General features: G+C 39.0%; 3 protein-coding genes and 1 non-coding gene across 5 annotated transcripts; 2 read left to right on the forward strand and 2 right to left on the reverse strand.

The window, feature by feature from the left end:
• The first annotated feature begins 8,003 nt into the window (after positions 1 to 8,003).
• On the forward strand, positions 8,004 to 8,076 carry trnav-uac. The gene has a single exon. It is a non-coding gene; the product is annotated as a tRNA-Val (tRNA).
• A 2,646-nt stretch (positions 8,077 to 10,722) lies between these two features.
• On the forward strand, positions 10,723 to 26,103 carry cstf2 (cleavage stimulation factor, 3' pre-RNA, subunit 2). Of its 2 annotated transcripts, XM_038289550.1 has the most exons (14): positions 10,723 to 10,864; positions 11,060 to 11,138; positions 12,281 to 12,450; positions 12,531 to 12,667; positions 13,486 to 13,605; positions 13,731 to 13,850; positions 14,104 to 14,227; positions 17,536 to 17,595; positions 22,505 to 22,604; positions 24,030 to 24,208; positions 24,308 to 24,432; positions 25,493 to 25,576; positions 25,663 to 25,806; positions 25,904 to 26,103. In XM_038289550.1, the coding sequence occupies exons 1-13, from the start codon at positions 10,762 to 10,764 to the stop codon at positions 25,786 to 25,788; spliced, it is 1,527 nt and encodes a 508-aa protein (XP_038145478.1). In that variant the 5' UTR covers positions 10,723 to 10,761; the 3' UTR covers positions 25,789 to 25,806; positions 25,904 to 26,103. The 2 variants fall into 2 exon arrangements, with proteins under 2 accessions (XP_038145478.1, XP_038145479.1); XM_038289551.1 differs by lacking the exon at positions 17,536 to 17,595 and having other exon boundaries at positions 10,725 to 10,864.
• Positions 26,104 to 26,413: 310 nt separating this feature from the next.
• nox1 (NADPH oxidase 1) lies at positions 26,414 to 36,056 on the reverse strand. The gene is made up of 13 exons (XM_038289549.1): positions 35,902 to 36,056; positions 35,642 to 35,737; positions 33,581 to 33,691; positions 33,161 to 33,245; positions 31,900 to 32,051; positions 31,152 to 31,345; positions 30,936 to 31,065; positions 30,766 to 30,858; positions 30,444 to 30,685; positions 28,752 to 28,914; positions 28,470 to 28,616; positions 28,260 to 28,384; positions 26,414 to 27,102 (listed from the first exon to the last, which is right to left on the reverse strand). The coding sequence occupies exons 1-13, from the start codon at positions 35,944 to 35,946 to the stop codon at positions 26,976 to 26,978; spliced, it is 1,710 nt and encodes a 569-aa protein (XP_038145477.1). The 5' UTR covers positions 35,947 to 36,056; the 3' UTR covers positions 26,414 to 26,975.
• Positions 36,057 to 37,673: 1,617 nt separating this feature from the next.
• Positions 37,674 to 58,238, reverse strand: xkrx (XK related X-linked). The gene is made up of 3 exons (XM_038289555.1): positions 57,530 to 58,238; positions 43,752 to 44,011; positions 37,674 to 39,255 (listed from the first exon to the last, which is right to left on the reverse strand). Exons 1-3 carry the CDS (start codon positions 57,877 to 57,879, stop codon positions 38,420 to 38,422), a joined length of 1,446 nt encoding a protein of 481 aa, XP_038145483.1. The 5' UTR covers positions 57,880 to 58,238; the 3' UTR covers positions 37,674 to 38,419.
• Positions 58,239 to 63,682: the final 5,444 nt, after the last annotated feature.

Raw genomic sequence — 63,682 nt, forward strand, 5'->3', positions numbered from 1 at the left:
ACGTAGACCGAACGGTAAATTGAGAGCTTTGCCTTTTCGCTCAGCTCTCTCTTCACCACGACAGACCGGTGCAGCGTCCGCATTATTGCAGCAGCCGCACCGATCCGTCTATCGATCTCCCGCTCCATTCTTCCCTCACTCGTGAACAGGACCCCAAGATACACTATATTGCCAAAAGTATTTGCTCACCTGCCTTGACTCACATATGAGCTTAAGTGACATCCCGTTCCTAATCCATAGGGTTCAATATGACGTCGGTCCACCCTTTGCAGCTAGAACAGCTTCAACTCTTCTGGGAAGGCTGTCCACAAGGTTTAGGAGTGTGTTTATGGGAATTTTTGACCATTCTTCCAGAAGCGCATTTGTGAGGTCGCACACTGATGTTGGACGAGAAGGCCTGGCTCTCAGTCTCCGCTCTAATTCATCCCAAAGGTGTTCTATCGGGTTGAGGTCAGGACTCTGTGCAGGCCAGTCAAGTTCATCCACACCAGACTCTGTCATCCATGTCTTTATGGACCTTGCTTTGTGCACTGGTGCACAGTCATGTTGGAAGAGGAAGGGGCCAGCTCCAAACTGTTCCCACAAAGTTGGGAGCATGGAATTGTCCAAAATGTCTTGGTATGCTGAAGCATTCAGAGTTCCTTTCACTGGAACTAAGGGGCGAAGCCCAGCTCCTGAAAAACAACCTCACACCATAATCCCCCCTCCACCAAACTTTACACTTGGCACAATGCAGTCAGACAAGTACCGTTCTCCTGGCAACCGCCAAACCCAGACCCGTCCATCAGATTGCCAGATGGAGAAGCGCGATTCGTCACTCCAGAGAACGCGTCTCCACTGCTCTAGAGTCCAGTGGCGGCGTGCTTTACACCACCGCATCCGACGCTTTGCATTGCACTTGGTGATGTATGGCTTGGATGCAGCTGCTCGACCATGGAAACCCATTCCATGAAGCTCTCTGCGCACTGTTCTTGAGCTAATCTGAAGGCCACATGAAGTTTGGAGGTCTGTAGTGATTGACTCTGCAGAAAGTTGGCGACCTCTTCGCACTATGCGCTTCAGCATCCGCTGACCCCGCTCCGTCAGTTTACGTGGCCTACCACTTCGTGGCTGAGTTGCTGTCGTTCCCAAACACTTCCATTTTCTTATAATACAGCTGACAGTTGACTGTGGAATATTTAGGAGCGAGGAAATTTCACGACTGGATTTGTTGCACAGGTGGCATCCTATCACAGTTCCACGCTGGAATTCACTGAGCTCCTGAGAGCGACCCATTCTTTCACAAATGTTTGTAAAAACAGTCTGCATGCCTAGGTGCTTGAATTTATACACCTGTGGCCATGGAAGTGATTGGAACACCTGATTCCAATAATTTGGATGGGTGAGCAAATACTTTTGGCAATATAGTGTACTTGAACTCCTCCACTTGAGGCAGGGACTCTCCTCCAACCTGAAGGGGACAAGCCACCTTTTTCCGGTCGAGAACCATGGCCTCGGACTTGGAGGAGCTGATTCTCATCCCGGCCGCTTCACACTCGGCTGCGAACCGCCCCAGCGCACGCTGTAGGTCTTGGCAGGAGGGAGCCAGCAGAACTACATCATCCGCAAAAAGCAGGGATGAGATCCGCTGGTCCCCGAGCCAGACCCCCTCCGGTCCTTGGCTGCGCCTAGAAATCCTGTCCATAAAAGTTATGAACAGGACCGGTGACAGAGGGCAGCCCTGTCGGAGTCCAACATGCACCGGGAACAGGTCCGACTTAATGCCGGCAATGCGAACCAGACTCCTGCTCCGATTGTACAGAGAACGGATGGCCCCTAATAAAGGGCCCCCAACTCCATACTCCTGGAGCACCCCCCACAGGGCAGCACGAGGGACACGGTCGAATGCCTTCTCCAAGTCCACAAAACACATGTGGACTGGTTGGGCAAACTCCCAAGAACCCTCAAGCACCCTGCAGAGGGTGTAGAGCTGGTCCACTGTTCCACGGCCAGGACGAAAACCACACTGCTCCTCCTGCAGCCGAGGTTCGACAATCAGCCGGACTCTCCTCTCCAGCACCCTGGCATAGGCCTTTCCGGGGAGGCTGAGAAGTGTGATTCCCCGATAGTTGGAACACACCCTCCGGTCCCCCTTCTTATGGAGGGGAACCACCACCCCAGTCTGCCAATCCAGGGGGTCTGTTCCCGACCTCCACGCGATGCTGAATAGACGTGTCAACCATGACAGCCCAACAACATCCAGAGCTTTAAGATACTCAGGACGGATCTCGTCCACCCCCGAAGCCTTGCCACCGTGGAGTTTTTTGACCACCTCGGTGACTTCAGCCTGGGTGATGAACGAATCCAGCCCCAAGCACCCCGTCTCTTCTTCCCCCATGGAAGGCGTGTCTGTCGGGTTGAGGAGATCCTCAAAGTATTCCTTCCACCGCCAGACAATATCCTCCTTCAAGGTCAGCAGCTCCCCACTCCCACTGAAAACAGTGTTAGCGAAGTCAAACACCTCTGCAAAATCTCCTTTTATCATCTAAGAAATATTTAAAAACTCTGTTCTACACTTACCCTGGCTGATGCAGAAAAACTGGTCCATGCCTTTGTCTCCTCCAGGCTGGACTACTGTAATGCACGTCTCATCGGGATCCCAACAAGAGTCTGCTTCTGCAAGGATTGAATACAAGGTCTCAATTCTCACCCACTAGTGCATCTAGCGCAATGCCCCACTATACCTGAAGGAACTGCTACCCCTCTCACTACAACACGATCCCGCCGCTCAAAACACTAAAACCACCTCCTCCTCCCCAAGACTAAGCTAAGCACCATGGGCGATCGTGCCTTCTGCTCTGCCGCTCCTCTGACCTTGAATGCCCTCCCTGATCATCTGAGGGAACTATAGACTATTCAGACTTTTAAAAAAAGTAAAAAAAAAAACATTTATTTTTAGCAGAACATATGACTTTTAACATTTTACAATTATGCTATTGATTTTATTCATAAGTTTTTTAAAGCAATGTTTAGTTTTAAATTTTGATTTTACCCTTCTATGATAATTTTACCTGTAGCACTGAGATTTTTTCTTAAAATGTAAAGTGCATTACAAATAAACTTTATTGTTATTATTATTATTCAATTCACTACATAGACAAAGAATGGAGCCTGAGAAGTGAGTCTCTAGAATATTTTATATAATCGATCAATATGCATTTTTTTAAATCAGTTTGTTGTTGTTTTTTATATAATCATGCCCTAATAATGTAATGATCTCAGAATGTAGGACCCAGAATTCGAGGCGAGACAGGCAGTGGGAAAGTTCAAAGCGTTTATTTAACCAAACCGGTGCGCGGGGCTGCTCGTCTGCTGCGGGGCGGCTCTCTGATTCAAAGTTCAGTCCGTTTGCTGAGGTTTTACCCCGGCGGGAGACGCCCCCAGAGTTCCTTGAGAGCGCGCAGCAGACGCCGAGCAGCAACAGAGTCCAGAGGGGAAATCCAAGGCCGAAGTCAGACGACAGTTCCAGGTTCAGAAGCCGGTAGAATCCAGGATCAGACAGGACAAACAGAGCAGACAGGGGCAAGGCAAAAAACTCGAAATCCTCAGGGCAGAAACTGGTCAATATCAGGGAAACAGGCAGACTACAGATTGCTGGTGAACGTATCTCAAAAACACAAGAATAACCCGGCGCTGATGGGAGGCAAACGCACAACTTAAATAGTAGGGGAACCAGGTGGAAATGATCGGCAATAATCAGCCGCAGAACCAATTAGACAGGAAAGCAAGGAGCAAAGGAAAAAACCAAACCATCAGCGCCGAGATCATGACAAATAATACCTACTTCATAGTCAGGGAGGTCTGGTAACATGCAAAAATTACTATTATTAAGTTCTAAAACATAATTTTCTTTATTGCTCTATTATGATAAACATTAAACAATAATCACATCTAAATTAATATCTTGCTCATCCCACCTCAAACAATGAAATGTTTTCAGAAATTCTGTATTTATTTGAATTACATTGTTAATTTCTTTATTTACTAATCCATATTAAACATCATAAATATTATCCTTTAATTACCAGTTATATCTATTGTTCCTCAAACAGGAAAGCCACTAATTTCTTGACATTTTAGCTAATAAAAGAAACTGACAAGTTACTTGGCCCAGTAAGTAGCTACTATGTGCAGTAACTAAGTTACAAACTGACTACTAACAACAAATAGTTCATTTTATTTGAAATAACATTTAGAATGCTGCTCCCGGTAGATATAAATGCAGATAGTTCCCACTGCAGCTGGTAAATAAAAACCAAACAAACAGATACATATCCTCCTCCCAGGATTGTGCATATTCTAATGATCAGCATATGTTCTGCATAGTTATGAAAGAAACACACTAAGTCTTTTAGCCTGCTGTTTTGCTCATTTTATTACAGACTCCTACACCAGGTGCATCTAGATATTAGATCAGCATTTCACATGCTATCGAGTTTGCATTAGCATTTATGCACATAAGGCTTTTTTAGTTTAGAGTCATAAGGTTAAAAGGTTCTTGAACATTCTGGAGGAAAATCCAACAATCAATTAATTTCACAAGGGTTATGGTATTTTTAGCTACTGTTTTGTGCTGCATCTGTCTTTAGAGGGGCAGATAGGCTGACTAATTAACTAGCTAATTTTTAAACCAAGAAGCTTGCCTCTGATGGGGAAAGAAATTTGTTAAAGAAAATATGCCTAGTGTACTTATAATTCACATAATTATTTCCTTACATCTAAAAATGGCAAGTAAATAATATTAATACCTTTTAAATCATTAATAAATATAATTCTCATTACAAAATTCTAAGAGTTTTCTCAGAATACTACATCACTAAAAGTTGTTCACAAAGCATTTAAGCCTTAAGAGCCTAAAGTGGAAAAATGTTTGAGCGGTAAGTAGGACCTTTAGCGAGCCTAAGAGTGCCTTAAGCAGAGAAAGGCTGCTGCAACAGAAGGAGCTGTTTGGCTGATCCACTACCTGAATAGGGAAATAAATAAATGAGGGAAAACTTTTTCAGCAATCATTCAATTATTAATATGGAGAAAAAATAGATTTTACTATCCCCAGAGTGCAGTGGTTTCAAACTCAAATACTGGAAGGCCAGTGTTCAATTCAAGTGGCTTGAATGCTTATCTTGGAAGCCCACTGAGTTATGCTAATGGGCTAATTTTTTATTCAAGGATGTTAAAGAAAAGATGCACCCAAAAGTTGTACAACATTGAGTCATGAGATCAATGTTAGTGGCTAGACAAACTATAAGGCATATCATTTTAGTGAGGATAGATTAATAGGAAACAATGTAATAAAGAATTCAAATATTAGAATTCATTATATTAGAAATGAACGTATAAAACATTTTAAAGGAGTCATAACCTGGTGTTTTACTTGTACAATCCTTTTGAAGATGACTATCATTACATGCATGTTTAATAATTTTTAGGAGAAAAAATAAACGGCTCATTTGGACTGATTTTCTTTCCATTTTTTTCTCACGAGGATATGCACGACAATTTGAGCAGCTTGCCAAGCTTTGCTGACCATTGTTTCCACTTACTGGTTGCCTGCAGTTTAGTTCCTGATTGTTGCAATCACCCTTCCAGAATTGTTGTAAATACAGGAGGACTAAAATCATGCTTTATGGAGATCCTTCTTTTGCACTTTTCTGCACAACAAACACACACGAAAAAACCAAACAACTTTCCACAATTCACAGCATAAATATTGCTTCCAGTCAGAATAATCATTCTGGTGTAATCCAAAGATAACTTTAAAAGTAAAACTGCCAGGATTATGAATTATTGTGACCTTAGGGTTACTTGTGTCACTGTATAAAGGCCAGAATATCCAAAAGACTTACTATGCTACCTATTAGGCCCTTTACCATCTCCTAATGTTGTTGGTGATGTGTACTTTTTTTGGCTTGAGTCTATGTAACATATAAAGAACAGTAAATAAATTATTTATTTCAATCCTGCAGTTTCAATCATGCAGTTTGAATCAAAGCAGTAATTTTCCCTTAAATAAAGCAAATTCTTCATGTAATAAACTCAAATATAAAATAGTTTGCATACATAGTATGATCCTATGAATATTGTATTATATTTAATCAATGTTAGCATACCATGAGAATATTGTACCCACAAAAAAATCAAGACAGGGAGGATTGGTGTTGTTAGATACAGAACTACAGTAGAAGGGATTCACTAAACAGACCCTCTGTTTTATACTTTTCATTTTAAAGCGAGACTAATGACCTTGCATCAAAGGAGGTGTAACAAGGTTGGCATGGAGTTATGGAAGATTCAGGGACATGCTAAAATTAAAAAATAGTCAGTCTCCTCTCTGCAGTTTTAGTTTGAAATGTCACCGTCAGCCAACCCTGTTCAAACCTTTAATGTTTGCTATGTATCCGCTCTGTAACATTAAAAATAAAAACATATTAGCTTAGTGGGTTTCAAAAATATCCATACAGGTGGACATTTCCTCCTCACAAAGACTTGGCAGTAAAAATCTATAAATATCAGACAGACAACAATTCAATATCAATAGAAAGATACATCCGATAAAAAGTTCATTACTCCCACTGAAATCTCTGATTCTGGGTTATATAGGAAGAGGAGAGGAGAACATCAACCCTTTCATGCCCAAACTAGGCAGGGTTGGTAGTAGGTATAACCTGTTTTTAAAGGCTAAAAGTTACATCTAAAGGGGTTAGAGTTCATATAAAGTCTGTCTTTTTCCCCTGGTCCTTATTTCATATTGGTCAACAAAACACGAATCAATAAGTATCCATATCAACAGATATAAACTGCTTATATTGCAATACATTTTTCAGCCCTGCCACACAGTGCTACCCTTCACTGATACTTGGTTAAATCTCAACAGCCCTGCTTCTCCCCATCAACTGAAAATGTAACATTATAAAATTGGTGTGGAGGTAAATCCATCAATATTACACCCCTGATCAACCTGAAATGTGTAACCACACAGATAAACCAAATGTCTATCATAAGACATTCCTTTAGGTAATACCAGATAAAGACTGTACAGTGTCGGAGCAATTCAACCAACCAGCTGAAATGAGCTCTACCTTTTTTAATTTCTCATATGTCCTGCCAGAATATATGACAAACATTTTCACTGCAACAAAAAAAAGCTCATATAAATGTATCCCGTCATATGTTTGCACCTGTATACCTTCTCCCATTTCTTTATATATATATATATATATATATATATATATATATATATATATATATATATATATATATATATATATATATATATATATATATATATATATATATATATATATATATATATATATATATATATATATATATATATATATATATATAGCAACCTGTTTGTATCTTCACATTGATGATGATGATCTACATTTCTTAACTGTGAATACAGACTATCTTGTTCTGTCAGACTTAATTAGTGTAAATGTTCCTGTTAAATGTATGATCTTTATCTCCATGCCATGTCACAGCTCACATTAGTGTCCTACTTTCACATGACGTCATAAGCTGGCGGTGAGAAGAGGCGGCGAGTCAGTTCCTTCAGTTTGACCGTCAAAATAAGAATCATACCAGCAGGACATTGTAAATCAGTTTTGTTCAAACATTAACCCCGTCTTGCTAACGATGCAGGCGGAGGACAAGAGAAAAAAAGGGACAAATGAGGGCGATTGGCTTCACATCGTGTGTTTAGTTCCCAGGCTGCAGACTGCTCAGAGATCGGAGACAAAAGCTAACCGTCCCAGCAGGACTCAGCTCTGAGCTGCGTGTAAGACTGGAGCAGCCAGAGTCAACAAGCATGCGAAGTAAATATGAAGGGGTCGCAGCCGGGATGATAGGACAACTTTTGGTGTTTTTACCGCCACACGTTAAAACAAAAGAAGGAAAAACGACATGATGAAACGGTCTATGTTTGAGTTCAAATTCGTACCACTGCGAAGCGTTTGACAGCTGGTTCCATAGTGTAGCGGTTATCACGTCTGCTTTACACGCAGAAGGTCCTGGGTTCGAGCCCCAGTGGAACCAAACATTTTTGTGTGTTTTATCCTAAAAGAAAATAGTCTCTGTTTAACAATTAATAAGACTCATGAAAGTAACTAAAAGATATAACAATCATGCTGTGAATGTAAAATTATTAAGATAAACTATATCTCATGTTTGCACTAGTATGTATATTTTCAACCAGTCTATTGCAATCATCGTTACTATACCTACAACATGGAGTGGACACCAGAGAAAATGTTATATTCATTATGCTTTTATAGGCATGACCAAATTTTAACAGCATTAAGTGTTTTTTGTGGTTGTGTTTCCAGGCTTTTTTCCCCCCTTTTGCAGTCCCCTATCGCAGCAGATGGCTGCCCTGTCTGAGTCTGGTTCTGCCAGACGTTCCTACCTGTTAAAATAGTGTTTGTTCTGTCTTGTTGCCAAGGGAATGCTCAGAGGGAATTGTTGAGTTTCTTTGCATATAGAATATCCTTAAATTACTATCTGCTGTATACTACAGCAATAATAACACAATTTGGCCTATATATTTTTTTCAATTTAATATACATTAGCTGGACCTTTGAATTTCGTCATGCATTCATTTGAATCTGCATGATCCCATCTGTCTATCACTCTGACTTGATATTTATTTCTTAACATTTCAGGACCTAGGAAGTAAAGTAGCAGCTGCTGCCATTTAAATACATTTGATCAAAATTAGCAAACGTGGCCCCCTCTGTAAAGCAGTGGTTATGGCAGTTTTCCAGTGTGGGTCTATAGATGTTTATTAACATAAAAACTAGGGTGAGAAACATAAACAATAGCCATAAAGAAGCACCAGTTATAATATATCAGTGGATTACATTCAGTATGTTAATTTCAATCCCAGAACAATTCAACTAAGATAAGAATATACATGCAGGAACAATGTTAATTGGACAAATGAAGCCAAAGTTATGCAGTTTGGCCTTTATACAGAATGCAATGCTTAAATTAAACAAATCATACTAGAAGACACCCCTTATACCAGCTACCAAACAATGTGGCAGAGAGAGGTGTGTACTAGGGGTACTAAATAGTCATTACCATGTCATTATCTTGATATACTGTATATACCTGGATATACTGTATATATATATATATTGTTTATTCTTCTTAATGCACCTTTTTCCTCCTTGTTTGCACCTTCTTTAATTACTATGCCATTATGTCAACAATGCTCATCTAATCTAATCTAATCTTAAATCAGATATAACCTCCTCTGTATTGCAATCTATTTTTGAGCCAAAATATGTCATCTGTCAGTTGAATCCTGACACAAACTGGGACATGAAACAAAACACCAATCGCAAACATAGCAGGAAATCTACATTAATGGGTAAAAAAAACAGCAATTAGCTTCAGCCAGAGTGAGTTGCTGTTGTGCTGCCTAAAGGAACAGAAGCGATGTTGTGAAGAAGCGTGGGGAAATTATACTTTCGCAAAACATCTGAATTGTGGCATGCATTTGTTTGCCACCCACTTGACACAACACATCATAAAGCCCTCTTCAACTCCAGTAAGATCTACAAGTCTTTTGGGAGATGTCTTTACCAGATTTAGACACACCGTGACTAAAATCTTTGCCAATGAATTTATCTTTGGCAAACAGGGTTGGTGTCTGTAAAGATTCTTTTCAAGACATGGCTTGGATTCCCAATTTATTTAGTTCTGAGACCTTTAAGTTCATAGGGCCCTTTTTTAGGGACACCAAAACGAAAGGGGATAAACAAAAAAAGCAAGCAATGCTTCTGATGTTTAAATTTGTAAGAAATATACACAAAAAAATCCCACAGTCTTCCCTTCACAACCAATAAAAAAACCCTCTTATACACAACAGAACCAAACTGCAAATTCCAAAAAAAGCAAAACTATATAATATTATAAAAATACAATGTACCAAATGGATGGATGGATGGATGGATGGATGGATGGATGGATGGATGGATGGATGGATGGATGGATGGATGGATGGATGGATGGATGGATGGATGGATGGATGGATGGATGGATAGATAGATAGATAGATAGATAGATAGATAGATAGATAGATAGATAGATAGATAGATAGATAGATAGATAGATAGATAGATAGATAGATAGATAGATCATGGAGGATGAATTGATGGATAGATGAAAGATGAATTGGAGGTGGCAGTATCTTTATCATAGTTGCAGACACCTGACTGACTGCAACAGCCTCTTGATTTATTAACGGCTACTTTTTGCTTAAAAAAGATTAGAAAATATTACAAATACTGACCTAATCTGCTGTTGGGGAAACAAGCATCTTCTAAATAGACCAGCTCACTTGGTTTACGGTTCAGGTGGACGAACATGACTTTGAAAGCTTTCACACTGTCATCTTTCTGTCTCAGAGCTAAAAAAGAGGAAGAGAATCGAGAAGGAGAAGCAACGGTTACCGTGGCAACAAGTCCCTAACGACACGCGACGAGGTGTTATCTTTGTAAAGTCCTCGGTGCCCGAGTTTACGCTAAAGTTATTAATGAAATAAATTAAAACTATCGCGGAGCTTTTTGTGTGTGTGTGTGTGTGTGTGTGTGAAATTTTTCAAGAGGTCGAAAGAGGTCGCGCTGGTGGCGTTTGAGCGCGGCGCCTCCTCTACGAACCGGATGTTGTCTCCTGCTGACTTCCTGAGGTGTTTCATTCATTTCTGTCCCCAAAATGGCGAACGTTGCTGCTGCTACCGTGGCCGCCGCGGCCGCGGCTGCTGCTGCTGCTGCGAACAGAGACCCAGCCGTTGATCGGTCTTTACGATCAGTGTTCGGTAAGTTAGGTTTTATTAGAAACAGTTGGAGTAGTTTACGTATAAAATAAGAAATGCTAACATAAAAATGCACCTAATGTATGTAGACCTCATAGCTTAACCAGACAGCAGAGGAACAAAACGACGCTAACAACAAACGATTCATAATTGGAGACATTATCTTTTCTTGTTGTACACACACATTCTTTTTTTTAGTGGGAAACATTCCTTATGAAGCCACAGAAGAGCAGCTGAAAGATATATTTTCCGAAGTCGGACTTGTTGTCAGCTTCAGGTAAGTAGACGAGAAAACTTAGTTACCGTATTTGCATCCATTATTGTTTGTTTGCTTGCTTGATACAGATTCCTATAAACATGAACAAAGGAATAGGAACATAATTTCACCAATTCAATTTTAGATAAAATTAAATTGCATTATTTGACACAAAAATGCATTGGCCTACACAGCCATGAGGACTGTGGAGTTGTCCTTCTGGTGATATATTTTATATTTTACTTGGCACAAACAGAACCAGCAGGAAATAACTGCAAAAAAAAAAAACCCTACTAGAATGTTGAAATATGGAAAGGGGCCTCAAGCAACATGAAGTCTCCTCATCTAATTTTGACCTGGAGAAAAGCTCCTATGTGCTGATTGTTGGTTGGATCAACATCAACTCAGCTCTCTAACAAGGGCATTTAAAGCAATTAATGCTTCTCCCTGCTGTTAAGTTTAACTCTTAAGGATGCTGATTTTAATTACAACATAACTAGGAATCAGCCCACACTTCCAAAAGTAACAAAACTGAGTTCAAAGTAGCGCTGAAACAATTAATCGGATTAATCGATTGTTGAGATAACAGTAAACTAATTTAGTGATCGATTAATCATTAGCTGGAGTGTAGAGACTTTAAAATATGCCTTGAGCTGACACAGCAACCCACTTAGAGGAGTAATTATACCAAGATTGTTAAAAGAAAACATGTTAACATTTCATCTGTCAATATGCTTAAACAATTGGAAAAGTTTTAGCTTCACCAGTTTAATTTTTTAAAAGTCTTCTTTACAGAATGTTTGGCTATCTGATTATTAATTGATTAATAGAAGAAATAATCGACAGATTAATCGATTTGAAAAATAATCTTTAGTTGCAGCTTTGGTTCAAAGATCATTTATTAGTCTACAGACCTGCTGGATCTGAACCCCACTGAGAAATCTAGAGGTCGTTTGCAAGATTGAGCCACAGGCATCAAAATTAACTGAAATAAATGCATTGAAGGTTTCACACTTAATGAATCTGTCAGAGTTAATTTAAGTTGAATTTCTGAAAAAATTGTATTAATCGAAATAAATTAAAAGAAGTTTTTTTGTTTTGTTTTTTTACATGCGCCTTCTTTTTTTTATATGTTATGATTGTACTTTCCCTGTAATTTTCAGGTTAGTGTATGACAGAGAAACGGGGAAGCCAAAAGGATATGGCTTCTGTGAGTACCAAGACCAGGAGACGGCCCTCAGCGCTATGAGGAACCTGAATGGGAGAGAGTTCAGTGGTCGGGCTCTCAGAGTTGACAACGCTGCTAGTGAAAAAAACAAGGAAGAGCTTAAAAGTAGGTCACTGCATTGGTAAAGTAGATGTGGTTATAATGTATGCCTTTGTGTTAAAAGCACAGTTTGGTCTCCTGCGCAGGCCTGGGAACTGGAGCCCCCATTATTGAGTCTCCTTATGGAGACAGCGTTTCGCCAGAGGAGGCTCCAGAATCCATCAGCAGAGCTGTGGCAAGTCTTCCACCTGAGCAGATGTTTGAACTAATGAAACAGATGAAGGTCAGTTGGTTTATATTATTTGTGTGATTGTAGTTTTTGTTGTTTTATCCATCCATTCACTCGTTGTCTTCTGTTTACTTTGTACTGTTGAAGAACTAGTTCTTCAATTATGTGAAACATGATCTGCAAGAGTATGAATGATGGATTTTGTTTTCTTAATCCTTAAGAGAGTTACTGTCTCTATAGGATTTTAGCCTTAGCACAGTATTTAGATGCTCATTATTGCTTTACAAGTCCTGTGCTGTACAGAACAGAGACATTATGTTTACATCTGTGGCAGCAGCTTCAAAATGAACCACAAAAAAGAAAACGGTCAGCAAATTTTTCATCTCAAGAAGGAAATGAAATCTTTTGGCCTACCCAAGTTTTTGTTGGGCAGGTCCATAGTCTGATGAGTAAGTGTGAGTTTCAGACGATGAAACCACAGATTAAGCTTTCTTTAATTGTTCCTTTCATCTTTTCTAGGTCAAGATAGTTATTAAAAAAAGAGTTGGAGAAACTATTTCTAGATTTAATTTTCTTATTTTCTTATTTTTTTTAATATTTGTGTCCAGTCCTCCCTATTTAAAGCCTGACAGCTGTTGCAATTTTTCCACCCATAGCTAAGGATAAAAACTTAGACATCAATATAATGAAAATGGATCCTTATACTGTAGTGCTCAGATCCAAACTTCCAAAATGTTGACATAATAAATGCATCTGAACCTGTAACTTGGTGCATTTGTGATTTGGAGATTTGTCTTAAACTGTAACCCAGACTTGTTATCCTATTATTAAAGAGTATGATTTGAAAAATGAAAACACTTTTCTCCCCCCAGCTGTGTGTACAAAACAGTCCCCAGGAAGCGAGAAACATGCTGCTGCAGAATCCGCAGCTGGCCTACGCTCTGCTGCAGGCACAGGTCGTAATGCGGATTGTTGACCCAGAGATCGCTTTGGTGAGAACCAAGAGATTAGCACCATTATTTCCAGAATAACTACAATACACAAAAAAGAGACATAATTTTTTATATGCATTTTATAAAATTTTTGTTTATTAAAAAATGTATTAATTTCTGCACAGAAAATGTTACATCGTCAAACAGCAGTCCAGCCTCTGGTTCCCAGTGCTCCGGTTGGAGCAGCACCCCCAGTCAACCCTCCTGCACAGCCCAATGTCCAGGTGTCGCAGCCACAGCCTGGGGTAAGCTAAACGCAGATCCATGTCACTCCTGTTCAAGCTTTACTCTGATATCTGGGATTTAAGTTGGGTTCAAGTTTTTGAATTAAAAACAAAAAACAAACAATCACTGTCCGTAAGTCATTAAATCGATCTCACCAAGTCACCATAAACAATCTAATTATGTTTCTTAAAGTTGAACATGAGAGGAAATCAAATTAAAAGTTAAAATGAACACGTTGTAATGTCAGATCCTTTGTATTGGTTTAATTATCAGCCTGGCATGCACATCAATGGAGCGCCTTCGATGATGCAGCCTGCCAACATGGGTGTCGTCCCTGGACCAATGCCTGTACCAGGACCAGGACCCGGACCTGGACCAGGACCAGTTGGACCTCCAGGTAATCAATCATTAACTCTGTACAGTTCCAAACAAACGATACAACAGGTCGTTTATGGTTTGGTTGTGATCAGACCTCGATCAGCCACCAGGCTTGAGCTAAATGCCTTCCCAGAGTCATTTAGCTTAAGCGTTGCATTGTGGGATACCCTTGAGTACACAGATGAAATCCTGCACATCATTAATTATAAAACTGTATGCAGCTTTCTAGAGTTATATCATTCAGTCAGCTCCTCTGATCAGTTTGGCTGACATGGTCCAAAGAACCAACGGGATGGAGTAAAAATGTTGTGTTTTCTACTAGCTCAGAGCACAGCATCCCTGTTCTGTGTTAACATCCCAGACTGGTCTGAACAATGAATGTTCTCCTGGATTTATTAGTAAAATGTAGTGTTACGCCAATGCTATTTTTTGGCCCGATACCTGGCTGTGCAGTATTAACTGATATCGACACCATCCGTTTGAAATTGATGTGTGTGTATATATGAAGAACTGCTACTACTTGGATGTAAAATAATTGCCATTATGGCTTTCTCAAGCTGCTGCCTACTTTTTTCAAGCAGGAAAAAGACTAATGCAAAGTGATACCGATACCACCATTTTAGTGCTGGATTGGGGCCCCGTCCCATACTGGTATCGGTGCAACACTAGTAAAAAGTTTGAGTTTGTTTTGAGTTTTTACTTTGTCTTTGTTTTTGGTTTGTATTTCTTTCTGCATCAAAAGAAACTAAATCATGTACACAACTAAAAACTATTGGTGTGAAATGTCCCCAAACTATGCTTTTCTTCATTTCTTTTCTTTGTTTTGTTTTGGAGTTTTTTTGCGCCAAATTTGAAAATACAATGTTTGAAAAATTTTTTCAGGTCTGTTATTGTACTTATATTTAATTACGTTGTATAAAAAAGGTATATTTTCTTTTTTACATTAAATCAGACTAAACCTCTCCCCTTTTTTACGTAATTTAGAATCGCCATAATTATTTCCATTTGCTCAGAACAAACCTAATGTGTGTTTAGATTGGATATTTAGGTAGTTTTATGAATATTTCCTTTGTATTAAGTAGCATTGCCTTTAAAAGTTTATCCTTCCAGTAACTTCTCCCAACAGTTTGCTTAAACTTTAGCCTGTTCCTGCTGACAGAGGTTCTGTTTTGTTTTTCCCTGAGGACCACTAGAAAAAAACCCTCAATCCTGTGAACTTTAGGAACAAATTTAGTTCTGTGGTAACTGGTTAGGGTCATTGACTGTTGAAAAGATCCCTCTGTGTCCAACCTGATGTTTTGAAACATTCCTTCAATATTTCACCCTTTTTGTTCCTCTAGTTTGAGAAGTCCACCAGTCGCTCTTGCAAAACACCCACACAGCATAATACTGCCACCACCAAATGTTATTGTTTAAGCAGATAAACCACCAGGCTTCAGAAGACATGAGTTTTAAAGATCAAAAATTATCTTTTGATATCATGGCTTGCTGATTTTGCCATTTACTGTGATGTCACGTAAAGAAGAGGTGAGTTTGATGTTTCACATTGAAGAACATCGACAGGTGTTCTAAATTTCGCTAGCATTATATGAATGAACTTATAAGAACCATCTTGAAAATATCACCTCAAATAGAAATTGATTCGTTAATCCTAATTGACCTTCTTGAACTCAACCACAATTATTAATATAAAAAAAAAAACACCTGGATTACAATTCCTGGGATCAGCCTTTTTTCAGAGGTGGGTTTGAAATGCGGCGTGGATCAGAGACAGCAGTCTCTTCTCAGATGCATAAATATGTAGTTTGGTGACATTTTGCATTCAAGTATGTATACAAGCAAAGCTATGGTTTTTAGGCGCCAAGGCTGTTGTCATGGAAACATAAGAGGCTAGAGATAAACAGCATTAGGACTAAATTAGATTTACAAGAAAAAAAACAATGAAATGACCTCTTAAAACTAAAGCCTGCTCACTAATAAACTTAAGTCCTCTGAAGTGAGCTCCTGCAGAAGGCGTACAGGAGGAAATGGTTTTTAACGCTATGAACCAGGCCTGCCCTGATTCAATACTGAAATCTGTCCGATATCTGCCAAAAAGTGAATATCAGGAAAAATTGGCCTGCATCTAAAACAACCGATATTAGAAAAAAAATATAAATTAAAAATTTCTGCTGTTGTTTAAAATGAATATGACTCTTTGGTGAATAAGAAATGAGTCGGATGTTTTTAAGTATTGTTCTCGGTTTGAGAAATATCCCTTAATCAGGCCTTTTTTATCATTCAACTCTATAAAATAATATGTATTATTTTATAATATGTATTATCCATGCTGATGTTGTATGGGGTCAATAGTCTTAATTATCTGTATCGTATCAGAAATGAAAAAAGTTGTATCTGGACTCCCCTACTATAACTTATCCAGGAAGGCTACAACCTTAGGATTGTTCAAAACGGAAAGAAATGTCCGCCTCCTAGATTTTTCCCTTATTTGGAAATATTTCCCAATCCAGTGCCTTCACCGTGGAGATGAGATTTAATTTCTTTATGTAATCTTTAGGGGAGTGTATCAAAATGACAATAAAAGCCTGTGGTGGCCTAGTGGATAAGGCATTGTGACTGGCTCCCAGAGGTTCTGAGTTCAAGTCCCACTCCCACAGACTGCAACTCTGAGCAAAGACCCTTAACCCCCACACTGCTCCCCGGGCGCCGCACAATGGCAGCCCACTGCTCCCCAAGGGGATGGGTTAAATTCAGAGGTGAATTCCTACAGTGTGAGATTATTAAAGTTCAATTATTAATAATAATAATACTTGGAAATCAGCCTGAAACATTACATTTTTTTTATGTAGATCAATCCGGTTTTATTTTTTTTATGACATTAAAAATGTCTGTTTCTGTACAACTCACCATACTAAACAAGTTTCCAAAGAATTTCTGCAATAAAAGTCTAATTAAATGAGAAGTTTCTATATATAGACTCATAGAACAGTTTAATTCGATCTGCCTGCATGTAAAGAAAATCCAACCCCTTATGTCTGGATACTTATGAAGCGTTGCGCCTGTCATGGCTCCCAAAGCTCACAAGGTGTCACCAAACCCTCTGCTAATGTTGTCGGATAACCTTAGGCTCTTTGCCACAGAAATGTTCAGTGTTTGTTTTGTTTACGCGCTCTGATGTTGCACATTTCACGTGCCTCCATTTAGAAGGTAATCTGTCCCTCTGCCGTATTTCCTTTTTTTTTTTTTTTTTTGGTGATTAGCCCCAAAATGCCGCTTCTCTCTCTTGAGTCTTGTCTCCTGTTCTTTTTTACTTTAATGCTGGCTCAGGAAACCTCCAGAGTCCCCCCACAGGATCAGCTGGACCCGCTGCTATCGAGCGGCCTCAAGGTATCACTGCTACCCCTCGATTCCCCCGACAGTTCAGAAAGATGCTATCCAGATAGAGTGCAATCTGTGACTTTTTTGTGATATTCCCCCCCTTTTTTGCCTGCATGTCTGCTTCTTTCAAATGTCTGCCTTTTGCTATTGCACAGAGAAACCTGAGGGTGCTTATCACATCTGCTTTCAAACAGAGAGGAGTGTTAGAGTGCGGTGATAACTTCAGCAAAAATTGCCTTGTCATGAGGGTGAGGCTAGGTGTGTAAAAATGCAGAGTTAAAACTCTCACAAAACTCAGAGGGGCTTTTGGATTATTGTAACATTCACCTGAGGATAGTTATGGTTGAATGCACTGTTTTGTCGTTGAAATGTATTTCAAATGTGAAGTTTATGTAGCAAAGATGACTAACACTAAATGTCTACAAAAAAGGGCTGCAAACAAACAAGAAGCCACAAAATTTTTATACACTAACGCTGGAGATTATCTTTAAAACCCTATGGTTGGTGATATTTAAAGTTTCTGTCCACCAGATGGCTGCAGTGGCCAGCTTAAGGACAGAATCAGCCAAACCATAGCTGTATTTAGCTCTTCAATTAAATAAAAGCACCCCTTAAATCCTAGTTGTTTTTATACAGTACTTCACTTTTAAAAGGGGAACGCTGTTTTTTTTACATTGGGCCCTTGATTTTATGTTATTACATCATGTTCTGCTCACCTATATGAGTTTTGTGTCATTTGGAGCCGTTCTGAAGATATTCCGGTAGGTTATATCCAAGTAACGTCTTCCTATGGGCAAACGACTTGAAGGCACAAACTAAACCGTTCATAATTTATTCTTTATGGTACGCCAGCGTTCATAACATGAAGGCAAATCACTGTCCCCCAGACATCCGCTGTTATATTTTTTATATTTATATTTTTAAAAACAAAGCGGTGCGTGTATGACGTCATCCGCGCGCTGGACTGGAGTTGTGACAGGCAGCCCAGGCCACAGGCGGCTACGCTCCACCCCTTCTATTCATTCGGCGAGCTAATCTGAATCGTTTAATTCTATTTCGAGAGCGAGATCATCTGTGGTAGTAGCACTAGACATCTTCCAGGCATGTGAGTAAAACTAGCAGCAGTTCAGCGGACAGGATGGATGAATGGTAGCTGGGCACGCGCTGATGACCTCATACACGCGCTGCTTCGTTTTTAAAAGATATGAATCTAAAAAATATAACCGTATAGATGTCTGGGGGAAGTGATTCTCCTACATGTTATGAATGCTGGCGTACCATAAATGATAAATTATGAACAGTTTAGTTTGTGCCTTCCAGTCGTTTGCCCATAGGAAGACGTTACTTGGATATAACCTAACCAAATATCTTCAGAGAGGCTCCAAATGACTCAAAACTCATATGGTAGTAGAACATGATGTAATAACGACGTTCCCCTTTAATACTATACCAAAAAAAAGCATGAAAACGATACAGCACTTGGTTTAAAAGGGGTTGAACAGCATTAGTGATGAGAGTGTCTGACCTTAACCAGGATACCTTAAAAAATGCTTAATACCAACACATTATTATTATTCTTCTTATAAGCAGTCCTAGTGTTTGCTGCACTAAAACTTGGTTAACTCTCTGGGAGAGGTTAGCTAATGTTACAGGTGTTCAGTATCATTGTCCTGTTTAAGCTGGAGTGAGAGAAGCTTGCTGCGGTCATACGCTGGTGTTTATTAAAGCTAAGGTGCTTATAATGACAAACTAACTGGATACCCTTTGACATTATAAATCCTGCTGTGTGCACGTCTGTATGCAGACAGCCTCATCATGGAGATCAGATTTTATTTTTATTTATTTTTTAACAAAAAATAAAGCCAGATCCCACTAAGAGTAGCCTATATTAATGATAATATCTCTATCTGTTTGGATATGGGCTTACAGCAGCAGAGAGATTCCTTCATTCATTATAATTCTTTATGTATAAGCTGCCAATGGAGTAAGTTGACATTGACAAAAATAATGGATAACAATTCTATGAAAATCATGTTAATTTATGAATTATGGTTCCACAGAGATATTGTTATTAAACATAAAAAATATATATGCATGCCCGGGCTCCTAAACTGAAATGTTGAGCAATACTTTGAGGGAATCACTGCAATCAGGTGCTTTCTGAAATATTTCCAAAAAAAGTTTGTTTTCCAAGTTTGATGACGTTTCTAATTCCAGGAAGCTTTTTCAATTCAAAATGTCTGGATTAGTGTTGAGTTCCAGGCTTAAAGACTAGCCCAGCAACACCTTGGTATGGCTTAGAAAACATGCGAATTGAACGGAAAGAACAGATCCACCCCTTAGTAATGGGGAGTCGCTGAGGTTTCTGAAATGTTCAGTCACATTTCTGCACCTGTTGATTGTTGGTGAAATGTTCAGAGTAAGGTGCACAAACATGTCTGGGGAATATATATATTTTTTATTATTATTTTTAAAACCACAATTCCAAATCAATTTTCAGTTTACTAAATCATAATTTAGTACATTTCTAATTATCCTTTAATCAGTTTATTATTAGAATTATAGGTGTGAATTTGGGCTTTTTTAATGGGAGTGTATCTAAACAGTCAAGCACAACTTTCTATATTAATCTAGTTGAATACAATCATTTTAATGATTGCCAGTTCAAAGAGGGAGAGGTGCATTACAGGAAAGAGAGCAAGGTGTGTGCAAAGTGCCAGGTCAGGAAAAACCAGGTAAGAAAACCATGGGAGTAGTGACACTGCAAACAGCTGTCATTAAGCTAAGAAAGAGAAACCTTTCAGTCAGTAAATCATTTTACGTGTTTCATGGATGTAATTGCTCCATGTTAAATCCTTTCCAGGAGCAGATATCAGAGGAATTCTGTTTAAACAGGACATCTTTATTACATTTTCTTAATCATCTATATGCTTTACTGAATGCTTAATTTCACTTTACAAGAAAAAAAGAACAGGGAGATGAGACAGAGAAGGGAAAGAGAAGACGGAGATCAGAATCTGCTTTTTGATTTAAGGGAGAAGACTACTGGTCCTAAATGGAACTGTTCTGCTACCGACTTTTCATGAAAAGTGGTTCAAAACCTAGAACAGTTTAAATATTCTTCTCCGAAGAGAAAAAAAAAAAAAAAGCTAATTTCTGCTTTGATTGACGGGTATTTGGCAAAAGTCTCATATACAATGCATCAGTGAGTGATGGAGTCAGTAATTGGTAAAAGGTGCTGAAAATATGTAGAAAACAATGAAATGTATCATGCCTTGACAGACGCCTCTCTGATGCCAAAATCGCCCCTGATAATCACCATTATGATCGGAAAAAAGTTTTTTATTTGTTTTAATCAATAATCCTGCAAACTTTGTCATTTTTTCAGGATTTGGCTGTTTCTTTGTCTTTTTATGAAAGCTGTGCCACTTGGAGGCTTTAAACGTTACGTTTCTTATCTTACCTACTTTTCACATTCTTCGTCGTTTTAAATACACTGCATGCTGTTATGTAAATTAACTGAAATGTACGTGGAAAAGCAGCAGATCTATACAGTTTAGCCTCTTATTTCTTGGTTTTTCCTGCCTATCATATCATGCAGAGAAAAATAAACAGCTTTTTTTAGTGCTGACGTTTTCTTAGTTGTTTGGAGGAATCAGATTTTGTGGCTGATTTACAACGTTTTTGTAAATTTCTAACCATCCAGCAGTGTAGCTAATTACTGAGCACCTAAAAGTTTAATAAAATAGGGATGGACGGAGCCACATCTTTTCACTTCTGATCCAATGGTTGGATTTGGATATCTGTAGATTCTGATACCAGAGCTCTGTTTGCTTTATCTTTATCATCATTGCTGTTGCTTTTGTTTAACAGGTTATACAATCCTCTCCACAAGAGAGTAAAATATGTATAAATGCACACATGTATTTCCCAAAAGACAACTTGAGAAGCATAAATACTAGTAGCAAGTGTTATTCCCTTCAGTGTTCTCTGTTGAATGGTTTTTTTTATCCATGGTGCTGTGGGCCTGGTCTGCGATGTCTGTTCTCAGGATGTAACTCTGGGTTTTGTTGCTTGTTCAGCTAAAAGGCTGTCTTTTTTGAGCTTTTTAATCAAATGAGATGAATCATATAGCTACCATTAACATGTTATGTGGATTTTTTTGCAGCTCCAAGCAGACTGAATTTAGAGAATTTAGTTTTTTTAGAGTGGTGGACACGTCGTGTTTCCACTGATTGTTCCTGACATGTTACGCCAAGCTGACACCAGCAGCCAGAGCTTTTTACGTCTATTAATTTTCCTTTGAATGCTTCTTTCTTTACTGTTAACTAGCTTAGCTAAAGTCAACCCCTTTCACCACAAAACAAAGAGATTTTTCTTTACCTTTAGAGTTAGTTTTTTTCCAGGATCAAAGAGACAAATGTAAACATTAATCACAGTGAAAGGGAGACTATTGCAGAAGAGGTCGATCAAACAGGAACACTTTGACTGATTACGTTTTATTTATAGGATTCTATAACATGGAGGTATGTAGGAGATTGTCAAAGAAGATGATTAGGCCGGATGTGTTTTTGCAAAATAAACCAGGTCCTCGTTCATTTCATATACAATGCAGGGGAAAATTCTCACTTCTTGATCTTATTTGCACGCCTGTTGGTTTTAAAATGACTTTAGTTCAAATGAAATGCTACAGCCTGTTGTCCTGACATGGTTATTTTGGGTTGCCTTTTTTTTTTTTTTTACACATAAGAACTTGGAATCTTAATTTGCATATAGAAGGAAAACCTGTTTTCACGCACCCTAAAATGTCTACTTACTTGGTTTTAAAGGTCGAAGCCAACACTTTTACGCATGTCAGTCCATGTCTGATTACTCATGACACTTTTTTAAAAATGTTGAATTATTTTCCTTTGCTCAGGACCAGGCGGTATCCCACCCAGAGGGCTGCTGGGCGACGGTCCCAATGATCCCAGAGGAGGAACTCTACTGTCTGTCACGGGAGAAGTTATTGACCCCAAGTAAGAACATCACTTAGTCCTGTGGAAAGAGCAGCCGCAGATTGTAGGAGTCCTGTCATTAACCAGAGAAAGCAGCAGGGGCTTTGGTTTGAAAGGGGTAGATTAACAAAGCCCAACCCACCATTTGATCTTACTGGTAATTAAACAAAAAATTCCATTCTGCACCTGAGGGGCCACCAATGCCAGATTTCTTAAAACTAAGTATGAGTACAAGCACCTATATTTCAGTACTTGCAGATATCAGAACTCCAGGCAAAGAAAGACAGTCTAACCTCTGATCCAGTAAAGCTGAGATGCAGTAAAGGGGGATTTGTTTCTCCCACATGAAGGTAGCACCCACTGACTGCTGCAGCTAAGATTAACTTCATTGTTTTGATATCACAAATAAAGTTGGATTAGTTTGTGAATACTCGTGGCTTTAAAAGTATACTTGACAATGGAGTCGCACCCGGTAAAGGTGAATTCCTTGTCTGCACCTATTCGGTCCATTACATCATAGAAACCAGATCATCGTATTGTTTTGTTAAACTATTTTTTTCTGAGTCAACCCACCTCATGTTGCTGGTTGAGCACTTCTAAAACGGTAGGGTCACTCTGGCTTCCAGTACATTTAAGGTCCAGTGAGGTTTTAAAACTACTGTAGTAAAGTCGCTGTGTGAGAGTGAGCATACAGCATGGACTAACACTGCTGCTCCTCCCCAACCTGTTTCTACTCACTGCTGGTCAGCTTGCTGACAGAAGGCAGAGTGAGACTTTCAGAAAGAGATCAGCGTTTGTATCAACTTGATAATATCAAGATCTTAGATGCAGGATGACAGATTCTAAGATTCATTTTCTGGCTGATATCTGACAGATCGATGTCTGATCAGGGCATCCCTAGCCGGTAATTATGCAGGTGGATCAGAGCAACGTCTCATCAAGTCGATCAGAATGTTTTCATATTAACTGGAGGTTTAATCATTCCCTAGATTATGAAGAACAGATCAGCAGAAAAGGGAGGTTAACCCTGTTAAGAAAGAGACAAATAGGTTTCACATAAACAAAACAAAAACAGGTATTCTGTGGTGTTTTTATACTCAGCCAGAGCCACGAAATCTTCACCTATTCCACATGAATACCTGAGAAATTATACAAATCTTTAGCTTTGAACGTATAAAAACATCTTTTTTCTTTCCTTGTAAAATACTGTGCTCCTATCTGCTGAGAAGGTCAAACGAAAAAAAAAAATTAGGAAACTGCTCATGTTGGTGAAAATGTAGCTCAAGTCTGGAAGTGTTTTAATTTTTGTAAACTGCTGAGGTTTTTTTTTTTTACTGTTTTGTGACCCTGAAAACTTCACTTATTTCCCATACCTGGCTGCTTAAAATTGCTTTCAGTTTCAAAACAAACTGCCAGTCATGGTGTGGAAACTGTGTTTGTGTTTAGTCGGGCCTACATGGCGGCTCCACCGCCTCACCAAGCCCCGCCCATACATATACCACAAATGGGAGGAGGACCACCGCCTGAAATGAGAGGGCCCCCGATGCCTGAACAGAGAACCATGATGGTTGACCCACGAGGACCCCCGATGATGGAGCCACGCGGCCCGCCAATGGAACCCAGAGGTATCACAGTTTGAGAAAATAAATAAACCGAATGTTGTAGCTGACCAGCTGTTGATTGAGCTGCATTTACTGTATTTACCTAAAACGTTTCATCCTCAGGCCGCGATCCGAGGGCAATGGACACTCGCGGGCCGGTAACGGGACAGAGGGTTCCCATTGTGCCTGGAATGCAAGGCCCCGTCCCTCATACCATGGGTCCAAACGCTCCTCCACCTGCAAGAGCGGTAACTTTATATCTATCAGCTGTTTGGTTTGGAGCATTCCCCCTGAAATAATTCATTAATCAACTTTTAACAGCCACAATCCTAAATGTTTACTAATTCTTCCTTTCACCAGTAGTAATTATAAAACTACAATCTAGTATAGACTAACCTTCTGCTTGTAGCATAGATGTAGGAGAATAGATGCCACTTGTAGATTTAATGACATTTTCTGTGGCCTGCAGGTCAGTGGGCGGTGTTTTATATTCATTGTATTCACTAAGGACCTTTTACGGTGCAGATGCTAAACTAGCTACTTTAGCTAGGCATAGTAGATAAAAAAAAATGTATATAAAACTATTTATCTTTTTGATAAAAAAATAATATATATATATATATATATATATATATATATATATATATATATATATATATATATATATATTTCCCTTTTTGGAATCAAACAAACTCTGAAAAATATATAATAGAAGTTGTTTGTCCTGGTGTTAAAACAGAAAGGTTATGTCGCATGTTTGAAACTAATACAGTTTCTTACAAACTATAAATTAAAAAGATAATTTTTATTTTTTTTATTTATTTTTGGTAGATTTAAGTTGTACTTTTTTAGTAAACATACTATGATGACGCTTAGTACTGAAACCCATGTATGTTTTTTCTGGGAGCATCCCACTCCCAAACGGCAGAGTCATTGTACTGTTCTTGTATTTGTTAGCATGTTAGCTAAAGTTAGCATGCTACCTAACTTGAACATTAAAAACTAACCAGCTGATCTTATGATCCTGCTGCTCAGCATGGTTTTAAGCTCTGTAGTTATTTTTCAGATTTTATTCCAGTTGAAGATAATCATCTTCGGCATTTTCTCTATATCCCTGAAGGAAATGCATGTTTTAGTTTCTGTGGTAACATTATTTGTGTAGCATCCCTTTTGTTTACTTCTTACTCTTTTATAACTGGTGATATCAGAATGTAGCTGGTAATTGAACAAAGAGATGTAGAAGCATGTGAAAAAGGTAATTAAACAATTAGTGAGCTGAGCTTGTGCTGAAATGGACTCGTCATGCAGGGTCCAGGTGTTTCCGGGGTCCCCACATCTGGAGGAGGTTTCAGTCCAGGCCAGGCTCAGGTCTCCACACAGGATCAGGAGAAGGTGGGCTTCATTTTCTCTCCTGCTGATGTTTTCCATCCGCTCCCATACGAGTTATCTTTACTCATCTTCTTCCCTCCTCCTTCCAGGCTGCGCTGATCATGCAGGTCCTGCAGCTGACCCCAGAACAGATCGCCATGCTGCCCCCAGAGCAGCGACAGAGCATCCTCATCCTCAAAGAGCAGATTCAAAAAACCGCCTCAGGTGCACCATGATTCTCCAACAAGGCAAAGGTGCAGTTTCTCGTCATTGTTCAGACGTTTGAAGGAGGAAGTTGTTTCCTGATTTAGACAGTGTAATGGATTTCTTTTATTCTTATTCCTGTTGCAGGACTGGCTGCCCCTTCAAGATCCTCCTGCTAAAGCTCCTCTTGGATTATTGTAGGTTTTCTTTTGTTAGTGTTGTAAAGAGTGTTGGGTTGATCCAGACGATTGTTCAGAAGAAGGTTAAATCGATGGACAATTAACTCATTTTTGCTTTAAAGCAACTTGTTGTCAAATCTCTGGAAACCTGTTTTTTTTTTTTTTTTTCAATAAAACTAAAGCACAAAAAATGGTTTCATCATTTTAATCCAAAGTATTTGAAAAAATACCTCTTAAAGGAAAACATACCACACATCGCAGTCTGCCAATCTTTAACTACCTGTTTCATAGTTCACTGCCTTTTTCCTTGTGAACCTGCCCATTGTCTAAAATAAGGAAGTGCTGAACGTGAGAGGCATTAAGGAAACACTAGAAAACTTATCATTGGTCTATTGTCCTGTTCCAGGAAGCTGCTTTCTTACACAGTGATAAAAGGCTGGGGGAGATAAGGCATCTAAAACACTTAAAGAATTTAACATTTACTGTAACATATTTGTAAACTTTATTTTCTTATTTACAGATTTCAAAAATGTATATTTAGGGAAACAGGATTTTAAGAGCATGATACAAAAATCAAGCAGGAAATGACACGATTTTTAAAGGAAATACATTTATAGTCCAAAGATTTTTTTTTTTTTGCTACAGATATCTTTGAATATAAACGGCTACTTCAATTAAAAAAAACTTCATTTAAGGACATCATAGCCCAGCTGATTTAAGGTTGTTATTTTAACACTATAACAAAGAGACTGTACATTTTATTAGACTTCATGGTAACAGGAACTCAAAATCCAGTAAACCTTTAATACAGCTGGCTTACTGTAAACCACTATGACTAACTCTAACAAATTTTAACCCTGATAAATGTTGATCACCAACAATATGTCATTGCTTTGTCAGAGTGGATTTGTGTGGAAAACCCGTCCCTGCCCTTTGCACAGGTTAGTGTGCACCTTTTCAGTCACTAACGATCTGTGTCACAGGAATTTACCAACCAAAACCGATCCGCCTTCCTTCATCAATGATCCCTTTGTTTTAGCTCAGAAGTTCTCCTTGTTAAAGTTAAATTTGGTCTTGCGAGGATCAACGTCGGAGTACTTGGCACATTTCTTCTCCAGGACTTTCGCTAAAGCCACCGGGCCGCACAGAAAAGTTCCCACCACGGACCTGAATATGAACAAAGAATGTTACAGGAATGCAAATCTGCAGTATAGCCTCATTATAATAAAAACCTATAGACTTAACATCAGAAATCATTACCCAACCAATCAAATGCACTCACTTAAGTTCAGATGTTAATTTTGGAGACGTGAGAATAAAGTTATCTGTTTCCTCCTGTACTTGTAGTTAAAAATTAAGTTCATTTAAAGGCTAATTTATTTCTCCACAACACCAGGTTTTTTTTTTTTACCAGACGCTTCACATCAGTTTTCATTTGTCTAGATGACTAAAGTGCAGAATGCCCTGAGGGTTTTTTAGACATTTTGTTCTTGCATCCCTGAAAGAAACAACCTCTGTTCCTTTATGTTTTTGCCTTTTTATAACCCAGGTAGTAGTTTCCAAATCACGAAAAGAAACTAATCACCCCCAAAAGACATGGGTCTACAACCTGTCCTTAAAAAACAGATCTAAAGCAGGTTTAAGCAGTTTTTCATTTTTTTAATGGAACCATAGCCTTTAATTTCTTAAACAGAATCAAACTGAAAGCAGCAATACTGTTGTTTAAGATCTACTTTTCTAATTGAGTTGGAAATGGTGCTTTTTTTTTTTCACATTTTCTACATATCTGTCCTCTTTGACATGCAGCACGTCCTCTAGGTTTAGAAGCAGAAAATCAGCCAATTTGGTTTTTGACAAGTTTTTATTATATTTCATGCAGTTATAGTAATTTATTCCCCATAATTTTTGGAGGTTAAAGGTATAGTGAAGGATGTTTTTTTTTCTGGGTGGATCATCAAAATAAGTGGCCCTCCTAATTGTCAATCATTCTGGTGATATGTTTACGTAAGGTCGTCCTACGTGCTCATCTCCATTTTCACTTACCTGTGGTGAGTCTGTCATGGTGGAAAAATTAAATTGCAAATCTTTTGGAAAGTGAGCTTGTATGAGCGATGCAAACGGCACTCATAAACAGAGCGTGCACGAGGAAAAATGGGCTTGTGCATGCTCTCGCACGTGTTTAATAGGCGTTCACTCTTGGGAGCGGGTACAAAATTGTGCATGTGCATTTTTTTCAAAAATCTGCGAAGATCCTCCATTATACCTTTAACTCTGTTTCACTAATAACATTTCTGCTGAGCAGAAAGAATATTTGTTTTACTCACGTAGGGTTCTCTTTGCGGACTTCCTCAAACTCCTTGTCCCAGTTGGGTCGGCCATAGTGAGTCTTCTGCTTTAGCCCTGTCACCACATCTGTGTCCCGATCAACGTTAACCGTGACGTAATTGACCTAGAAGGACAAGCATATCAGTTTATGAGGAAACGATCACAGTGATTGCTTATCTAGACTCTGTAGAGCTGATTAAGACTCATACATGACTCTGATCCCATCCAGTCAGGAACAGCTTGTAGGTGAGGAAATCTCCCATGCCTCTCTCCTCCATCTCCTTCTCCTGCGCCTTCAGAAGGTCCGCAAACCACTCGAAGGCGTGCGTCTCCCGGCAGAGCCAGTAGAAATAGATCTGAGAACAGTGAACAGAGGAAGGTGTGTCAAAGACAATGGCTGATGCTTCGCCTTCTGGGATTTTTGTAATTTCTGAAAATGTTTATTATAAAGACAGGGTTGTGTCATCGGATCACACTATGAGTGCCTTCACCTTTCTGGTGCGCAGCTTGGGATCGTTGTCTTTGAACTTGTACCAGATGGACTTGAGGATGGAGGCGAAGGGAGTGACGCCGATGCCGGCGCCCACCAGCATGCTGACCTCGTAGTCGAACACGTCCTCGCTGGCTGTGCCGAAAGGTCCATCGACACCCATTCTGAAGAGACAGAGCAGATTATTTTCAGTTTTTCCATCCCCTTCCTGGTCGCATCAAATCATAGATGGCTTTAAATGCGATGTGATTCAGCTCTCAATCTCTCAGCAGTGTCCTCTCTGTTTAGATTAATAATAGCTGCAGCAGCTTAAGTTTGAAGTCCTCACTTCATCTGCGCTGAGATCCTCCATTCTTTCTTCCAACACGTCTCTCTATGTGTAACTTGGAATCAGTAATCCATTTTATAATCTCCCCGCTGGATTAATGTAATTCTCCTTAAACGGGAATTAGCCAGGTCACTTTGTCACAGCTTCAATTTATCTATTTCGCTTAAATAAAAAAATACTTTATTGATAACATTATAATATAATCTTATTTAACATTTTAATAGTTGCCTTTTTATTCTTAATTATTATTGATTATCGTTATGAAAAAATAAATATTATCATTTGACTAAATGCAGCAGCCCGATTTCTAACAGGTACAAAGAGACGCGAGCAGATCACTCTGCTGTTAACCTGTTTGCACTGACTGCATATTTATTGTAGATTGAGTTTTGAAGTTTTCTTCTTTTTAAGGCTCTGAAAAGCTTTGCTGCAGCACAGCTGCCTAACTTGCTGAACCCCCTCGCCTCCATCCCTCCTCCAGACCTGCTAACCGGATGCTGCTGCTGGGTCCTAAATCACAGAGAAAACTGTTCTGTTTTGGTGGAGAATCTTTGGAACGAGTGAAGCATGGAGCATGACGTCGTAATTAGAGATGCTGAACCGTTTGCCGGCGTTTTTATTGCACTTCTGCAGAGATCAGGAACAACTGGATTTTTAAAATGAAGTACTGCACACTTCCAAGCATAATGAAGCTCTGTCTTCATGCTCAAGTTCATCTTCCTCATGCTTGCTTTTGTGACCCAGATCAGATTTATCCCAGTTGCCATGTGCTTAGACTATGTGGACAGGGGTGGATCGCTCTGAGGTTGTGCTGCGTTTCTAGATTATGCCCAGAGGCTCACTGTTAATCTGACCAAACAAAATCAATAAGAGTTAAAATCCCAGCTGATATATGAACATATATTTATTTGTTATTTTTTACATATATTTTTTCTCTCATTCTTTGTATTTATGGGTACAAAATAAGCACACATTTTATGCATCTATTAAATTACCCAACTCAGTCACATTTTTGAACCGTAAAGTATAATTTTACTTATGTTGCAACTTTTTTCTTTAACTTTGCTGCTTGTATACCTGTTTTTATTTTTACAGTTTTTTTTCTTTACCCTCAGCTTTTAAAGCTAAAATTCCCCCCCTAAAGAACAAAAAAAAGAAGTTTCTATTCTACTATAGATTAAAAATATCTAGATTAATAATAACTTAGACTTAGACAGACTTTATTGTCATTTTGTACACACAGAGTGTATACAAAAAGAAATTTATTTCAGTACAGCTCTCAAGACATAATATCCATTTGGTCTCCTCCTTAAATATTAACATCTAAACATGTTTATTTGCTGTCTGTACAATCAGAAGACTTACTTGGGTCCCTGGCTTCCCTCCGGAAGCTTCTGCATGATGTCGATGAGTTTGTCCGTCCAGTCTCCGGCCGAGCGGATATGGACGCTGAAGAAGTCCTCCTCCGGTGCAGAGGTCATGGTGAACGGGTGCCACTCCAGCTGTGAGATGGCCGGGCAGTTGAGGAAGACATACTGTCCCACATCCATTTTAAAGCCTTTCTTCAGCAGCTGCAGCTCCAGCACTTTGGACGGCCGCATCACAATCTGTTACCCACAGCTCTCAGTTAGTAAAACAAGTGGGTCAGCTGCTAAGGAGGAAGGAAAATATAAAAAGTGTATTTTACCTTTCTATACTGCACATTCTGCATGTAGCGAATGAAGCGCAGCAATCGCTCGCACACGTAAATAATCATTGGGCCGATCACCCACCACCAGGTCTGCATAGAACAAGGAAACCAAGGTTACAGGTTTTAACTTGAGAACAGAGAGAAATCTGAAGTGAACGATGACAAACCTGCGCAGGCCCTCCACTAAACTGAGGGACGGGACATTCGGGGATCTTTCCCCAATCCTCAGTGCGGTTGAAACAAAAAAAGGGGTTGTGTTTTTTAAACGACTCATCTGTCTGCTTCCTCACGACGAACCTGCAGACGAGACGGGTAGATAAGATCTGGTTTCTCATACACGACATTTCCAGAAGTAGAGGAAGAAAATGCAATTTCTCTCCTACCCAATCCCATGGATGACCAGACCAGCGAAGAAGATGACGAAGAGGTGATGAGTGTACCAGAAGACCTCGAAGTAGCTCCGTCTGATGACCTCCATGGACGACGTGATGATGAGGATGAGAGCCAGGGTGATGATGACGCCTGTAAGGCCAGCGATGGACGTGAAGACAAAGTAGGTGGGGATTTGCTGCAGCCACTGAGGCAGAAGGGGAGAATAAAGGAAATGACAGGATTACCGCCCTGTTATTGCAGGTTACCAATACAAAACTCCAGTGTGACCACCAGCTAACCTGCTGCTGTGCACTGCTGGTTAGCTGGCTAAAAAAAAAGGATACAATTTTCTTACAAGACATACAAATCAATCCAGAACACACAATTGAGCAGCTCATGTTGAATTTGTAATGAGCAGAAAAACACAGGATAAATATCAACAGTAATAAAAGTGTAGAAAAAACAAAGAAGATCTCACTAAACTATATGAAATTAGCTGTAAATAAATGTTGTTTCTTTATGTTTTTAATGCGAGCTGCTAGATTATGCATTACAGAACCAAAGATCTCATCTAGTCGGTTTGCTGTGATTTAACGCATCTCTACCTTATTTAATCTACTAGACTGTTCTGTCAATCAGTTAAAAAACAAATTTAAATTGGTTTAATTCCTCTTTACAAAGTTTAGGTTTTTATATATTTATCTTATAATATTTTTTTTATATTGGTGTAGATTTTATGGGCTTCAGTGCGGGACTCACTAGGTCGATTTGGCGGATGGGGTTCAGGAAGGTGGTATTCATGCTGGGGTCGTCCTCCAGGTTGGACAGAGCGAGGGTGAGATTGTCGTAAACCCCTAGTCTGCTGTTGCTGTACCACTCCACGTTCAACAGATGGGCGATCATATGAACGGCTGAGGGAGCAGAGAGGGGAGAGGTCACTAGTTTCGCTCTTTGCAGACCTGCCAGCAGCAATGGCTGCTCTGTTTGCACAAATAATTCTCAGGTATTCGAAACATTATTTGTCCATTTATTGAGCCAGAAAATAAATGCATTTCATGCACTTTTCACCTTTGATATTGCCAAATTAACACATTCATATGAAATATGAAAATGTATTGAATTTCAAAATAATATAACTGTGGTTCTTTAATTTTACACCACTTTTTTAACATAAAGTATTAGCATAGAAGAAAGTTTGATCTAAATGGCATCTTTACAACTTAGTTGCAACTTTACAACAGCTGAAAACAAAGTGATGAACATAGCTACAAATAATAAAACACAATAAAATAATAAAATACAGCATAAAAAAAATAAAATAAGGCAATAATATGAATTTATTTAGGCTAAATTAAAAGGGTCATAACAACTAAGTCCTGCCAGTGTTAAAAGCTAGTGAAAAAAATAAGTTTTGAGCCGTGTTTTAAAATTGGGCAGGAAAGGAGGCTATTTAATAAACGAGGAGCAGCGATAGAGAAGCCTCCTCTGAGCTTCCCCTTAAACCTCAGTACCTGCAGAAGCTGCTGTTCTGCTAACCTGAGGAGACCAGGAGGCAAGTAGGGGTGAAGAAGCTCAGGGAGGAAAGATGGGGCAAGGTTTTTAGGCACTTAAAAACATAAATAAAATAAAATAAAATAAAAATCAACTTTAAAATGCACAGGCAGCCACGATAATATAGAGTTGATATCTGTATGAAAATAACAGCGAATACATGCACAACATTCTCAGCAAACTCTCTAAACAGAACAAATAAAACAAAGGAATGTTAACAAAGAACAAGTGTTTTCACTTCTATTTCCTTGTGGGTTTGTGAGAAAAAGAAAGGCCAGATAAGCATCTTAAATAGCAGCTCCAACTTCAGCGCATAAAGAACTAATATTGTTTAGAAAACATTTTTTCCAGGTATTAATGTTAAACTGATCCCTAAATTCATTTGTCAAAGGTGTTTTTTTTTTCAAAGAGCTAATAAAGAATTTAAATGAGCATTGGTACTGATGCAGAAATTAACGCTTGAGTTCACCTGTCATCGCGCCGATCATGTACGCCACCAGCTTGTGGAAAGTCAAGTTTTTGTCCAGCTGTTTCCTCATTGTTCTGCTGCACTTCTGCACAAGATAAAGAAAAGCAGGAAACCGTGTTTTTTTTTTTTTTTTTTTGGATTTCCTCCAAAGTATAGTTTCTCAGCAGTAGGTCTAATAATGTCAAAGTCAGTTTATGAAAACCTGCAGTGTCCATTTTATTTAATCTAAACAAGGACACACCTTTTAATGTGTTACTCATGCAGAAAAAAAAGGACAGGTTTTGAGTAATTTGATCAAAATTATGAGATTTAAGATGGAAGATTCTCCAGACTTCATCTGGCATTGCATTCCTCCAAGTAAATGTGGCCTTTAGTGTAAAAGTATGAGACAGGAAAGATGTGCAAAAAGAAAAATCTTACCACAAAGGAGCCTCGAAGCAGAGACAGCAGGTTCCTGCAGACTGGTAGGAGGATAAGCATGCAGTTAAAGTTCAGGACGGCTGCAGGAGCCCTGGCCCAGGCCAGGGCAGACTGTTGAGAAAACATAACACAGTCATGATAATTGTGTTTTACAGCTAAGGTAAGCGGCAAAACACGTACATCTTTAAAACAGATCACTTGAATAGTACATAATTATTATTTTTTAGATAAAATGCTAAATTCTGACTAAGTTATAAACTGAACGATGATGGTGAAGACTGCAGACAGGAGTCATTGCTAAAGAAGCCAGCTGATTTTTTTTGTTTTCATTCTTCGTCCTGTTTTTTGTTTTCATTCTTCGTCCTGTTCTGCTAATAAAGAGCAAAATAATAGCAACACAGACCTGCTTTCATAAAACATTATGATTGCTGCAATAAGGTTCATTGTATGAAAAAAAAAAAAAGAAAGAGGCCAGTTGATACATGACTCAATCATATGAATGGAGGGTGGTAAGAAGGAAGACGTAAACGAAAGGCAGAACATTCTCAAAGGAGATTCAACACCCACAGACAGACATATCCAGGATTACAGCAGAGTAATTTAGTTACACGCTATGATGTAACACTAACATGGTGTCAACTCAGAATTTTAAGCTAAATTTAATGAGATTTTGTAAAGGCTTTTATTTAACATAGAACTGCAACAATTATTTGGACCATCTAACAAAGCGTTTATTGTGTAATAGTCGATCGGCAAAATTTCGATCGTGATTTAAATACACAGACGTAAAGGTATAGTGGAGGATGATCTTTTTCAGGGTGGATCATCAAAATAATTGGTCCTCCTAATTGTGATTCATTCTTGTGATATGTTTACGTAACGCCATCCTACGTCCCTGTCCCCATTTTCACTTACGGATGGTGAGTCTGACATAGTGAAAAAATGGCGAATCTTCTTTTAGAAAGTAAGCTTGTATAAGCTTGTGCATGCTCTTGCATGCGGTTAATAGCGGTTCCCTCTTGGGTTGTGCATGTGCATTTTTTTTTTTTTTTTTTTGTGATTGTAGGATTTTGTGAAAATCCTACATTATACCTTTAAGCAAAAATGCAACATAGAAACAAAATTAGGAATAGTTTTATAGTAAATATGGTAATTATTTGTCAGCTTAGCCTAAATATCTGCACGTGTTTCTCTGTTGGTTTGACACCACCGTCCTTTAAGTTCCCTAGTTTATTTATTTTACTTTTTCTGATTGGAAATATTTCAACACATCCTAAATCCTGTTTAAAATGAGACCAGAATGCAGTCGCTTTCTTTCAGCAAGCTGACCGGCAGTCCACAAACACCAGGAGGAAGCTCTGCACAGTCAGGTACTTTACTATTAAAAAAACAATAAACTCCAATTATTATTATGATTATTTTTGTTCTGTAAATTTGCAACATAAACTGGCCCATGTCTATGAAACACATGGAAACGCTGCTCAGGGGTCCCAGTTCTTTTTAGGGAAAGCATCCAGCAGCATTCATCTAATCTTTTTAAGGTTAAAGCCAGCAAAGCCACCCAGCAGGACAAAAAAAACGTAAAAAAAAAAAAACACTCCGCTGGACTTTATTTCCAAGTTTGAAGACGGTTCGCTTCTCATCCTGGGAAATTTCATCATTCCAAAAAAGTTTTTTTTACATTTTTTGGAATGACTATGACCTAGATGTGTGAGAATCTTTAGCAGCAAACCCAGTAGGACTTTTCAGAGATCTTCCTACTTTGCTGACAAGCTTTATTGTGAAGGTGGTAGAAATCAGAGCCTGATGCAGATGGGCTGAAGGCCACCATTAAATCTCAATCAATCAAATCAATCAGTTAATTTCTGTTTGAATAAAAACACAAATTAAGAAGCTGATACAGGCTGTTATTGAGGAGATGCATGAATATATTATTTTAAGCTTGACTCCAAATCCTCTCATTCAGATTCTTACTTTACTATGAAAAGTGTAAAAGATGCAAAGTTTATGTACATATGCGTCACAGATGAGATATATTTTACTGTACAGGAGTGACCTCACCCCCAGTAAGCGACGGGTGTAGAAAAACTGGTCTCCATTCTCATACACGAAGTAAAACCAGACAAAGAGGAAGATGTTGATGCCCATCCAGACACACTATGAAAAAATAAAGTTTATTAGAAATGATGGTCCGCAGAGGGGTGGTTAGAAATGATGCACATTGCGTAAAAAGACGGTTTTATCAGGTGAGTAAAAGCAGTGCGTAAATCCCTAATAAAAACAGTTATAATAGAAAATAGTTAATTATAAAGTTGACTCACTATCATGACGGCTGAAAACCAGTTGTTGACAAACCAATTCCCCATGATGAAAGCTTTTTCTTCGCTCACAGCAGCTCCACTGCATCCTCAGCCTGCTGCGCCTTGGCTTTATAGCTCCAACCTGCGGGACTCCTCCCTCCATCAGTCCCCATCACACACAGCAGGAGGAATTGCGCTGATCGGGAAGTTCCGAGGAAGCCTGAAGGATCACATTTCTTCCCGCCATTAATTGACTTTTATTGAACTGAGAGAGGAATGAGGAAATAAACTGAGACCCCATGGAGACTTTACCCTGATCCGGTGACGCATTTATTGGTGCCATTTAATATTTATTGATCTATTTAGCTATTTTTTGTAGGTGATTTGGTTTGTTCTAAAAGGAATATTGTTTTCAGGTTTAAAAAACAATGTAAATATTTTTTTAAGAAGCTGGCTGCTATATCCATGCAGATCAGTGGAAAGTTTAGTGGAAGGAAAACAGGTGCATCAAATTGTAAAGCAAAGCTTGGTCATAGGTTTGGTGATGTTAAGACATGGACAGCAGCAACAGTTAGTGCTTGAGGCCCATACAGGAACTTAATCAGGGTAAGGGGAGAAAACTTTCCTTTACTTGCATTTGGGGAATCTTGAAATATATAATTTTTTGTTTTATTTGTCTGGAAAATCCAGAACCCAGTTTGGAGAAGGAAGACGCACAATCTGATATGATTGAGGTGCAGCTAGTTTTTATAGGCACTGATCATTACTTATCTCATTACTTCACTATGAACAATGTCCCATAACCCATGCGCAATAATATTTATTTAGATACTGAGCAGCATTGTTAATACTGTTGATTGTAATTTTACTTATTTTATTCTGTCTTATATTCTATTTTGCTCTATGTCTTCTGTAAATGGATGCACTGCAAATAAAAGTATTTCCCACAAGGAATTAATAAAGTAATCCTGATTTTAGGTCCCCTATCATTTATCTTTAACCTAAAGAGAATCTAAAGAGTATAAAGTTTAAGATTTGATTTAAGAATGAAGACAAGCTTTTCTATTGAAGAATCCTGAGCTTCTATAACATTTCAGCAGACCCACAGGCTGATCTTCAATGTTGCCATTTTTCATGAAAATTAGAATCTGTTTGGCTTTACAATGTTGTTTTCTGTGGTCCTACTATTATTTTCACTATACAAAGAATTAATGAATGGTAACAATGAATGGCAGAAGATAATAGTCACAGCTATGATATGGCATTGATGTGCATGTCTGGATGCATTTAACCTTTGACTCAATGCTAATATGTTTATTTCAAAGAAAAATTATTGAATGGAAAAAGCATGTAGAAAAAAAGAGAAGAACAAGAAGTTGTGTAAGAAAAGTTAATTAAATGGTTGAGAAAATGTTCAATGAACAGAATATTTGACAAAAAAGAAAAAAAGAGAAAAAGGCTTATAGGTTCATATTTTTACCATGTATGAACTTAAAGAAAATTGAGATTTCTATATTACATCTGTTGTTTTCCTATGCCAGGCAATAGCTGGTCACATTTTTTCCTTCCAGTTACCTTTCCGTTACAATTGTTAGACATCAGCCTCTGTTCAGTGATGACCTTCTCTAAACATTTACCCCCCATCATAGGTCATTTTACTTTAAGAATGAGATTTAAGAAATAAACCCTTAGAATCTTATCTATATATATAAATTTAATTATGAAATTTCTCAAACAAAATTTTTCAATGACATTTTTATTCATTTAGATCCGCTTACAAATAAAAAGAAAGCTTTTTTTGAAATTATTACTTTATTTAAGATTCAAGTAGTGCAATAGTAGTCAAGGCACTGTATGACAAACAGGACAAATCGTAAAAAATAAAACATGCAAAGTATCAAAGTACAAGCTCATTAGGTGTCCATCTTTCTTTTATGCAACAATAAGAAGATTCTTAGTGAATAACTTATGTTACAAAGGGCACGTAAAGTTATCTGACAACCTTTCGCTTTCTCACCAGAACAATGGCTCCGACGTTTTGTTTCGCAACACCGACACAACATTCCCCCCCGTTTAAAGGCAGTGAGCTGGGGATAACAAAAGGCCGTTCATGATGGTATCTGGGCGTGAGATGACGGCGTAACATTTCAGTTTCATGCATGTAAATGTGTGCAAATGTGTGTTTTTTTCAATGGATTATTGAAACCCTGAGGAGGTAAACTGAATCTGTCCTGGTCAGTGTTTGTGATGCTTCACAGACGCGTGCTTGGCGCACCCCCCCCCCCCCCATGCACACCTGGCTCAAAGCTGCTCTCTAAACAGCCGCCTTTGTTCATCGCTGCATATCTCCAAGTGCTACATTCTTCAGTAGGCTGGGGCCCACTGTGGATGACCTAGTGATCCTGTCCTTTAGACAGGAAAAACCCCATTTGTCCTTGACAAAAAAATCTAGTCTCAGTCTAAATGTATGCGAGGTGTTGCTAAGGAGGACTGCAGCACATAAATCCAGAGATTTATTCAGTTTGAGGTGCATTTTCCTTCAGGCTGACGACTCCTCTGGCTGCCTGGCCATGTCTGAGGGAAGGGAGTTCTGAGGGTCCAGCAGAGCCAGAGGCTCCTCTGAAACCAGCACCATGGTGGCAGCTGTGGAGTATGAAGGCGGCACGTTGCCCCGCCGGCTCCCCGCCCGGCGCCCTGATTTGCTACAGCAGACGCAGTGCAGGCAGTCGTGGACGTTGTACTTAAAGAGGCGCCTGCAGGGGTGGCAGAACTGGTAGAAGAGCAGCATGAAGAGCACCGCCAGGCTGTAGCAGATGAGCAGCTGCGCCACCAGTAGCGGCGCGCACACGTACTCATAGAAGTCCGACTGGAAGAAGTACCACAGCGTGATGAGGGTAAAGTTCTCCACGAAGCGCCCGGAGTAGTACATGACCAGGCGACCCCAGGTCTGTTTCCTGTCGATGAGCTCCTGGTCGGTGAAGTCGAGCTTCACCGCAGACCAGCAGAACACGTTGATGCAGGCGTACAGCAGCGTGAACATGCAAAGCACCACCGTGGTGCCCAGCTTGGAGAAGTTCTTCTCCACGCCCTCCGCCAGCGTCCCCCTCCTGACCCAGAACTCCACCCAGGGGAGGAAGAAGAAGAAGAGCAGGTTGACCAAGCCGACGAGGATCACCCAGTGGGTGTGGGCCGTGCTGAAGAGGACCAGAGTCGTGACCCGGGTGGCAATCTCCAGAGCCCTCCACACAACCATGCACAGGTAGGCACCGGGCCGCAGCCGCACCTTGTAGTTGTCGTATATGATCTGGATGGCGAGGACGCTGCAGACCAGGGCGCCGTATGTGATTGAGATCAGGGTGATGATCATCAGAGCCACTGCGGACACACACACACAGTCGGTCATTTAAAACCAGCATCTAGGAATATAAACCAGTTCCAACACATTTCTCATTTCAATTTCCTGATTTTATTGGTCAATTCTTTTTGGGACTTTTCTCAAAGTGCAACATTTCAGTATAAATCCATGAATGGATGAACAGAGGACAGCATTTAGACAACTGGATATTATACATTAACATCTTTCCATACCATTCTTGGCTGTGCTTTCCTACTCTCCCCCAAACCTGGAAAATCATTGAATCATCGTTTTCCAGCTTGGAGAGGAATCCAGGCCCACAGCAATGGGAAAAAACAAACAAAAACCAAACACCTTTTTTGTTGAAGGCAAGTCAATCAGATCAGTTTAAGATGCTTTAGACCTTATCAGACGTTGCTTAACCTCAGTTGGCCAACAGCCTATTGTCAACATAGGTGCGTCAGGTTCCCAGCAGGGCATTACATGCTAAAAAATAAGAAACAACCCTAAAAAAAAAAAAAAACAGGGAAACACAGGAAACAAACCACGGGGACTCAAGGAAAGAAAAAAAACATAGAACTTCTAAGAGAACATTAGATGAAGTGTTAAAGTTTGATTTGCTTTGTTTGATTCAGGTCCTGTTCTCCATCCCCACTCACTTCTAAACCCCCACAGAGGTTCTACTGGATCTTACTTAGTTATTAGTCAGGATAAATGCTACTCATCTACGAATAATGCCAACACTTCCAAACAGTGGTTAGAGCAGTTGTCTGCAACTTTTAAAATCCAAACAAAACATAATACGTCTTTTTAATAAAACATCACTAATTATGCTTTGTTAAATATCCACCAGAGGAAGTTTGTTGTCATCTTAAACAACCAGATGAAGCATGTATTTTCTTCCATAGGGTATTATTTGATATCAAAAAAATACATGGTAATATCCATTCATCCATATTCTATGACGCTTGTCCCAAGTAGAGATGTCCCGATCCAGGTTTTTGCACTTCCGATCCGATACCGATACTGTTTTTGGACTTCCGATCCGATACCGATACTGGCCGATACCAGCCTATCCGAGCATGTATTCAAGTTTAAGTTAAAGTATTTAGCCTTAGTTGTAAGACTCATGTTGAAAAGGGTTTTAGTACTTTTGATAACATCTAGCCAGCTAAATTAGGTGAGATTGAATAAAACACAATGCTTGGTAACAACAAACTTACCTGTTTATTAAGAGATAAACACAAACTGGACAAAATTATGAATAGCAATCTGAAATTGCACAGTGAGCAGTAAAACCGTAAACAGTTAAAGGTGCAAGTTTTACTGTAAGTTTTAATAAAAATGCAAAACAGGGGAACACTGGCGCAAAATAGTGGAATGGATCGTTTCAATCTGCGAAACTTGAAAATACGGACCGGATTTGTTTTGAAAAACTGGATCGGCAGTCTGGATCGGCATTTTACATGCTTTGCCGATACGCATTTTTTTGCCAATATCGGCGTCCCGATCCGATACGTGGATCGGATCGGGACAAGCCTAGTCCCAAGCTGGGTCGGCGATGGGTGCTGGTGCCTATCTCCAGCTGTCTACGAGCGAGAGGCGGGGTCCACCCTGGACCAGTCGGCAGTCCATCGCAGGGCAACACAGAGACAAACAACCATTCATGCACACACTCACACCTAAGGAGAATTTAGAAGCCAATTAACATAACAGTCATGTTTTTGGACTGTGGGAGGAAGCCGGAGTACCCGGAAAGAACCCATGCATGCTCAGGGAGAACATACAAACTCCATGCAGAAAGAGCCGGGCCTGGAATCGAACTTGGATGTTCTTGCTGCAAGGCAATGAAAATTCACTCATAAAACATATTTCTGATGCTTTTAGTGTCATTCTGCAGTGAAAATTCAATTACAATATTCTGTATTAAAAAAAACTAAATCTTTTAAGACTGATATTTGGTAATAGCCAACAATAAGTTCTTTTTTAATCATTTTTAGCTACCATTAAAGGCTCCAACCTGCCATATCTAGCTCCAAAACCTCAGGTTGCAGACCCCTGCCGATTTCTAATCATGGACATTTTTTTCTACGACCCAGCTTCAAACCAGCTTCCTCAAAGTGTGTGGAGCCAAATAATAGCAATAATAATTCAATAATTATTGCTTAGCCTTGTGATTAAACTATAGCCGCCTAAGAAGAAATGAAAGTATTATTTCAAGAAGAGATTATTAGCTGTGCCAATCATTTTAGTATATGTGTCAGCATATATCACCCCAGAGTGATGCATGCTGGGACTGATTAGCCATAACTATGCTTGGTATATATATATATATATATATATATATATATATATATAATATAATATAATACATTCATAACCTGCTTCGATTTAAATTCAAAGGTTTCATGATGTTTTTAACAATGCTATAGTCGAGGGATGTTTTCCTCACACTAATAAGATACCATGGAGGGCTGATTAGCCAAATATTCAACTTTATTTTTAATATTTTAGAATATTAGGTTAAACAGGCAGGATCCTACCAGCATCAATTAGCTCACAGTTATTAAACAAAAATAAACAATTAACCATCTTCCTGAAGTCACTTTTAGGGACCAAATCATTCCGTAAAATGATCTATAAAGCTGAAACATGACATTCAGCTTTTAACGTAGCACTGACTACCATCTATGATGGCATCATTGATCGCATAATTGATCATTAATATGATCAATTATGCATTTCCACTCATAATTCCTTCATTTGTCACACTAGCTACTAAACACATTTCTTAAACTTTCCACCTCAGATTTATTGTTGCTTCTTTTAAACTGGGTCTTTAACCATGAAATAATGTGTGATAGGTCCAAAGAAAGTAGTGCAGAACATCAAAGAAAAGCGATTTATGGTTTTAAAACTTTTAAATAAAATATGTGGTATTTATAAATAGCATCTGAATGGTAGATCTGCAACAAAAGTGTTAACCTTTTAAACCTTTTACTTCACTTCAAACTAACAGGCCAGGCAAGAAAGCTTTTAATCAGATAAGGAGCCAAGAGGCCCAGAGATAAAGAGAGCGAAGGGGTTGAAAGAAGGTGCTCTAATCAGATGGGACAAAATGATCACATTTTTTTTGGTCAACAAAGATCCCATTAACACTGACAGCACCTAGAACACACCACCTCCAGGCTGACGCATGGTGGTGACAGCATCATGCTTTGGAGATACTTCCTCCTGCTGGGAACAGAGATGCTGGAAGCAGTTGATGTAAAGATAGATGGAGCTTAATACAGGAAAATCCTTTTAAAACAGTTCAAGCCCGCAAGAAAATACAAAAGACAAAAAAGCCCTGCAGACCAGGACGAGGGTTCACTTTCTGGTAGGAAAATAACCTCAAGTATAGAAAAATACATAAAAAGGACAGATTAATTATAAGCATATTCATGGATTACAATGTTCCAGTCTAGATCTAAAACCAACAGGAATGAGTTAAAATCTAAGTTTCCAGATGCTCCACATCTAAGTTCACCTTTTTAATAAAAAATGCAAAGATCACATCTTTGAATGTCCTCAGATTTGTCCTCAGTAGTGTCAGACTAGGTGGGACATTACATTTATTGTGGCGCTGCTTCATATTATGTTCAATGTGTTGCTAAACGCAGTTGTTGATTTTTATACCTATTTAAAAGCAGAAAAAAAGCTAAAATATTTGATTGATTTACCACAATGTATTTAAAATATGATAAATGTGAAACCCCAGCTCACATCCAAAATCACTACCATGCCTTTACTTTTAAATCAGGATTAATAAAAACCTCTCCTCTGGCACCATCTTCAGGTCAAACTGAACCCTGACCCTAAAAGCTGTGCTCTCTCTTTCAGTTTCTGTTCATCATAAGGTATATTTGCACCGTTCAGCTTTAAACTCTGCTGTTCAAAACAACCTTACATGAATACACCGGAAGTATGGACCTGGGAAGCACGGTGGGGGACGCGTTATGCTCTGGGACTATTTTGGTTCATTAGGATTTGGTAGCTGTTGTGGATTATCTCAAGGGATCCGGTGTGAATGTGTCAAGGAAATAATTTCTATAAACAGGTGACAAAGTAATGGACAAAATAAGGGGATCATTGAAGCTGTTAACAGTCTTAGGCTTAAGTGGAAGAGATTTAGAAATGTCCACAAACGTCTTAAATGTCAAAGAACTGTTTAGAAATTAGAAGTCTGGACTGTCAGCAAGCAGACGTCTGTAACTGGTGGAAGACACAACCCATGTATTAGTCTTTCAGCTCACAATCTTAAAGTAAAGTCTTCTGAAAGTAACCGACTAAGGACTTCTATTCAAAATTCTGAACTAAAAACTAACACAATACAGGACAGAATCATCCTGCCCATAAAAGCTGTAACCAAGACCCCAAATTAGTGCATAAATACTGATAAATTGGATTTCTGCCAAAAATAAAGAAGCAAAACACTCATGTAGAAATAAATAAAATATAAAGAAGAGTTTCTTACATCTTGTAGAGAGGATATATTTCTCCTGGATAGTTGCATAGAGCTGGAGCGTCAGCTGAGGCGTGGAGCCCAGGAAAGCCTGGATGACGGCGGTACGTTTGAAGGCGTTCTTGTGCGTGGCCAGCATCCGCTCCGTCTGCCCGATTTCCAGCTCCTTGGTGACCTCCATATCCTTCTCCAGGCTGATCTTCCTGGCTAGGGTGACATAAGGCTCCTCCTTTTTGCCTGCCTTGAAGTAGATCACCAGCGCCTCGAAGCACCTGAGAAAGACGGGAGAAATGTTATGTTGCAAACCAACAGAGGGCAGCAGCAGGTTAAAAGTGAATGTCTGCTTAGGGGGAGAACTCAGCTTCTTTAAGGTATTCAATCAAGTTACCTTATATATGTAAAGATCAAAACTATAATGCATTTGTTAGATATTTAATTACTGAAGAACTGGTTTAGAGTTCTGACTAGCTTTCAGTACATCATTTTTTTTAGTCATCCTCCAGGTTCTGTCATTTTTAGCTAAACATTATTTTTAAAATCTAGATCAGATTACAGTTTTGCTTTTGCTTTTCTGGTTCTGCTAATTTGGAAAATTCACATATTTTATTTTTAAGCTCCTACTATCAGTTTAAAGCTTATATACACCTATTGTAGCAGATCAACTACCTGCTATTTTTTGACAATAATTACAGCTAGTTCCACTGTAGATTAACCTAATTCAGCTAATGACTTCTCTGCCTTGCCTTTTGTAAGCTTCTACCAATATTTTAAAGGCCAACAAGTTTTTATTTTTGTGGAATCGGGTTGCTCAGCCGTTTTCGGTCTTGCTTTTCAGGCAGAGTTGCTGACATTTGGCCATTTTCAACGTTTCTGCTGAGTTATTTGATTCCACCTCGCTTTCTGCTGCTGAATTTCAGTATCCTAGACAGTTTATCCAAACATTTTAGCTTTCAGATTCTCAGTGAAAAGTAAGACTTTTTAAAGCAGCATGACCTTTAATGTGTAGTAAAAGATCTTTGATCTGAATAATAGCCACCTTTTTGAAATTAAAAACAATAAACATCCAGCAGACCGCATAAAGTTTGACAGAGAGCTCCAGGAACAATAAGTCAACAGTACTAAAGCCCAGAAACCCCCCCCCGTGGTGAGGACACTGAGGAGTTAACTACTTGTATAACAGACTATTTTTATCTGTGAACAGACCTTGTTGTTCCCACAATAAACTTGCACAAGTCATGGATCTCTAGCAATATCATGGACCGTCTTAATAAAGAAAAATAAAGAGGCTACTTAGAGACAGAGACAAAGAAAAAGGAGAACTCAAGGTACTGATTAGAAAGGCTAAGAGGTCTTACAGGAAAGTGGAGCAGAAGCTTCAAAAAAATAACATGATAAGGAAGGGAGGTGTGGGATGCAATGACCTCAACACCAAACTAATTATTTGAGGGAAAGCTGCAGTAAACTAATTGGACCTTTATGGAAGAAGTCCTGTTTGCGATCAGAAAAAAGGCAAAATAAATACAGACGTTCACATTCTTACTGAACAAAAAGGTCAGAGCCACTGTAGTTTAGATCAAAGCATATTGATGTGTTACAATGGCCTAGTCAAAGTCCAGGATTAATATAATTGAGAAACTAGACCAAAACCTCAAACCTGATCTCTAAATATGGCCTCCATTCAATTTTTTTCTGAGCTAATTTTCAAAGATAAAAACTCCAAGCAATAAACCGATTAAAGGGAGAGCTGGATCTACAATTAGTGAATTGGCAATACTGAAACAAATGCACAGCTAAAATTTCACTATTTACATGTCAAAAAATTAAATAAAATCAATTTTAATTCTGCACTTCTTTGTGGTGGTCTATGAAAGAAATCCTGATTTAAACATACAGAGGTCTGAGGTTGCAGGGTCATAAAATGCAAATAAAGGAAATCAAGAGGTGAATAATTTAGAGGCTGGTGGGAATAAACCCTGGATGACCACATCAGTTCCTTTATGGTCTGAGGTTTTCCTTTGAGAAGAACTGCCGCCACACAGCAGCTCTGATTGGTCCGTTTTATTAAACGTAGCAGGGCTGCAGAGGGAGCTGTGTGCATCAATACATGGTTTTAATAGATTTGTAAAACTAGACAAGAAAGCAAACATTTTCCAATTAATTTCATGTCTGCTGACAAACATTTATTGCAGCTTCCCAGGAGAGATTGTGCATCACGTCATCATGTAAGTAATAAAGGGGCCACTCACTGTAAATCACAGTCAGTCCCAAACCAGCCGAGTATGGAGGCTCCAGCAGGGGGCAGCCCAGGAGAAAAAATATCCTGTGGCATGAATGGATCAACTGAAAATGTCTGGGTGTGGCTCCTATAGCGTTTGCAAGCTAAATGTTCACTCTGTTTTGCCTCATGGGTGGGTATCATTCATACAGAAAGAGAAACGGGTTTTACATTAAAGCCTTCTGTGCAGCAGGAGAAAAAAAGTTTCATGTAAAAAAGAAAAAAAAAAAAAACACAAAAAGCTGATCTAACATAGTCTAAGAAGCAAGTTTTCATCCTGTAGATGTAAAACTACTTAAAACCAACAAGATAAGCAGGTAAAAAATGACCTTTAACCTAAACTACCACTGAGTTAGTATTCAGCAAATGACCTCAGCCCCTCTGGAAATCCTCCCTGCAGCAGTAGATCTCACATCACTGTGCTGGAATGCACGTTCAGACACTGTTGCTTCAGCAACGTCACATTGAGAAACTCTGTTTAGAGCAGCTAAGAGCCAGAATGAGAGCAGAAATCCTGCTGGGTACAAGCTCAGGCTTCCAGGTGAAACTCTGGACTTTTCCAGAATCAACTTTACAGAGTTTTCCTCCATGACATCCAAATTAAAAATACTAAATATGCCTAACTTTGAACTAAAATAAGGAAGGAAAAGATTGTAATAGTTTAAAAAAAATCAAATATATGCAAAATGAGGAAGATATATTTAAATAAAAACAACAAAACAGCCACTGTTGCCCTGACTAACCTCCCTATGAATGTCTGATACCAAAAAATAGAGTAAAAAGGAAGAGAGGCCATAAGAAAGGAAGGAAGGACACAAGGAAGGAAAGCTACCAGATACGGAGGGAAACAAAGGAAGCATGAACATAAATAAGTGAAGAGTCAGGAAACAATGGAATATAAGAAATACTATAAGAAATGAAGGCAAGCTAAATAGCTAAATCTCCTTGAACCCCAGTCGGCCTCAGCAAATGGCCACTCACACTGAGCCTGGTTCTGCTGGAGGTTTCTTCCTGTTAAAAGGGAGTTTTTCCTCTCCACTGTCGCTTCAGGCATGCTTAGTGTGAGGGACTGCATTTGAGTTAATGAGTCAATGAAATCAACTGGTTTTCTTGAGATAGAAAACTTTGAATCAATTTGACTGTATGATCTGGTGAACTGTAAAGTGCCTTGAGATGACATGTGTTGTGAATTGGCACTATATAAATAAACTGAATTGAATTGAGAGAAGGATGGAAGATAGCTAGGAAAGAAGTAAGGTGGGGCATGAAAGAAAGAAGGACACAAGTTAAGACAGAAAGACAGCAAGTATGCAAGAAATAGAGGAAGAAAAGAAATCATCTGGAAGTACTAATATTATTCAATATCTTCACAAGTCTGGAAAACACTGGTATCAAACTCTTCCATTTTCCATCCTTAAACACAGGAACGCAGCAGGCTGTACATACATACACATAAAAGGCGCACTAATAGCCTCTAACTAATGAGCCTCAGAAACCTGATTCGCTGCAATCTTTTTAACAGGAAATCTGGTGAGGCAGCAGGCTCAGGACACAGTGTGACAGCAGAGATGCAGTCTGTGGAAGAACCGAGCCAAAGGAAAAGGGACAGGGTGGATTAGTCAGAATAAATGTGCTGACAGTTGAGGCAGCGCCGAAGCAATTTCGAAACAAAAAACGTGGGCCGCTGCTCTTGATTTACAACTTTCACATGCAGTCTGTTCCCATCTGCGAGTGGAGAGGCACAGAGGAGAAGATGGTCAAAGCCTGTCAGCAGCAAAATCATCCTGTTTTTCATATTTTATCTCCCCACCAGACACACAAAAGACACTCTGCGCTGCGAGTGCTGGCCGGTCTCAACACGCAAAGATGTAATTTACTCAAACAAACAAGCCGGGGCAGGATCCATCCCCCAGCATGCACTATTTTTTCAGATTAACTGCAATTATTAAGGTGTGTTGTTTTGGTTTAAATGTATGCAGGATGTTGGCGTTGCTCGGGATCAATCCACTGTACAGCTACATCCACGTGTCTGGAAATGTTACAAGCTGAAATTCCTCTTTCCATTGCTGATATGGTGTGTTTGTCTGATCGGGAGTTGCAACATCCCAGAGTCACACAGGAAGCCTCCCATCAGGGTCCAGATAGCAGCGGAGGCCTTTTTTATTCGAGAAAAAGACCTGAGCATAGTGCACAGTTATCATCAGAATCTTCAGAGGCATTTCCTGACCTGAATGCATGAATATGCTAACGCTGTGCTAGAAAGGATCCGCTCATGGCTGCATAGATGGACAGTTGTTTGATTTTAGAGCGGTTCTAAAATTATTGGAAAGGACAGACTGATGCATCTGCTTTGACTCTTACCTCTACCCTCTCTTAAGCACGACTAATATTAGAGTTTCAAAACTGCCCACTTTCCAGACTTATGTCCCCCATCTTATGTCCCATCTTTAGTATAGAAATGATATAAAAGGAAGTATGAGTTTAGCAGCTGTCTAACTGCATAAACCACAGTGTGAAAGGACACATAGGAGGGTCAGATCACAGCTGATCCCCATGAGGCCGACCACCACGTGTGCAGAGCTGCATGTTTCAATAATAATAGTTTCCCAGCAGCTTAGCCTGAGGTGGTCTATCTGTCCAACCTATGCAGCTTTATCTCCGACGTGTTAATGAATGATTGTGAACTTTGCGCCGGATCCCAGATATTCCCTGACCTTGCTCCACTCCCAGTGGGAACTCTACAGGTGCTGGTCATAAAATTAGAATATCATGAAAAAGTAGATTGATTTCAGTAATTCCATTTAAAAAGTGAAACTTGTATATTATATTCATACATTACATACAAACTCATATATTTCAGATGTTTATTTTGTTTAATTTTGATGATTACAAATGACAACAAATGAAAATCTCAAATTCATCATATCAGAAAATTAGAATATTGTGAAAAGGTTCAAAATTGATGGCCCCTGGTGCCACACTAATCAGCTAATTAACTCAAACCACCTGCAAAAGCCTTTAAATGGTCTTTCAGTCTAGTTCTATAGGCTACACAATCATGGGGAAGACTGCTGACTTGACAGTTGTCCAAAAGACGACCATCGACACCTTGCACAAGGAGGGCAAGACACAAAAGGTCATCGCTAAAGAGGCTGGCTGTTCACAGAGCTCAGTGTCCAAGCACATTAATAGAGAGGCGAAGGGAAGGAAAAGATGTGGTCGAAAAAAGTGTACAAGCAAGAGAGATAACCGCACCCTGGAGAGGATTGTGAAACAAAACCCCTTAAAAAATGTGGGGGAGATTCACAAAGAGTGGACTGCAGCTGGAGTGAGTGCTTCAAGAACCACCACACACAGACGTATGAAAGACATGGGTTTCTGCTGTCGCATTCCTTGTGTCAAGCCACTCTTGAACCACAGACAGCGTCAGAAGCGTCTTGCCTGGGCTAAAGAGAAACAGGACTGGACTGCTGGTGAGTGGTCCAAAGTCATGTTCTCTGATGAAAGTAAATTTTGCATTTCCTTTGGAAATCAAGGTCCCAGAGTCTGGAGGAAAAGAAGAGAGGCACTTCATCCACGTTGCATGAAGTCCAGTGTAAAGTTTCCACAGTCAGTGATGGTTTGGGGTGCCATGTCATCTGCTGGTGTTGGTCCATTGTGTTTTCTGAGGTCCAGGGTCAACGCAGCCACATACCAGGAAGTTTTAGAGCACTTCATGCTTCCTGCAGCTGACCAACTTTTTGGAGATGTAGATTTCATTTTCCAACAGGACTTGGCACCTGCACACAGTGCCAAAGCTACCAGTACCTGGTTGAAGGACCATGGTATCCCTGTTCTTAATTGGCCAGCAAACTCTCCTGACCTTAACCCCATAGAAAATCTATGGGGTATTGTGAAGAAGAAGATGCAATACACCAGACCCAACAATTCAGAAGAGCTAAAAGCCACTATTAGAGCAACCTGGGCTATCATAACACCTGAGCAGTGCCACAGACTGATCGACTCCATGCCACGCCGCATTGCTGCAGTAATACAGGCCAAAGGAGGCCCAACTAAATACTGAGTGCTGTACATGCTCATACTTTTCATGTTCATACTTTTCAGTTGGCCAACATTTCTATAAATCCTTTGTTTTTATTGGTCTTCAGTAATATTCTAATTTTCTGATATGATGAATTTGAGATTTTCATTTGTTGTCATTTGTAATCATCAAAATTAAACAAAATAAACATCTGAAATATATGAGTTTGTATGTAATGTATGAATATAATATACAAGTTTCACTTTTTAAATGGAATTACTGAAATCAATCTACTTTTTCATGATATTCTAATTTTATGACCAGCACCTGTACATGTGCAGGGAGGGTAGAGTCTGTGACATGCAGCCCCACGCTTTGCCTCAAATGGTCATCCTAACCAAAGCAGGAATTAGTCTGAGTCACGACGAGTTTCTGCTTGTTTTCACAGTCTCAGCTCATGTCTTTTCCCTCTAATTCTTGGTTTCTTTTCTGACACAAAGCAGTTTTCTGATTCTACAGAAACCCTTCGATTAAAACTGAAGATACTGTCAATCTTAATCTAAGCATAAATCCTGCCCAAGGTTTTTCCTCCTCTAATCCAACCGACTTGCAGCTGCAGCCAAGGTTGAACTCCTTTCCTTGTAAAAAAGGACTACACCCAACAAGTCGCAGTTAGTGCCATAAATCTACTGTATCGGCTCAGAGGAAACTGTTGACAAATCAAAGTTCAGAAAGTAAAGCTTAGTAGGTCTGAATTAAGCCGAAGTCTCCACCTTTGTCTCTATACATGAGTCATTCATCCACAGAAACCGGTAACTCTGCTTCCATCCCTTTGCTGAAGTGGAGACCTCTGTAATTAGGCTGAGCTCCTCCTCTAACCTGCAATAACCTGATCCAGGCCTGTCAGAGTTTCTTATCTGAATACAGTTCAGATTAGAAACTTATAGTAAGCATATAAAACATTAACTTATTGCTACTATTTTAAAAAGATAAAAACATCTAAAAAAAACCGTTGAAAATTGGGTATTTAGTCCCCTTTATTCTGATACTCCTAAATAACATACATCCAATGCCCTCAAAGTCATTTAGTCAGTAAAAAGAATCCAGATGTGTTTTATTTGAATGAAACCAAGAGGCCCCAGGTGTTTGCTAGAGGACATTAGTGAACAGAGCATCATGGACGCCACGGAACAGGAAAGTCTGCGGAAAAGACCAAATTCCTGCATTCACAAGGCAGGAAGATAGCCGTTGATTTAAGTATGACAGGCATAAAAGTCCTGCTGACAGCAAACACCTGGATGGATTATAACAAAATGCTGTGAATTGAAGGAAACAACTACTGCGCAGCACTTTCCCACAGTAAAACATGGGGGTGGAAGCATCATGATGTGGGGAATGCTTTCAGTCTGTAAGGTTGGTGTAAAGATGGTTAGAGCTGAATAAAGGCCCCCAAATAAAACATGTAAGCGAGAGGAGAAAATATGTTGAAACGGTCTAGTCAAAGTTAAGATCTAAATCCAACCTAGAAGTTAAAAACCAATGTTTTTAAACAGGAGTTTGGGCTGATCTAGAAAGAAGAAAGTGTAAGAAATTCGGTTTACAGGGATACAAAGCTGGTAGGTCCATCCTCTAGAACAGGCAACCCAAACCTTGGTCCTCGAGGCCCGCTGTCCTGCAGGTTTTAGAGGTTTCCTTGCTCCAGCACAGCTGATTTTAATTGAAAGCTGATTAACAGGCTTTTGGTCTAATGCAATCACTGTGCTAAAGCAGAAAAAACCTCTAAAACCTGCAGGACAGCGGGCCTTGTGGACCGAGGTTGGGGATGCCTGCTCTAGAAGATTTACAGCTGTGCAGTGAAATGATGCTAAAAGCATGCCATTTTTTATTTTAGATCCGTGTAAAGAAAACCAAAAAGCACCTAAGCGGTGGGAGGGGCACTGCTTTTTTTACTCCACACTGCCAGAGGCTCCAGCTCTCTTCCTGGCCTTTCATTAGAAAGGACCTTAGTCTGCAGGAACAGTTTGACAGAGACCTTAGCGGAGCTCCTTGGTAACTGGCTCATGCCTTATTGTGACTCAGCTGAAAAATCATGAGCTACTTAATGTATCATACCATTAAGTAAATGCAACCTCAGACCAATGACAGCTCATGATCTATTACACCATAGTAAGACTCAGAAAAAAAAAAAACCCAGAAGTTGCAGGAAGTAAATTGCATCCACACATTTCAGTGGAAATTCAGATAGAAAGCAGCCGCTACCCAAATGCTCAGCCTCAGATTATCATCCACAAGCTGAACCCTGAAAAAGCAGAAGTGTTGGTGGTTTGCTGATCTGGGGGTTTGATGCTGTCGGGTATGCAGAGAGCCAAGAGTTCTTCGAAGAAGAAGACGAGAAATCTTTTTTTTCTCTTTTCTGTTTATTTGGAATGGGATTAACATCCTTCTCTAACATATAGGTACCCCAACTTGGGGTGAACTACTTATTAACAGCTGCAGATCTTCCGAAAAATAGATGTTCCAGAAAGTTCAACCGAAGCTCGTAGGAAGCTAAACATTGGAGGTTTCCTGCTGCACTCTGCTGAACGAATATGGCCTGTTTGAACAGACTACAAAGAGGAAGGATGATCTTCACAAAATGTCTTATGGTTACAAAGCTGAATCTGAATAAACGACACTTTGATAACAATTCGCTTGGACTAAAACTGGGGATATTTGATGGAAACACAACCCATAAAATCCAGTTCAACCAACTGCCTCAATTAATAGCCCAGGGGTTCATCATCTTGAGGATTATTGAACAATAACCCAAAATAAAACCCCACCAAAGGAGAGCTTCTCAATCAATCGTCTCAAATGGAAACAGTAAAACCAAAGCAAGGTATGGCATCAAAACATGTTGGCAGAATAAGAGCAACAATCATGGAGGCCGACAAGATGCCGTCAAGTGTGGAAGAGCTGCAGAAGATGTACGAAAAAACTAATGTGGAAAGAAATCCAACGTCCCAACATGTAGGGGATTATATATGTGGGGGAAGTTAACTCTATGCATGATTCTAAAAACAGCCTTTGTATAATAAAACACGGCGGTGTCAGCATTATGCTGTGGGGAGGCTTTTACAGCTCAGTATAAGGGAAGATGATGGGGGTGTGGCTTCAATTAAAATAAAAACAAGCCAAATTTAAAGGGTTTAGGTTGTAGTATGCTGACGTATTAGGATGGCTTAGTCAAAGTCATAATAATAATAATAATAATCCACATATGCTTTTCATCCATACATACCGTGTTGCAAAGAAGCATGCACTAACTTGTAGGCACAGAGCTGGCAAAGAAAACCTCCAGCTGTGATTGTAATGAAAGGTGGATCCTTATCCACATGCATACCAGACTTTTTTTTTTTTAGAAGAGAAGGAAAAACTCCTTGCAATGCTTTACTTTCTTTCAATCAGTCCCAGAAAATACTAACAAAATCCACTAAAAGCTATGATTCCAGCTCCACGAAAAAGCCAATAAGGTCAAGGCGTGTGACTAGTTCAGCAGCCATCTGAACAAACAGCAGGGAGGAACGATTTCCAAGGAGAACGGACTTCTGAGTAAAAATAGGTGAAAAAGGAGACAGTGAGAGCATCATAGAAAATATATATTTTTCTTTTTTAGTACTTCAAAATGTGAAATGAATTTCTCCAGACAGCTGCCCATGTGGAAGCCATGTGGAAGCCTTAAATCTGGGTTTATGTGCTTAAACGAGCTCATCCACATGAAGACTGTTGGACAGGGTCAGAAAGCAGCTCTGCAGGCTGTTCTGATAAAAGAGGCCCGCAGAGCTTTACATGCAGCACTTTTTGTTGCTCTTATCAGAGCTCATTCAAGATATTTTGCATTGTTTTTTTAAAAGTCTGTCTTTTGAAGCAGCCACAGCCCTGCTGATCTGGTGCAGAGGAAGTTATTAAGATGACAGATCATTAAAAAATAAACAACTTCAGCAGCATCCTCTCCAGTCTTAAAGACTACCCAGCAGGACCTTAATGATCTTTACGTCCATCCGTCTCTCATTAACCTTCATGCTCCGGTAATGGAAAGTGGAAGCTGCATGTCCAGAGAGAATTTACCAGCTGGAATTCAAATGAAAAGCATGAAAGTATGGTTGTGTTTTTTGTGATGATTACCAGCAGCATTCGCTCTTGTATAGAAGAAAAACAGTGTGTAGGGATGACCCACATTTTGAGACTTTATCTAAAAAAAACGTGACTCAGATTAGATAAAGAGCAACAGTTTTCAAAGTTCTCAAATTGATTTAGATCTGAACTTTGGGCCGTTCTAACGCATGAATGCGCTGTGATCCAGACCAATCAAACTTTAAACATATAAGACCCTCTCTGACTTTTGAATCAGAAACAAAACTATATGCATGCCATAATATTTGGCCATATAAACTACTGCCATACCAGATGGTCTCACACTTCAGAGGACAGCCTGAAACCCCTACAGTCTCTCTTCAAGAAAAACTCTTTATGTTATCATTATTCTAACATTTTAAGTAAGTAAAACATTTTAGACTTCGAACGTCATCAGATATTTTTGGATGCATGTCTTGTTTTTAAAGTTTTAAATGGCTCCTCCTCCTCTAACAGATTTTTTTTTACTAGAATAAACACCAGGGCTATAACCAGAGGTGACCAAATTTGGCCAAATGATTGCAGCCATCAGAGGAGCAAAGTCAGGGTACACTGCCAGCTCATGTTAGGGGCTTTTAAAATCTCCTTAAAACTTTGGTTTAAAATAACCAGACATGTATTTACAGGTGAATTGATCTGTTTCCATGGGCCTGTTAACCTCATTTTATTGTGATTTTATGTTATCCGTTTGTTTCCACTCTGCTCTCTCCCAGTAGTGTCTTGTATAATGTTCACTGTTCTTACCTTCTTTAGGACAGCAGATGCAAATTAGCTGTAGTGCTAATTCTGGCATATTTACATCGATGCTTTAAGCTCACATGTTGTTAAATGCGAATTTTCCTAATTCAAATAAATAAAACAAAAATAAAAAAATCTATTGTAGCTCTGGCTGAATGCAGCATTGTTGCCCCAGTCGCTCCTCTTTTGCACCGTCTCAAAAGTTTTCTTCCAGTATTTAGGTCCATCCATCTTCCCATTAACATCCTCTCAGTTTTGTTAGCATGATGCTACCAAAAAAACAGGTTTCACTGTACATTCAGGACAAAGTACGGCATACTGCATGTAGGCCAGGTATAAATATTTGTATAATAATATATGTATTTCTGTTTGGGTTTCTAAAGACCAGACTTCTTGAGTTTGTGACTAAATGCGCCACCGCAGGCAACCAGAAAATCCAGACTGAAAGAGAAACAACTAACTGCAATAAAAGGATTCATCCTGCGGTTAAAGCTGCCAGGCCTCTGATCAGAGATGTTTTCAGTGAAATTTGATTCATGCTGCAGTCCTTCCACACATCTTTCATTCTGCACATTATTTTTACCTCCTTTTTTTTCTTCCCTTGAATTCATGCTGATAATTAACTGCAGCGTTATCCTGTTTGTGTCCCATCCGTGGAGGTTTTAGATCAAATTTACCAGTGAAGGCACCAATCAAAGGAATATAAAACTATAAAAATAGTAAATACATTTAAAAAATAACAGCAAAATGTCATCCTTTTGTAGAATTAGTCAGAGACACTCTGGAAAGCTCATATCTAGCAGATAAAAACTGTCATCCGATCTCAGTATGACTGAAGATAAAATTAACAACTTCCTTTTTATATAATCAATAAACAAAAATAAATAAAATGAATAGTTAAATTGCTCAAATGAAACCATCAGCTGTGGTTTCTGCTTCAACACATACCCATTTATCATTCATTTATGGGTGGTTCTCTAACTACAGTTAAATGAAGTCATGATATTTTCAAAAAATTCAACATATTTTCAGGAATATTTCAATTTTTGACTTCATTACAATGTGTAGAAACATTAACTGATAATAATTGTGGTTCCATTACACATATTAAAATCTCAATCTCATATTAGCCTGTTAATCTCTTTTTTCTAAAGATAGCATAAAAGATACCCAAAATACACTATTTTTCTCATTATGTATACATTCAAAGGTAATATAATATGTTTGGATGTGATGATCAATAAACCTTCTCTTGGTTTAGCAAAAGTTTACTTTGATATTTTTCTTTTTTCCCTCTTTTAATGGAGTTAATGATGCTCTCCTGCCATTCGCTCACCTGTTACAGTACATGTAAACTGATGTTAAAACTAGACAAAGGTTAAAAAGAAGTGATACACAGGGACAGGTGTTCCACTAATGAAAAATAAAATACTGAAGCATGTGATATGTTTCATTAAAATAAGACATTTCTCTGCCATTTCTCAATAAAGTTACTGTTGAATGTAATTTAATTTTGATATTATGAGGGACTGACAGTCCTAAACCTGGCCAAAGGAGATATAGGAAAAAAAAAAGAAATTTTTTTTGTTCTTATTTCTGCCTGGGATTATTATTATCATTATTTGATAGTAGATGAATCCCCCTTATATTGTTTTCTGTCTTTGGTAGAAGGGCCATAAAAGGGCCCCCAGGACCAGTTTGCTGTGGCGGTTCTAGAATAAGTCTACCAGGGGGCCAGGAGGGGGCATTTGTGTTTTCATGGGGGAACAGAAAAGCATGAAATAAAAAAAAAAAACTGGGCAAGAAATTCAAATATATTAAGATAACAGCATGAAGTGAAATTTCTATTCAATTAGGTTTAAAATTCTGTGTCTTATTAGGTCAATATACATTCAGAATTGAGGAATTTTAAATATTTTTCACTTATTTTAAGTAAAATCACCGTTTTCTATAAAATCTGAATTAGAACTCAAGAAAAACTAATAAATTCAGCTGTAAAAATTAGACTTTTTCTTTTATTTGTTTTGAAAAAAACATTTAGCAGATGAAAACTGGGACCCTAACTAAATACCACTGAAGCTGTCAGCTTATTGTTTTTAAATAATTAGTAAAACAGAATTTGTAAAGAAAAAAATGAAATTATGTCTTCAGTACAGGGGCCAGGACATGATCTACAGGGGCACTGGCACCCATTGGCCCCTGTCTGGAACCGCCCATGCCAGTTTGGCAGGAGTATTGGCCCCTAAAAGGAAATATTTATGCATCTTTTGCATTTACGTGAGCGTATTTAGTTATTTTAATAGAATTATTTCCTGTTAGTGGGGTAGGACATGAAAAAAATGTGTTAAGTAACTAAATATGCTTAATAGATGCAAAAGGTAAATCAATTATAGAAATGTATTGTCACTCTGATAGTATCTTAAGTAGTTTTTGAGAGTTTTATTTAGACTTTCTAAACTCAAAGTGTAATAAAAATCTGATTTTAGGGTCCTTCTTAATTATGCAAATGTGGTCATTTATTACACACATTACCGTAAGTTTGATAGTTTAAACGCATGTGCGTCTTCCCGCCGTGTTCCCCACCTGATGACAGGTCCAAGCTGCAGCAGGTGCAGGAACAGAACCAGAGGTCGGTCCCGGCCCAGATCCCTGTGGATGAACGTCAGCGTTAACTGGATGAGCACCGCGGGCAGCAGCGTGAAGGCGATGGTGAAGCTCATCCAGATCACGTCGTCGGTCTTGTGGTATCCGCGGCTGAGGACGCAGGCGGTGATAAACTCCGCGCAGTAGAGCAGGGTGGTCCACACCACGCTGAGCGGGGGGTGAACCCGGCCCCCGGAGGTCACCACCATCACCCCGCGCTCCCCTCCGGAGGAACACGGATCCATCTCCGTGATCTCCCCGCCCTGCTCCTCCATGGCTACTTCACACATGTTGCAATCAGGAGGCTGGAAGCTACGATTGATTGATCATTAAAAGTGAATCCCGCTCATCTCCGGTGTCGCATATTGTCCCTCTCCACAGCACGCCCCTGATTTACCGTAACAAGGCGAATCGCACCGTCAGTGTCCAGGTTTGGAAAGTTCTGCCGCGTCACGAAGTCACGCTAAAATCATCAGAAGCTTCCACGAAGGCAGTCAGCGGCGGTCTGCGGTGCCCGGGCCTCAGAAAGCTACTCGTTTCAAAGAGTAAACACTCCGGGAACCACGGGTGTTCCTCACACCACATCATTGATGCACGGCTGGGCTGTTTGTGTTTTTACTGTTAAACCATCCGCTGCGTCAAGCCAGCCCTGACAGCACGGGGAGACCGGAAATAAGAGTTATTTTCACAATAAAACACTAATGACATCGAGATGCAGTTTAAATCGATTCAGTATATTGAAACTGATAAATTATTTAACAATATGCATGATTCCTGGAAAAATAAACAAACAAACAAAACGATTTACAACGGAAGAGTTAAACGGCTTAAAGCCTGAGTCTAGGTCCGCACCATTTAATAGTCGCCACGGTATGCCGGCCGGTCCTGCTCGGACGGCGAGTGTCGTTCATGAAAGCGGTTTTTACCCAAAACTTGTTCAAATGTTTACAATTTATCATTTTCATTTTGGTTTTTATAGTCTTTTAGCACCACTTGTGAAGCTAAAAGTTCACAAAATATTTTGTGACATTTAGTCACAAAATATTGTGATACTTTCCCAGCGCTTTTTGTAACAAGTTATTTACTGTGTACTCCAGTCTGCATCCGCTACTTATCTCATTTTCACCATCCACCCACCCATCCACCCACCCATCCATCCATCCATCCCCAGTTGTAGGCTGACGAAAGGAGCGGACCCATTGTGTATTAACGGTTAGAAGCAAAACAGAAACAAGCTAATAGCTTTTGTTACGAGACCTAATCTGAAAACCCTTAAGGACCGAGTATGTTTTCCACTTAATGTGTTTTCTTTTCTTTATAAATAAATCACTTACGTCCTTTTAAAGCATTATCCTGGCAAATGTAGATCAATATCCGGTTTAGCGGGCTATCCGTCGTGAACGGTTTAAGATTGTTTAGTTTTTTTTTTCTGTTTAAACGATGACTTTGTTTATTTCAAATAGATTTTATCGAGGTACTGATATATTTGTGTGGGTGTTAGCAACATTACATGCATTTATTGCTTCAATAGATTGCCTTGAACCAGAGTGAAACTATTTAAAGCACAACGCAACAGGATTATCAGATGAAGCTGGCGCCCTCTAGTGGACACATTAAAAATAACGTGTCAATGTCGAAATTGTTTTTCAAAGCTAATATTATTTCACCTCAACCAAATAGCCACAAAATAATAAATCGGGGAAAATACTTTATAGATTCAGTGGGAAACCATGCTAATCTCTCTGGAATCCAATTCTCCCTGCCAGAATCTGTCTGTCCGAATGAAAGCACTGTGAAGGACGGGCAAAGAGATCAGTTTCTCTGCTTTTCCATTTTTAGTTTCACCCAGCAGGGCAGGCTTGGCCTTCTTTTAGTGACTGAAAGGCTTCAGAGTGAAGCGAGAACAGGTGCAAACCACAAACTGAGAACCATCTATCAAAAGACTTCGTTAAAGACTTCATAATGTATGTCTCTTGAATGTTACTAATAAGAATCCTGCAGTAGCTTAGATCAAGTTTCCACTCAGCTTGGACCGAACATGGGAAAAACTTGAATCAGATATTAGGAGAGATGACCCTGAGTTTGTGCATGTTGTCTGAAGGCTTATCATTAGTAATGGATGTGTTTACAGAAGCAATGCATTCATTATAATATACCACATTATGTGAAAACAAAATACAGGAAGTTCATCATGTAGCACAAGGCATTTCCTGCATCACCAACCTTTCCGGTGGATTTTAAATGCTTCGAAGGGAGTCGGAATAAAATACATATTGTTTTTGAGTATTTTAAGTAAGGAGATAAAGCTGTTACAAACATTTATTGTTCTGTCTTTAACAGACCAATATACTAAACCTGTTTAAATTTATGTAAAAAGATCAGAGGTTCCAGAGGCAAGTCAAGACCCAAAATATTGGTTGAGAATGCAAACATTCCCTCAAAAATCAATTAATCATTGATTTAACAACAGCATCAGTAACCAAAGAAGTATGAAAAAAATGAATAGAAAATGTATTTTAAAAGTAATCTATTTTATTTTTTTGGACTTCAAAAAATACAAAATACATTTCGGAGAAGACTAGGGATGTTTGCCGCACTTTTTGGACGTAATACTATTTCTCAGATATGGTTTCAATAAACATAGCCATTTCCAATTGATTTCATACAAAACGTTTAAATAACAACACATTTAAAACTATTTAAAGAATGTATATTTTTCACAATTTGCAATTGAATTCAGAATTAGATGTAAGAATTGACCCCAGGCCTAGGGACAGTTGCTGCATTGTTTGGGTATGGTTGTAACATATTTAAAGATAATAAATATTTTACTAATAATAAAAGGGTTAGTTTAACTATAATGTATACATATTTTCATTAAAAAGTGCATTTATCAATTTTAATCAGATGAAAATTATTTGCCAAGATGATAGAGCCTCCTATGTTAAGGTCAAAGTGCAGAAACATGGAACAATCAGTGTGCCGATTGATGTTTATTTTCTCCATATTCAGTATATGCATTCATTATAATAAGCTTTCTTAAAAAAAAAAAAAAAGACAGATTTTTTTTTAACCCTAACCCTTTTCAAACGCTGTACAGTGGACTGTTTTAATTCAAGAAGACAGTTGAAAAAGCTGTAACAGCTTCCTTAAAGCCATAATAAAACCTTAAGTGCTGGTCAATTTAGGCGACCCTAAATTAGCCTGTTCTAACCATTATAACTAAAGGATGTTTAAATTGGTTTAAGCTTGATCACAAAAATAGAAGTATGGGGAAAAAAAGCAAAACGATACTTCTATACATAAAAAACTGTATTTTTCCAATAAATCCTGGAGCAGCTTTTGAATATGCTTGTTTTTTCTTTCTCTGAAAAACAGGGAATCAAATTTTGCATGTGCAGTATGAGTGTCCTTAGCTTGTTTCTGATTAGAGAAAAAAATGTTGCAACTAACTAGTCTGTCCACTCCTGTCCACTCATCAACAGCTCAGGGAGTCAGCAGGGAGTCAGCAGCACCACATTTCTGGGGGTGCACATCACAGACAAACTCACCTGCACTGTAAACACCATCTCATTGGTCAACAGGACACAAAAGCGGTTGCACTTCCTTCAGAGGATGAGGAGAGCCCACCTGCCCCCACCCATCCTCACCACCTTCTAGAGAAGCACCATAGGGGAGCGTTCTGACTAGCTGTCTCACTGTGTGGTGTGGAGGCTGCAGCGCCTCAGACTGGAAGATGGTGAGGAGAGTGGTGAGAACAGCAGAGAGGATCATGGGGCTCCTCTTCTCTTCATTAAAGACATTACATCCCTGTGTGTCCAGGGGCTTTAACATAATAAATGACCCCTCACACCCCCACCATGTACTGTTCTTCTTGCTGCCCTCTCGGAAGAGGCTTCGCAGCATTCAATGCAAGACCAGCAGGTTCTGCAACAGCTTTTCCCCCCGCTGCCATTAGACTGCAGAACTGTTTAAAACTCTAATCAAGTCACAAATCAAGACTCTGCATCACACTATACACATCATACTTGCACAACATTGCAAATCTGTATTCTACTGCATTTTGCACCATATCTATTTATTTATTTTTTGCACTGCTCTGAACCTTCCACATAAATGTCTTTTGCATTTGCATTCCTTTTTTTCTTTCCTACACTGTTTACATTTGTATCACTTCTGCACTTTAGAAATGGAAATGTTTGTTTCACTGCAAAGCTGCTCTTTCACTGTCGAAAAGCTGTATGTATCGACAATGAAGCTTGTTTAAGTTTAAGTCCTTTCTATTTAGTCAAATTCATTGGTGTGGCTCTCCACCATTGTGTGTCTTAATGCAAAACAAACAAGATACAATTCTTGACTGTAGTTTAATAAAAAAAAAAATTGCTTCATACATAAATTGTTTGCAGACCTTCTATCTTACTCTAAATATCTGATTATTTGTTCTCAGCCTTCTTATTCAGGAAGATGCTGACTGTATAAAGACTGTAATAGGAGCAGAAAATGGTGTAAAAAGATGTGCAAACTATAGAGAGCAGAGGCATAGATCAACTAATCAGCCGCTTCTGTTTTTGCTGGATGAGAGTAAATCTGTGTGTGCATCAGTCTCAGCTGACCAAGGATTGTGATCACAGTTAGGGATGAGTTTACTCAGCAGAGGAGGGCACTGGCTGATTGGACATGGATTTAAATTACATAATGGGATAAAGCTCCAAGTCTCTGCAGGATGTAACAGGATATTGATTCTGACAGAGCAGCTGAAGCATTGCACCGCAAGTCTCCCAGTAATGTTCCATACTGATTTCTTTCTTTTTTTTTTTTTTTTTTTATAAAATGTGTAATGATGGTCATCATTGAGAATTTGTCAATGGTTTATAGCCCAAGTACTATGATGTTTCAGGTATAAAGTTGCAAAATGTCGCCATCTAGTGGCTATTATTAAGCACCCTGTCTCTTACAGCTTCAATAGCTGAGTTGATAGGGTTATGTAATGTGGTCTGTTGAGTTAATCTGCAGTAAACATAGATCTGAGATTCTTTTTTCCTGTCTGTCAGTTTTCCAGCTGATTAACTTTGAGATGACATTCTACAGCACCTATATGTTTACTAGTTTCTATTTGGATTAAAAATGCACAAATTAAAGCACACAATCCCCTCAAATTATGAAGACGTAGTTTGATCTTAACCAAATGACCACAATAAAAGCTGGCTTTACCTTCGATAACAGTGGGTCATTTGGTAGAGACCCTGCTAACAACAGCCATAAGACTATAACTTGTTTACAATATTAAAACATGTTTCAACTGCGCTGCTGATACTTCAAGGTCACAAGTAGACTGCTTACATAATCCTCTATATTGAGTTAGTCCACTTACTGTGGTTTTGCTCCTTTAAAAGCAAAGAAACCCCATTTTTGATAAAAATACACAGGTGTATTGTGTATACTGTGTGTAAACATACACCATGTGTATTCAATTAAATCTAAAATAACTGGGACTGACAGTCCTTAGGCCACGCAGGACTTTGACCTTATAAGTAATCAAAAAAATATATTTCAGACAATGCAGTAAAAGAAAATAAATTTACCACATGCAACACTTACGTGTAATAAATTATATATATAATAACATCACATGTAAAATGTATTTGTTTATTTCTTAAAAGGGGTATTAAGGAATCTTTAATCCTGCCCCTTCACTCTCCTATTGTCCTTAACAGCAACAATCTTCCCGATTCCTCCTTAATTTATGAGTACATACTAAAAATAAATATATTTATGTTCATATAAACTTACATACATATTTTCATGTGCCTAGAGACAACTTAATTAAATTACCAATAGCCTACATGTCCACATTCATTGCACAAATATGTATACTCTTATGTACAATGACTAAGAGTATTGATTTTCACGCTCCTTCTTCCATCTTATATCTTTTTAAGAAATCCAGTTTGATCCTTTTCCCAAAGTCTCATGCTTGGACAATAATTTAGTTCAACACAAAGGTTGTACGTAAAATGCATAAAATGTTCTTTTCACGTTCGCTTTGAACATGTAAGATTTTGTAATTTAGATCAGGTATTATATATACCTTCC

This window comes from Cyprinodon tularosa, unplaced genomic scaffold, assembly GCF_016077235.1.
Source record: "Cyprinodon tularosa strain WSP-4 unplaced genomic scaffold, ASM1607723v1 ctg27, whole genome shotgun sequence".
Taxonomy (NCBI): domain Eukaryota; kingdom Metazoa; phylum Chordata; class Actinopteri; order Cyprinodontiformes; family Cyprinodontidae; genus Cyprinodon; species Cyprinodon tularosa.

Coding starts and splice junctions, on each gene's coding strand:
- cstf2 (XM_038289550.1), top strand. CDS start 10,762: ATGGCGAACGTTGCTGCTGCTACCGTGGCCGCCGCGGCCGCGGCTGCT. Junction 13,851..14,103: donor TGTCGCAGCCACAGCCTGGG/GTAAGCTAAACG, acceptor TTTAATTATCAG/CCTGGCATGCACATCAATGG. Junction 17,596..22,504: donor TGCTATCGAGCGGCCTCAAG/GTATCACTGCTA, acceptor TCCTTTGCTCAG/GACCAGGCGGTATCCCACCC.
- xkrx (XM_038289555.1), bottom strand. CDS start 57,879: ATGTGTGAAGTAGCCATGGAGGAGCAGGGCGGGGAGATCACGGAGATG. Junction 44,012..57,529: donor CAGCTTGGACCTGTCATCAG/GTGGGGAACACG, acceptor CGTCTTTCTCAG/GTGCTTCGAGGCGCTGGTGA. Junction 39,256..43,751: donor ATATATCCTCTCTACAAGAT/GTAAGAAACTCT, acceptor GTGTGTCCGCAG/TGGCTCTGATGATCATCACC.
- nox1 (XM_038289549.1), bottom strand. CDS start 35,946: ATGGGGAATTGGTTTGTCAACAACTGGTTTTCAGCCGTCATGATA. Junction 30,859..30,935: donor TTAGTGGAGGGCCTGCGCAG/GTTTGTCATCGT, acceptor TGTTCTATGCAG/ACCTGGTGGTGGGTGATCGG. Junction 28,915..30,443: donor GAGGGAAGCCAGGGACCCAA/GTAAGTCTTCTG, acceptor CTGTCTCTTCAG/AATGGGTGTCGATGGACCTT.